The sequence below is a fragment of the Lactuca virosa genome, chromosome 1, assembly GCF_052849685.1.
Source record: "Lactuca virosa cultivar CGN04683 chromosome 1, Lactuca_virosa_CGN04683_v6, whole genome shotgun sequence".
NCBI lineage: Eukaryota > Viridiplantae > Streptophyta > Magnoliopsida > Asterales > Asteraceae > Lactuca > Lactuca virosa.
In genome coordinates, this window is record NC_136426.1 from 210447960 (window position 1) to 210509175 (window position 61216).

The window sequence follows — 61216 nt, forward strand, 5'->3', positions numbered from 1 at the left end:
ACATGAACAAACATAGAAACTATGAAAATACTCGGTTTTATTTTAAATAATAAAACTAATAGAACTACTATACATTACACTGGAGGATTCCAGGGATACAATACTCGGTTTTATTTTAAATAATAAAACTACTATACATACTGGTGGTAACCAGAGTTTTCAGACAGAACATACTATACATATTGGTGGTAACCCGGGTTTTCAAACAAAACATACTATACATATTGGTGGTAACCAGGGTTTTCAGACAGAACATACTATACATACTGGTGGTAACCAAGGTTTTCAAATAGAATACAGTATCAAACATATATGTTAGAAAATATTGGATTTTCTTGGGAAACATACATATATTTTACAGATTCATTGACAGGTTTTCATTACCAAAAACATTTTATGAACTCACCAGCTTAATGCTGATACTCTTTCAAAATCGCTTGTATTCTCAGGACATCAGTAAACAGGTACTCCCGCAACATTTTGAGAAGACGAAGCGTTTAGAGACACGTCTTTCACTTATTTTGTCATACTTTTGATGTATACAAACTATGTATCAAACAGATGTAAATATTCATATCTCAATGTAATGGTTGTGTTTACTTTGATTACTATGATACAATTGTTGTGATACTACACATGACGTCCTCCACCCCCGAACGTTTCCGCCGCTTCGGTTTGGGGGTGTGACAATCTCCATCTTCTTCTTCCTCACTGAACAGACCACCGTAGTCCCCCTCCCTTTTCTTCTCCGACCATACTGCCGTCGTCCCGCTCTTCTCCGACCAATATCTTTTCCGGCATAATCTACTTCGTGATTTAGGGTTTTTCGCTAAAAGGTTTAGAGAAGAAAGTGGAGAGGGAGGTATAGAATTAGATGTTAACGAGGTGGGTTGGAATTTATTTTAGCTTTTCTATTTTTTAATAAATACAAATAATTTATAAGTAAATTAAAAATAAAACAATAAGGGAAATATAGTAATTTTATATCCTACAAAGGATGAACCGTGCAAACTTAAGCTAACGATAGATGAATCATGTAATGTTTAACCAAACGAAGGACGATCCGAGTTAATTTTTGAAAATAGGGACTGAACGTGCAATTTAACACATGTACAAGAGACGATTCTTGTAATTTAATCAAACATTAAAAGACTATCATTCACACGGAGTCCCTTGTTGCTAACCATAATGAACACATCTAATATGGTTATGGGGTGTTAACATGCTTACTCTAGTCCATAGTTATATAATCCTAAGACACATTTTTTTACACATACAAACTATATATAAGTATTGATAATTTCGATACCAAGAATGAACTTTAAAACACCTAAATCTTTAATTTTTAAAATCTATTTTTACCTTATTTTTTTTATAGGACTTCTGGATTAATATGATTACAAAAACTACAACAAAATAATCATCTTCAAGTAATGTAGACAATGACTAATTATTTATACTTTGACTAAGGCCAAAGTTGATTAAGAAAGACCTTAATTTTTTGATGTTTCTTTAAGCCCTACAGAGATTTGAACAATTTACACGCTTTTGTATTTCATTTACCGGTTGTATAAAACTTGGGTGTTACATTAATACTATCACACAAATTGTATTATAGTCATTTTAATTGGTGGGGAACAAAAACTGCAACAATACCCATACTTAAGGAAAGACATTAAAGGAGGTGTTTGTTTTAGCTTATTAAGAACTTTTTTTTGAGCTTATTTTTTATAAACTCGTTTTTTCTGGGTTTTTTTTTTCACGAGCTCAACTTATTTTCTTAATCTAAGTCATAATAAGCTCATAAGTTGAAAAATAAATTTGAAAAAATGAGCGTTTGTTTTAGCTTATTAAGGGCATATTTTTCGAGCTTGTTTTTTATAAACTCGTTTTTTCTGTTTTTTTTCATGAGTTCGGCGTATTTTCTTAATGTAAGTCATAATAAGATCATAAGTTGAAAAATAAGTTTGAAAAAATGAGCTTATAAAAAATAAAAGTTCGAAAAATAAGCCCTTAATAAACTAAAACAAACACCCCCTAAATAAAAAATTTGCAGAAAATGAAATGTCTTGACAAGCACAAGGACCGTTTCTGTAACTTACTTTAGAAAATACGATATCATTATTTGTAAAAGATTAATTAAAAGAGGAAGTATCATAAAAGCCCCCCTCGCCATAGATAACAAGGTAAAACATTCTGTATCACCTCTCTCGCCATCTCCCTTTCTATCTCGTTGACTTGCCGTTTACCAGCGTTGGCTCTGTAGTTTTCACTCGTTGTCCTTCTCGGTCTCGTCGCCATTGGATCTTCTGCAATTCTCGCTGCTTCAGGCCTCGCCGTAGTTCTGTAGGCAGGTAACTGCGAAGTCACATTCTTACAAGTTACTTTCACATGTTGTTAGACAGTTATATCTTATTAATAATAAATGACATCATGATCATTTGTTTGTTCATCAACAGGGGATTGAAATTATGTTTTTTTCAGTTTAGTATTTTGGTTAGGATAGTACAGAGTCCCTCACGTACTTCATTAATTCCCCTATATCTTTCAATTCGCAAACTTGATTCTCTACATATGATTCTATTTGAACCAGAAGGGCGAGCTAAACACTCATAATGAAGAAGCTTTAATTTTCAGTTGTAATAATGGCAAATTGCCTGGTGATCTTTGAAACCGAATTGTAAGAAATCTAGGTTCTCATGGAGTACTTTTGGGTGTTATAGTCTATGAACCAAAATTAGGATTTTGCTATTGTAGAGTCTAGATCCGAAATCAATAAAGTAACGCCCATTTATTTGCAAATAAGCTGAATTAGGTTTTTGTTCTGCGCTACAAAATTGGTAAGGGATTTATTTGTAAATTTAACACCTACAACATTTGTCAGCAAAGCCTATGTCACTTGTCAATTAAGTCGCCTTTGTCACATAATCGAGCCTCCATTGACATGCTCATAATTGCAAGTAGAAGGGAAAATTCAGCCTAGATGAACACTCCTTGTTTTAATTGTGCTTTTTAGTTGTTTTACATGAACCAGGGATAATATCTACTTTCTGATGCGATTACTTTTGGCCACTATCTCGTTTGTGTGCTCTGATAGTCTTTTCATGTGTTGTTGTAACTAAATGTAGGGTTTGGTTAACCTGAAGTTGTAAGTAGGGTTTGTGCATTGATAGTCTTTTCTTGTGATATCTGTTAACCTCTGAAGTTTCATGTAGTATAGACTTTGTGATTAAAAGCTCAGAAGTTGTGTAATTTGTTACATTCAAATTCATATTATATGGATAGATAAATTCAAATTTGAAAAGATTGTTCTTGCTAATATCGGGGATCTATAAACACCCATGTCGAGAAACTTAGGGTGCGTTTGGTTGTAGAAAATTTTCCAGTTTTCTAGGAAAATTTTCCAAGAAAAACGGAACTTTTGAAAACGCGTTTGGTTCGTTCAGTTTTCCAAAATTTTCCAAGAAAATGAAAGTTTTCAGTTTTCCAAATTGTATGTAAATTAGAAAAGTGATTTTTACACTTTTCCAAATTTCTAAGATGGAAAATGAAAACTCCCCCGGTTTCAACCAAACGCGTTTTCTAAAATTTTCATTGAAATTTGAAAATGAAAACTCAACTCTATTTTCTGAAAACATTTTCTTAGAAAATGAAAACAATTTTCTACAGCCAAACGCACCCTTATTCTTTCTTATGTTTGGATCTTTTAATTGTTTGTTCATATCTAGTGAATGTTTGGAAATTGCCTATATATTCTGCAATTCCTTTCATATGATGTAGTAATCGATCTTTTAGTTGTTTCTAGAATGGTATTAGGGATTTATTTTAATTGAATACATTGGTTCGAGAATTTCTCGCACCGAACTGAACTGGAAAAACAGGTTAATCAATTTAATTAACCGAGTAATTAAGGGTGCGTTTAGTTGCGGAAAAATAGGCCGTTTTCCGGAAAAAATTTCCAAGAAAAATGAGAATTTTGAAAACGCGTTTAGTTCGTCTATTTTTCTAAATTTTTCACGGAAAATGAAAATTTTCCGTTTTCTAAAATTACAAAGAAGTTGGAAAATTTTGGAAAACTGATAATTATTGTTTTCCACAATTTTCTAATTCTAAATTTTTTCTAAAATATAAACACCCACTCCTACCCATATCCACCTGTACCTACCCTCACCTTAATACCCCCAAACCACCACACCCCTACCTACCTACACTTACTCCCAAACCCACCCTCACCCCTACAAACACACACACACCCACACCCACACAAACATACACACCCACACCCACACAAATGCACACACCAACCCCCACAAACACACACACACACACAACTACACCCACACCCCCACCCACCCCCACCCCACCCCCACAAACACACACACACACCCACACCCACACCGACCCACCTAACACCAATACCACAATCACCGACCTACCATCACCATCACCATCACCACTACCCCATCACCATCACCACCACCGCTGCCATCATCACCACTGCCACAATTGCCGCCGCCACCACCACCGCCTGTCATCACCACCACCACCGCCGCCGCCACCGCCACCGCCACCACCACCGTCGCCATCATCGACGCCACCACTGCCCCCTGCCGCTGCCCCCACCACCGCCACCATCCCCACGCTCACCCTACCACCGCTACCGTTTTCTAAAAATGAAAACCGATAGAAAAATACACATCTAAACACGTTTTCTAATTTTCTAAAACTGAAAATGAAAAATGAATAAGTTTTAACTAAACGCGTTTTCTAAATTTTCCAATGAAAACTGAAAACGGAAAACGAAAAATGAAAAGGGAAAACGGAAAACGGAAAATGAAAACTGTTTTTCCATAACTAAACGCAACCTAAGCAATTTTTAAACAATTCCCATCTCAATATTATGATGATTCTATATGCTGGTTATTTCTGAAGTTTATTGAATTCACATGGAAAAGTTTGCAGGTGCATATGTATTGTTATTTAAACACTTCAAGTTGTTATTATGTAGAATATATCATTGTTGAGGTTTAAGTTGTTTTGATGAGACTTAAGTTATATAAGTTAGTAATAATTTGATTTTTTTTGTAGCGTTTTTATGTATGGGATCTTGAGATTGAGGCGCAATTGAGGAAAGTGTTGGATTCAAAAGCTTCAGAACACAACACTTATTGATATACACAAAGTCGTGGGAAATGTGAAAGGTCGTCAACCCATAACTCATAATGGTTGTTCTCTCTGAATTTTCTGGAGGATCTTCATCTTCTTCATCAACTCATGATCATAGATATGATGTATTTTTAAATTTCAGAGGTGTTGACACTCGTAAGAGTTTCACTAATCACCTTTATAATGCCCTCATTCATGCCAATATCACCGCCTTCTTGGATGATGAAGAGATTGAAACAGGGGAAGATCTGAAACCGGAATTGGAGAGTGCTATTAGAAGGTCTAGGGCTTCTGTTGTCGTGTTGTCTGAAAATTATGCTATTTCCACCTGGTGTCTTGATGAACTGGTATTGATCCTTGAGCAACGTATGAAATCAAATCATGTTGTTATCCCCATCTTTTATCATATTGAGCCCACCCATGTCAGGAACCAAGAAAATAGCTTTGGAGATGCAATGGCTAAGCATAGACAAAAGATGGAAGCAGAGACAAATTCAAATAAAAGAAGTCAATGGTCTCAAAAGATAGAGCTTTGGAATAAAGCGCTTAGAGAAGTTGCTGATTTAAAAGGGAAGGATGCAAATGGAAGGTAACCACTTTCTTATCCATATTTCCATACTCCTTTAATATAGTTTAAATTAGTACACGAAAATTTAAGATTGTCTTTTCCTTATGCATTTCAACACGTCCTTCATACTCATCAAATAGGCATATTTTTTTGATGCATTTATTTTGGACAAATATATGCTTCGAATTCAATATGGTTTTTGCAATTAAGTGATCTCACAAATTAATTCATATAGGCCGGTTAAGCCATCCTCCTAATTTTAACACATTTGCTATGCGTTTATTATTTTATTAAAATTAGTTCATGTAGATAGAGCATTTTAATGATTTGGTATACTTTTAATTAATAAACCAAATTTTAAAAGTTGTAAGGCATGTACTATTTCTTATAGCATTCTACCTTCAAACTATATCAACTTTTAATATGATATTTTAATGCTTTTAGTTGTAAATATTGAATCTTAGCTTATAACTGTTCACTTACATTTTGTTTAGATTCATTCAAAACCGCATTGTGATTTAAGTTCGATGGTTTTGTAGAAACACAACGAACTATGGTGGTGCTTTGATGAATTCTTGTATTACATTAGTGGCTCTAGTCTTTTTATAGATGATAATTATGACCTTGCACATTAGATGCTTACATGGTTATTGGTTAGAAGTGCAACTACAAAAATAGTTACGATATGAGAAACATAATTATATAATAGCTTAATATGATACAATTTTGATTTGGATCATTGGAAAAAGTAATTCTTCAAAATGACATGTTAGTTGTTTTTATTATGAATTTTTTTTTTCTTACTAAAATCAAATTCTAGGCTAGAGGTGGAGTTCATTGATGAAATTGTCAAGGACATCTTCCGTAGATTGCACATATCCTCAAGGTTTCCACTGCCACGACTTATTGGGATGAAAGATTCCATTAAATTCATCATATCATGGTTGAAAGATGCATCATCACATATGCCAGATATACTTACTATTTTGGGTATGGGTGGGATTGGGAAGACGTCTTTAGCCAAATATGTCTATGTGCTACATTCTCATGAATTTGACAAAAGCAGCTTCATTGCAGATATCAGTAGGCGATGTGATGAAAAATATAATGGGATGATTGATGTACAAAACCAACTCTATGATGACATTTCCAAACCAAGTTTAGTTCAAGTTCGTGATGTTTCTATATACACCTCAATGATAGAGAGTGTAGTAGCCCGTAAAAAGGTGTTTCTAGTTCTTGATGATATTAGTAGTATCGATCAGCTAGATGCGTTACTTGGAAGCAAAGGTTTTCACCCAGGAAGCAAAATTCTAATAACAACAAAGGACGCATGGTTGACACAGAGTTGTTCACCATTCAAAACGAAGGTTAAACCCAATCATGCAGAGCACAAGCTTGAAGGCTTGTCTACTACTGAATCACAAAAACTTTTGTGTTTTCATGCATTCATGTGCAACGATCCCAGGCTTGGTTATGAAGAGGTGTCACAAAAAATTGTGAAATATTGTGAAGGACATCCGATGGCTCTTAAAGTTTTGGGTAGGTCTCTACATAATCGAGATGTAACTTATTGGGAGGGTTACATAGACAGACTGAAGAAAGAAAATGATTCCCCTATAAATAATGTCTTGAGAATGAGCTTTGACTCTTTTCCATCAGAAAATGATAAGGACTTATTTAAGTATATTGCTTGTACTTTTTTCGGAATGGATAGAGACGTTACTGTAACAATATTAGAGGCATGCGGTATAGAAACAAAAACTGGGATCACGAATCTCATTGACAAATGCCTTCTTAGTATCGGATGGAATAATGAATTGATGATGCATCAGTTAGTTCAAGAGATGGGAAGATTTTTGGTACGTGAAGAATCACTTTACAAACCATGGGAGCGAAGTCGATTATGGGGCCATGAGTCGTTTATGGTATTGGATCAAGAAAAGGTAAGGGGCTATGTGTAGTTGTTTAAAGCAGTTTGTATTTCTATATACATGTCTAACATTTTAAAATATTTTTGCATCCCCTTACTTCTTAGGGTACGAAAAATGTTCTAGGCCTTACCCTTGACATGAGAATGCTTGAGAAAAAGAAGTTAAATGGATCACTTGAGTTCAAAACAGATGCATTGAGTAAGATGGATAGGCTAATGCTTCTACAACTTAACTATGTTCAAATAACCGGCTCTTACAAGAATTTCCCAAAAGAATTAAGATGGTTGTGTATGCATGGGTTCCCTTTGAAATCTATACCTTCAGACTTACCAGCGGAGAATGTGGTTGCTCTTGACATGTCATATAGCAATATTGAATCATTTGAGATTTGTTATACATATCCACAACGACTTCATAAGAGGCTAAAGGTAACTTATCTCCATGTATTACTGTTCTGTGCCGATTTGACAAACTTCACTAATATTGCAGCTTATCTCAATTTCAGCAATTGATTGGATCGTGCACAAAAGAAAAAAGATTGTTTGGATCATTGAAGATTCTTAATTTAAGTTTCTGTGAACAGATTCGTAGTGTTCGTGGCTTCGATCACCTCCCTAATCTTGAGGGTTTAATACTCAAAGGCTGTATTGGATTACTTGAGGTTTGTGAATCAATTGAGCAATGTTTTGAACTTGTCCTCATTGATCTGAGCTACTGCAAGAAGCTTGAAAAACTTCCAAGAAGCTTAGGCATGTTGAAGAAAGTGAAAACACTATTGCTAAATGGTTGTTATATCGGTGAATCTCAAATCAAGATTAGAGATATGGATTCATCGGAAATGATGAAGGCTAACAATATTCGCATAAACACAATAACGTCTTCATCCACTGTTGTTGTCCAGGCTATGCCAAGTTATTCAAAGTTTTCTGTGATTTCTTTACCGAGATCTTTAGTAAGGTTGTCACTTGAGAATAATAATTTGTCCACTGAATCCTTTCCCATGGACTTCAGTTCCCTGTTTATGTTAAAGAAATTATATTTGGATGTAAATCCTATTGTTTCCCTGCCTAGTTGTGTGAAAACCCTTCCTAGGCTTGAGACACTTAGTTTGGGAGATTGTAAAATGCTGACAACGGTCGAGCATCTTCCACATACACTCACACATTTGAACCTTCATTTTGATTCTAATAAGCCTTTGCTACGAAAAGTTGTATTTGATCCACAAATGTCTCCACTCCAGTTCTCACTAGGACGGAGGATCGTGGCATTTTCATCATTTGAATTTGAAGGCATGGTGAAAATCCAACCAATGGCAGGGGTTGAGGAAAAGCTATTATGTAGTTTGGGTTGGACTAAGCTAGACTTTCTTAACGGAAAGCATGTGACAACTTCTTCTAGTTATGGAGAATCAGAGGAATCTGAAATCCAGGTTTGCTTTGGTTAACTATGCCTTTGTGTGGTTATCTATGTATATAATTATTATTGTGTTTAATAAAGGTGGTTGTATTTGTCAGATGTATTATGAATTTGGAATATTCAGCACAATTTATGAAGGCCAAGCGATGCCGAATTGGATTACAGATAGAACCACAGGGCTATCGATGTCATTTACCATCCCATCATCTCCTAGCCACCTCACTGGATTAAATTTTTGTTGTCAGTTGGCTTCTCCATTTCCTGATGAGAAGCTTGTATTAGTAGATTATGTTCTCCTTGATTTTCCGGTGATCAAACTTAGTAATATAACAAAGAATCTCACCTGGATATACGACCATTACATTGACAGTGTCTATGCAGGTGGAGATTGTGTAATATTGTTAAGCCATTGGATGTTTGGGGTGAATGAGATGGAATGTGGTGACCATGTTATTGTTACTGTGAAGTGGGCACCAGATGATATTGGTGATGCAGTTAGCAAAGAATGTGGGGTGAGTTTTGTGTATAATGATGAAAAGACTGATGAAGAAGGAGAAGATGTGTTGGGTTATTACAAGTCATGGAATCACATCATTGGTGGAGATCTCGCTGGATTCCAAACAACAACAGGAGAATACATCCTAAGCAAAGATCGCATTCTGTGGCCTAGCCTTGATATTGCTCTACTGAACTATTATTATCTGTGTGTAGAAGGCGCTCACTTTAAAGGTAGATATCATTCTTATGTAATACATTTTAGTTAGAGCTGATAATAATTTAGTGATAGCATTTTAATACATGTTTTCATTTTCTGCAATAATTTCAAAATCTTTAATCTTTTTCTTTTTCATTAGATATGATATTGTCCTTCAAAGCTTTGTCCCAAAGGAAGTCTGGCGTACCAGAGGATGGCCCCTAAGGTACTTTTATCCCATAAATCCTTTTCTCATTACAAGCACAAAAATCAACTCTCACGAGCTTATTTCTAATATGTTTTCACTTTTCACATAAATAAATAAATACATATATTTCCAGCTGGCAGTCAAGGCAATGCTTTTTCACTCAGCAGACTTACACTTTGACTCACATGACCTTTCCTCATCTCTAAGCAGTCTTCTTTCACGTTGTTTTATATTTTGTAATGGTAATGAAGGTGTTTTTAGTTTTGGTGTTTTCCTATCCCAGAGAGTTGGTTCTTCAAAACATGCATATTCAAAATATAAATAATACTAGGTTGTATATATTTTAGGGGAAATGACATTGTAGCACAACCAACTTTATGGACATTTTTTGCGCAGCGAATATGGTATATATGTAAACCTATTTAATTGGTAAATGATAAATTTATTGACCTATTGTGCAAAAAAAAAAATTACGACCGAATTGGGAAAAGCACATAGAGTTGACCTTTGACATGTTATTTCTCTTCCTGTTATAGATATTTGCTCCTAGGGATTTAGAAAGAAGAATTGTGGAAGTTGAGATGGAAATAGCAGTAGCAAAAAGTCGAGGTTTCCTCATAAACAGCCTGGTTTCTCTTCCAGATATATGAAGAGCTTCAAGACATTTGTTAAATTTCCGGTGAATACCCTTAATGAACATATAGACAAAACTTATGAATCTGTCCCTTTTTTCTCAACTTTTGAAACAAAAAATAGCATTGCTTGAAACAAGCAATGCTAACTTACAGAGAAGCAGCTTCAAGAACATCAAGTCAACTTTTAACATTTGACTAAACAAGCAACTGAGAAAAAGGTAAATAGTTTCTCATATTCTGTTTCAAAAAAATCCAGTTAGATTACCATAGAATGTCCTAATGAGAAAAAAGTGAAAGTACAATTCTTAATGTGGATTTTGTTTATGTTTAAACACCAGACGACGACCAAAATTCTTATTCTTCATCATTGAAGGACTGCTAATGATCTACTATGCGGAAGCAAGGGATTTTAATTTAGTTGAACATTGATGATTTTACTACATAAGTTTAATTCCGATGATTTGATTTCTTGAATCAGTTATAGTTTAAGCATATGGAACGACAATGTGAAATAATTTCTTCTATAGATTTCAATATAATAAAACAATACTTTATGCTTTATATAGTTTCTAAAAATGTAAATGCACTAAAGTCCCTATTTTTCAAAAAAAAAATCATTTTTTTTTTGCAATTTAAACATTGTGTTTCTGATTTTGTTGCAATGTTGACCATTTATCCGGTCTTCCGATTACCATTGCTGATGGGGCATGGGATATTGACATGGGATGTTGAAATGGTATGCTGACATGTTACTATTTGGTCATGTGGTGTTGTCTGGCATGATGACGTATCAAACTTGAAAAAATGGCACAAAAGACGTTAAATTTTCAAAAAAAAAAAATCAATTTGGACACTACTTTAAAAAAACAAAATCAGTTGTTCATACTAAGCCCCGTTTGATACGCATCTTTCCAGGTCTAAACATAAACATATCTTTCTGGCTGAATGGACCGGAAAGACGGTTTGATTTCTACAAAAAAATGATTATTTCCCGGTACGATATATGTCTTTCCCAGAAAGCCCCAAAATCATATCTTTCTGAGTGAATGGGTTAGAAAGACAATTATGCCCTAAACCCAGCCTATTTTTTTTCTTTCTTGAATTATTAATTTTTTTTAAAATTATTTTTTATTGAATTATTACTTTTTTAATGTATTTGTTTATATTAAGAAATATTATTTTTAATATATAATATCTATGTATTAATAAATATTATTTTATTGGATTATTAATTTCTTTTAAATAATTCTTTTTTTTAATTTCCTTTTTATGGATTAATTCGTTTTATTGGATTATTATATATTAATAAATATTACTTATAATATATCATATTTATATATTAATAAATATTACTTTATTGGATTATTAATTCCTTTTAGTTAATTTTTTTTAATTCATTTTTATTGGATTAATTTTTTTTTTGGATAATACCACCACCATCATGATTTATTTGAAAAAATCTCATTCATCCTACCACTATCGGACATAAACGTGTCAAGAATCACACGTTGGGTTATAAAAAAAGTCTAAAAAAACTAAAAGAATAACAATGTAACATGAACCGGAAAAACAATAAAGTACAAACAACCTGATCCACATTCTATTTAGATTTTAATTGATCGATGTTTAATTACTTTATATGACATTTTGTATTTGGATTTTTAAATGATTATTATGTAATTTTGATTTTGTATTATAATTTGTATGTTTTTATAATTATTCAGCAATTTCATCCATCACTATATAGAACATTAGGGTAATATGGTCATTTTCATCATTCATCACAGTCAGTCAGATGTACAATCAAACATCATGGTTTCCTTCCTACTCAGAAAACTTTCCCAGACAGCAACTATCAAACGGGACCTAAGGTTTTTTAAAAAAATCAGTCTTTTGGTTAGGCTTTAGAAACACAAAAACATGATTGTTTACTATGATTAAGTTGTTAGGAGTCCTTGCTATTGACTTTTACCATGTTTAATCACTAAAACAAGATGCTTGAAGTACCCTAGCAAGCTCCATATAAACCATGGACATAAGGTCTAAGAAACAAGCAAAAAAGAACAGGAAAGAAAGAGAGATGGTTCTTTATTCCATGCATGAGGCTGTTGCACGAGGGTTTAACAATAGAAATTAATAAGAATAAGGTTGGACACGTCATCATGTCACACCAGCAGCACCTAACCAAATAATGCCAAGTCATAGTCCCATGCCATATTAGAAGCGGCAACCGGGTGACGGGGTAAATGGTCAACAATGCAAAAAAAAATCATAAACATAGTGTTTAAATTGCAAAAAAAAGAGTGTCAAAATTGGAAAAAATGAAAACATAGTGTCTTTTGTAGAGTGAAGAATTTTAAGGAGAACATATATGGGGCTTCCTATATACTGCAATATAAGAACTTGTCACTGTCCTTCGAGATGCTTCGTGACAATTAGCACAATCAGATTTCCTTCGAGAGACTTCTGATGGTTAACCAATCCTTGACCATTTTCCTATGAGAGGCTTTGGTCATTAACTCTAACGTTAATCACACAGTTAACATAACAAGAGAGTAAGTGAAAACTCACTTCAACAATAAAAGAGAACAGAGCAATACTACGAGCAAGGGCTAATATGAACTCTCAACTCTATGAACAGCTATAATACATCAATAACCTCTAGTTAGTTCATATTCCAAGTATTACTTAATAATACTTAATTTTATACTTTTATTTTTACTTATAATCGTTATAACAATTGGTTCATAGACCCTTTTATCTTTGTCGTATGGTGATACATACCGGAGGTCTTGCTGTGTAATGCCCGTATTTCTAAGCTAGACATTAATATTGACATGATAATCTAGGTTAACCTTACTAACTCATTTTGGAAAAATGAAAAGGAATTATGTGAAAAATTATGTGTTTTATGCTTAATTATTAGGATTTAATTAATTAAGATTAAAAATGAGCGTCAAAAATAAATATTAGATAAAGCCGATATTTATTAAGAAAGTTGTAGTGGTCGTGACAAGGATTACGAATATATAAAGAATGCCAAAATCCGAGTTATAACGAAGAAGTTATGACCTGTCGAAGTTTCGCGACAAACCGGCACGGTGCCGAATGTCGTAAAAAGTGAGTTTTTGATAAACTGCTTTTTAGCCTTAGTGATCTAAACGAAACTCGTAGTATTCGTCAAACCGAGAAGTTCGATAAAAAGAACGCCCAAATCTGACTTCGTATGAGGAAGTTATGATTTTTCGAAGTTTCAGCTTAGCAGTAGACAGCTAAAAACTCGAATTTTAGATCGAGTGATTTTTAGCCAACACAACCTAAACGAGAATCGAAGGTCTCGTAAATAGTAGCACAACGGTAAAAAGTCTGACGAAAACGGACGTCGGATGAAGAAGTTATGAATTTTTAACGGATTTCCTGTCCCGGTGTGTTAAAAATAATAATATAAAAATTAAATCAAAATTAGCCGACGAAGTCTAAACGGAAGTTGTAGAGCGTAATTTTACCTACGCGTGCATATAAAGAGCGTCAAAAACGAAGCTCGTATGCGAAAGTTATGGATTTTAAAAGTTTTGGCGCGAAAAACGAGAAAAATCCCCAAAACCGAGAAATTTCGTTGAGTCACTTCGGACACGTCATCCCTCGCATGCGAGGCCTCCACGTGGCACCTCCTGATAGGACCGAGCTTCGCGTGTCGTCTCCTGATTGGACCAAGTCCGCGGTCCACTCGCATTCAGACAGGCTCGCATCGGACACCCCGGAGACACCCCCTTCGCATACGTGTCAGTCTTCTATTGGACCGAAGTCCGGTCCAATCCGAGCCTCCCATCTGCGAGCCTGCGGTCCGAAGTAAGCCAGAAACCTCGTCACCTGTCCGACGCGTGTCACCTTCGCACAGCTTCGGGTCCGAACCTTCGGACTATATATAGCATGCGAGGGCTTCCGAAGAAACCCCATTTTTCACCCCAAAATTTCCCCTTTTTCACATTTTAGCCCCGGAAACTTTCTCACGACCCCCGAAGGCCCCGGTATCACTTCTAAAGCCCGAAGCAAGCCCCGGAGCCCTGGAATTCTCGAGAATTCATCCTCTCTCCTGTCGAAACTCTGCCCGGTTTGAGCCGGTTTCTCGTTAAATAAACTCTTTACGGGAAACGAAACGCTGCCCGAATCACCGCTTATCAAAGTGAGTTCATACCCCTATAATTTATCTTTTCGGTTTCGAAGCCCGACCTATCGCAGAGCCCGGTTTCTCAATAAAACTCTCGGTTTTATTAGAAACGATCATTTTAGGAAACAAATTGCTGCCCGATTTTCATTAAATCGGGTGAGTGTGTAGTCACTTTCATCTTACACATAGATATGAATTATTTTATATAAAATACGTGCTATGTGTATATATGTTATTTGTTTATTCGAGATGGGTGTTGAATGAATGTTTTATACATGTTTAAAATGATTTAAAATGTATATATATTTTATCTTCGAATATGTTGGGTAAAACATGGGTAGATAAAGTATGAGGGATAGAAGTACAATATAGATGTACGTTGGTAGCTATGAATTTTGTACAGTATAGATGTACGTTGGTAGCTACGAATTTAGTATGTTGGCAGCTATGGACTTAGCGCCTGTTGTATAAATCTTGGTGACGATGTGACTTCGTGCCTATTAGATAAACCCTGGCGACTATGAGACGTAGTGCCTATTTTATAAACCCTGGCGACTATGTGACGTAGTGCCTGTTGTATAAACCTTGGCGACGATGTGACTTCGTGCCTATTTGACATAAATTGCTAAGGGAAAGCAATGTTGTCACCCCGGTGTTTACCTTATTTGACATAAATTGCTGAAGAAAGCAATGTTGTCACCTTATTGGTCGTTTTGTGTTAGGTTGTCTTATTTGACATAAATTGATGAGGAAAGCAGTGTTGTCACCATGTAGGTTGCCTTATTTGACATAATTGCTGAGGAACCCCCGAAGCAAAGTTGTCACCCCTAATGAAAATCCTTAGGCTAGGTCCCTTGTGATAGTTGTTTTAGGGACGTAAGGAGAGGATAACGGGAATGGGTAATTAGGGTTGTTTTTGGTTGATGAAACTTAATAAATTATTTGTTGATTGATAAACTTAAAGAGTTTATTATTTATTGTGGGTTGAAAACCCTATATGCTCACCAGGCTTCCAAGCCTGACCCACTCAGCTTTTTATATTACAGGTAGTGGACCCCGAGCATAGTCGGATGATGACGATGAGTGATTTTGGACTATAGCCCAGTAGTTGTAAATAACTGTGTAAGGCTTATAATGTCTTGTTTATGCTTTTGCTCTGTATCGGAACATGACATCCCGAGGTTTTGTAATGAAATAAAAATATATATTTCTTAAAGAAAGGTTTTGATAAATTTTTATCATGTTTGGCTTTGGGAACAAATTCCGCAACACTTATAATCAAATGATTACTCTGATTTTATTTTAAAAAGCATAAACGAAATCGGTCTTTTCTGGCCGTGAAATTGGGGATGTCACATGCTGAGGTATATAGTTGATAACCTAGGCGGCTGTCTTCATTCCTTCCGCCTAGAAACGACCATGGATATTTTTTTCGTGAATCATACTTCCACATACTTCCGCTAGATACATGTTTCTTCCGTTCCGAGACACCATTTTTTGTGGTGTGTTAGGGCATATTAGTTTTCGTGTTATTTTATGCTCCTTCAAATCAAGTACTCTGTGAATTCTTTTGTAAGATATTCACCGCCATTATTCTGAGCTTGCATACATTGTACTTGGTTTCCCTTTTTGCCTCGATTTTTAATTCGTTAAACATATTAAATGCTTCAGACTTCTCCTTCATGCAGTAGACCAAGACGAATCTAAAGAATCCATCTATGAATGTAAGCATATACTTCATTCCCTTGATAGAGGATTGTTTTATTGGTCCAAAAACGTCTGAATGTACGTACTCCAAAAGAACTGTGACTTGATAGTTTGACTTTTCATAAGGTAATTGATGAGCCTTACCGAATTCGCAGCCTCCACACACAATTCTTTTATTCACCTCCAGCCGGGGAGGACCATTTAAAAGTTTCTTCTTCATCATCATATCTATCTTATGGTAGCTAACATGGCTTAACCGCATATGCTAGAGATCAATGTTCTAGTTCTTCTTTGTTTTGTCAACATATGCAGTTTTAACGGACATTACATATATTGATTCTGATTTACGACCTTAAGAAACTGGTTTGGATGAGTTCTTAAAGTTTGTAAATAAGTTAACATCATCAGGTCTAAATAACATATAATGGCATGTTATGGTTAACTGTGATACATACAAAAAGTTTTTTTTTTCATACCTCGCACATGATAGACAAAGATACCTGGCACATGTTATTGTTAAATGTGATACATACAACCAGTTCTTTTGCAACAACCTTGCTACCTTCATACCTAACTGTGCGAGAGCAGCCTGAGTCCACGATACATTCCTCCAACGTGTGGAGAACGTTTATCTTGAGGATACCTATTGGCACTTCGTCTTTTGAGAAACTATTAGCTTAAATGTTTTGGGACTATTGATATTCCACAACTTATTTTAAAATTTTGACATTTGGATACTAAACATTTAAAAACTTGTTTTTAACAATATTTCATAAATAGCTAGGCAAAGGTTGTTTCATTCTATGAATCAAAATTAGGATTTTGCTAGTACAATCTAGATCAACACTCAATCAATTAATGTTTCATTTATTCTCAAATTGATGATGGATTTATTTGTAAATTTAACACGTATAATGTTGGTCAAAGCTATGTCACATATTTAGGCCCTCGTTATTTGTCACATAATTAGGCCCTAGTTAACATGCTTATAGTTGCATCCTTATCCCGAAGGTAACTAGTCTTGCATGTAAGGGAGACATTGTTCAGAGTAGCATCACTTAATCATTGAACACTTTTGGTCATACATTATCATTGTAGTCATTTACTACAGATTTTTAGGTTGAACAAACTCAAGTCATGCCCATCCTAGCATGAATGCAAAAAATCATGAAGACAAGTAATTTGTAAATCATTACATTAGTATTCAAAGCATAATCTTGGAAAATATTATTTCATGAATGAACACATAACTTCATACTATATTTCACATAGAAAGAAAGTGGGTAAACATTTAGTCATACTTCCTTTCATAAAATTCATCATATGTTATTAGAGAGACGTGAGACGTGTATTCAATAGTTATCCACCCCTGTGTTTCAGAGCAAGCAGTTAACAATAAATCCTCAACGTATTAACGTGTTTGAAAATATCCTGATCATAGACCTCATCTTTGTGTTACGACAAAATTGCAAAAATGGTCATTGTGGTTGGCAAAATTATGTGGATTTGGTCCAAAAAGTTTTGGTGGCGCACCATCTTTTTATTGTTTTTGGTCCCTATACACTTAAAATGACCTTAATTCCCCTTATATTTGTTTTTTTTTTTAATTTTTTGGTATTTATATAAATGTTTTTAATTAATTTAAAATGAGAAAAAGGCTGACCCACCTCTCTCTCTCTCTCTAGGTTTGTATTTGATGAAAACTCAAGAACACAAAACCCATCTCGATCGATTGGCACCGCCATCACCAGCGACTGCCGCTACCATTCGCCACCATTAACACCGACTGTCACGACTTTCTCTTTCATCATCTCTTTACAGCTTCCACCTCCCTCCGTATGTACCCTTCCCACTGCTGGATTCAACCTCTATACTTTTTAATGCCAAGAAAACAGCTCTCTCTCTCTCTCTCTCTCTCTCTCTCTCTCTCTCTCTCTCCAACGAAAAGCTTTGACCCACCAGAAGTCCTTCATCAGAACCACCAGCACCACAATCTTCTCCGGCCACTTCCGCCTTGTCAGAACACCACCTACACCTCCTTCCGTAGAAAAGCTCTAAAATCCATAATTGCGACTCGAATCTCGTTGGGGGTATCGTTCCTTACCACACCCATCCATTATTTGCCACACCATTTGTTCACTGCTTGCCTCAATCCATTTGCAACTACGTCTCTCCTTCTTAGATCTGAAACCCAGATATCGCCGGACCTAGAGTTTTCAGATCTCGTTGTGGCCGGAGGATTGAGATTTTTCTAATGCAGGTTTGAACATTTGATTGAATAAGGTTGTGCAGGTGTTGGAATGGAGCTTAATGAAATTAGGGCTCATAAGCCCCCGTCTCTTGTTTTAATCGGGATAAAGAGGGGACGAACAAAGCAGTCGAACGAGGCGATTTGAAAAGAACATGAGGGCTTGTTGTGTTCATTATGAGGAAGAAGGGAAACAAGGCAGAGGTCCTTCCGTCGAGAGGGCTGAAGCATTTCTTCGAGACCGGTGACCCTTCGTGGGTTTTTCTTCCTCGTCTTCGGTAGCGATTTGAGAGACGCAAAGCAGCTGAATCGCCGACCTTGGGTCGCTTGAAGAAAGAAGAACGGAGGCGGCATCCAACGATGAAACTCGAAGGGAAGGTTGACAGAAGAATGGTCCGGTGGAACAAGGTAAGCAGGTGGGGGTTCGGTGGAGTTTGCTCGACGAGAGGAGAAGAGAAGTGCGAGAGATGAGGCTATTGTCTTGGTGGCTCACCGACACACCACCACAGCCTATGGTTCATGGGAGAGAGAGAGGGAGAGAGAGAGAGAGAGGTTTATTTTGTTTTTGTTTTTCATTTTATTATAAGAATAAGAAAATAAATAAAAGAAATTATAATATAATTATTTAAGGGGCATATTAGTCATTTTAGGTGGGATGTGGACCAAAAACACAAGAAAATACAAGAGTAAATTACACGAATGGTCCCTATGGTTTGGGGTAATTTGCGCGCTTGGTCCTTAACTTATTTTTTTTAACTCGGAAGGTCTCTATTGTTTCTTTTTGTTACACGTTTGGTCTCTACTGTTTCTTTTTGTTACACGTTTGGTCCCTGTCTTACCTAAAAAGACTATTATTTAAATAGAGAAAAATGATGTGGTAGGTAAGGTAAGGTAAGGTAAGGTAAGGGGATGGAGTTTGGGGTGTGTTTATTTAAATAAATTAAAAAATCAAGGGAAAAATAGTCTTTTTAGATAAGACAGGGACCAAACATGTAACAAAAAGAAACAGTAGGGACCTTCCGAGTTAAAAAAATAAGTTAGGGACCAAGCGCAAATTACCCCAAACCATAGGGACCATTCGTGTAATTTACTCAAAATACAATCATAGGGACCAAAACCACACAAGGTATCTAAAATTGGACCAGTGATGCACCAACATTTCATTTTGGACCAAAACTATAGAATTTTGCCAACCACAGGATATTTTTGCAATTTTGTCTTGTATTACCAATTTCTCCTATGAGATCAAACATACATAATAAATATGTGGTCTAAAAGTTTCGTACCTACCCATGTTTAACCAAGAATCTGGACGTATAGGTGAAACCTATCTCAATACCAGAGGTAAATGCAGGTATCAAATAAATAAATCGTTATTCCTAATTAGTCATGCTGTGATATAATTTTAGTTAAATATGGCCTCTTTTATTACTACAACTTAAAGTATTACTTACATGTGATTTTCTATTTATAAAATACACCTATATGGTTCAAATTCATCTACGAGTCCGTATGATTTTAGCAATCCTTTTTCATCATAATAATATATTTATCTTGAATTTATTAAACAACTCTATATCTAAAATAGATACACTACGTCTGATAAGTTAAATTATTTTCAGATCCAATTTAGTCCACCAATAAAGCTTTGCCTCAATTATAGTTTTTTGCATATATTATAGGTAATTACCAGTACATCTAATTATCTAAACCCATTTGTTAAAGCCCATAATGAATAAATGATTTTAAGTCTAAGTCGAATGTTTAAGCCCAAAGTGAGTCGCTATTTAATCCAATTCTATGTCATTTAATCCTTTAAACCCATTTCCTTCCATGTTTCCATTTTCCTTCCATGTTTTCCATTTATCTCTCTTGCATTACGTTGTTCCTTGCATTTAAATTAGGAGTTCATAAATGAAATTATTAGAAAATTGCATGCTTCATAATTGTCTTATACTTTTACTTGTTCTTGGAGCCTAACCCCCTCTAAGCCGAGTTAACCTACCACAATTTCTAACGGAACTACAGCATTTCTAGTTCATCTTCTTCATCGGAAGGTGATAGGAAAATCTCTCTCTCTCTCTCTCTCTCTCTATATATATATATATATATATATATATATATATATATATATATATATATATATATATATATACATACTAGGTGTCAGACCCGTGTATTACACGGGTTTATTAAAAATAAAATTTTAATATCAATATATAAATATGAAATATTTTATAATGTAATACTTTACTTAACATAATGTAATCTTCTGAAAATTTGCAAAGAAACTAAATCGTTTGAAATATTTATGAGAATTTATTACCAAATTAATAGGATGATTTTATTTCCTTATAGAACCCATTACAATTTTATGGAATTTTATTTTAAGAAAATTGAAATCCTTAAAAAATGACAAGTGGAAAATAAAATTTCTAAAATTCTCACAAAATGACAAGTGTCAAAATGAAGGAGAAGATGACATGTGACAAAAAAACTTTCATTTATTAAAGAGGATATATATATATATATATATATATATATATATATATATATATATATATATATATATATATATATATATATATATATATATATATTAAGGCTATCTATGCCAAGAACATAGATGGAGTAACCGAGTCGTCTTGAAATGCATGCCGGATCAATGCATTTCCTTGTAACGTATACGGTGTATCACACTGTTCATGAGTACTAAGGAAACACCAAGACCATGTTATTCCTCAATAAGCATGAAATTCCATCTTCAAAACACTTTATTGGCTTCTACACATTTTATTCTTTTTCAGCCGCCAAAACCATAGGACTTGGGCGCCCACCCATAGAGCTACGATTTTTGGTGCCAAGGTTACAGAAATTTGAGGTTTTAACTTTCAAATGGATTCTCAAATCACAATTGTAAACGGTTGTTCCTTAGGTCCAACAAGTTATGATTCTTAAGAAACATCTTTAAAAAGTATTAGTTATGATCTCAAACCCATTTTGATGATGTACTTTATTTTAACTAAATTTCTTTTATGTATAACCAAAACACACAAAGTATTCAATCTGAACAAGTGTTCACACTGAACACCTCTTTTCATAAAAACCATACAGACCTTATTCCTTCTATTTAAGCTACTTCCATCCAATTATTCTCAACATACACTTCAACTTACATACACACATTCAAGTACATTGTAACTTCCGTGAACCATTCCATGACATCTTTGGTCTTCCCATTCCAAAGTATATTTAATTCACATGGAAATAATTTTTTCATCATGAAAACTCTACATGTTCTACATTACCTATTAAACTAACATACCCTTTTTTTTATCATTCATCTATTTCATATTTATTTTGATCTTCGCACCACCATTATATTTCCATTTACTTGTTTTCTAAAACATTGGTGTTACATAAAAAATAGAAAAAGTATTTTTAGTCATCACATTGGCGAGGGACAAAAATCACAACAAACACACATACTTAAAGACCGATCAGTGATAAAAAAAAATATTTTAGACTAAAACTGCAAAGTTTTTACAACCACAAGGACCATTTCTGTATTTTCTCCAGAAACATAACATCATTTTTGACTTTTTGTACAGGAATTTTTGTATACGTCAAACGGTGAAAACCTCTTCTCAATAGCAAAGACAAAAAAAAAAGATCCGACACTTTATCTCACCTCTCTGGCCTCCTTTCCTTCCTCGTTGACTTGCCGTTTACCGGCCGACTTCGTTCCCGTTCAGTCTGCAATTTTCAGTCTTCGTCGTCGTTCTCAGTCGTGTGGCTGTTGGATCGTCCGCTGTCTCGCTGCTTCAGTTCTCGCTGTTGTTCTGTAAGCGGGTAACTGTGAAGGTACTTTCAGTTAGTTTCACATGCTAGACAATTTTATCTTATAATCATAAATCACATCATAATCATGTGTTTGTTCATTAACAGGGGACTGAAATTTCTATTATTTCTGTTACCTTTTTCAGTTTTGTATTTCAGTTAGGATAGTACAGAGTCCATGTACTTCCATAATTCATCCAAATCTTCCAACTCACAAACACGATTCTCAACATATGATCCTTTTGAACCTGAACAGTAATCTAAACATTTATAATGAAGAAGCTTTGATTTTCGATTGTAATAAAGCCAAATTGCCTGGTTAGCTTGCTGACCTGTTGAAGCCAGATTGTAAGGAATCTTGGTTTTCATGGAATACGTTTAGGTGTTATATATTCTATGAATCAAAATTAGATTCTTGCTAGTGCAGAGTCTAGATCATAAATCAATCAATTAATGCGCCATTTATTTGCAAATTGATGATGGATTTCTTTGCAAGTTTAACACCTACAATGTTGGTCAAAGCCTATGTCACTTGTCCCTTGAGACACCTTTGTCACATAATTGATCCCTCACCCTCGTGTGGATAGGATTTGGTTTCTCGAATAGTATTTGGTGTTGATTTGTTTCAGGATTATTTAACTTAACTTTATGGAAATTGTTAGACAATATTAGGGATGTTTGTGGTGGGTTAATCGGATCAAAATAAAGGTTTTGTAGGTTAATTAAATATATTGGTTCAATATGGTGATTCTATATCAATAAATAGTTGTATATATGTTAGTTAATTCTGAAGCATATTACTTCGCATGGAAAAGTCTGGAGGTACGTATGTATTGTTTTTTAGGCATTTAAAAATTTTAAATTATAATGATTATAACGTATTATTATTCAGATTATATTCTTTGATGAGACTTAAGTTGCAAAAGGCATTAATAATTTGGATATTTTGTAGGGACATTATGTATCGGATCTTTAGATTGGTGCACAATTGAGGAAAACGTGGGATTCAAAAGCTTCAGAACACAATACTTACTTTCTTACTTTATGAGAGACAGTAGGCGTAACTCATAATGGTTGCTCTCTCTGAATTTTCTGAAGGATCTTCATCTTCTTCATCAACTCAAGCTCATAGATATGATGTATTTATAAGTTTCAGAGGTGTTGACACTCGTCATAGTTTCACTAATCACCTTTATAATGCCCTCATTCATTCCAACATCACTACCTTCTTAGATGATGAAGAGATTGAAACAGGGGAAGATCTGAAACCAGAACTGGAGAGTGGTATTCGAGGGTCTAGGGCTTCTGTTATCGTGTTGTCCAAAAATTATGCTACTTCCACATGGTGTCTTGATGAACTGGTGTTGATCCTTGAACAACGGAGGACATCCAAGCTTGTTGTAATTCCCATCTTTTATCATGTTGAGCCCACTCATGTCAGGAAGCAATAAAACAGCTTCGGAGATGCAATGGCTAAACATCGATAGAGGATGGAGGCAGAAACGGATGCCAATGAAAGAAGTAAATTGGCTCAAAAGATGGAAAAATGGAATAAAGCGCTAGCAGAAGTTGCTGATTTGAAAGGAAAGGATGTTAAGGACAGGTAACCACATTTCTTATTGTAACATCCCAAAATTCTAGACCAAAAAAAAATTCATTTTTGATATAACGATTCATAAAAGAATTTAAAGAAAACATCAAGTTATTTCATTTTATAAAAACCATAGATCATAACTCTCAAAAGCATGTCATAAAATAGTAACAATGTCAGAGTACAAATCCCAAGAACCTTATATGCGGAAAATCGTGTGTGCGATGGGCTGCTACCATGTCAACTCCTTTCCCTTCGCGGAAGTACCTGAAACCAAAACTGAAAACCGTAAGCACAAAGCTTAGTGAGTTCCCCTTCATACCACATACCATACATAACACATATTTTCTAACATATCCAGGTACTAGCTACCCCTTCGGTCTCATTCAACTGGTAACTTGCCTAGCATATCAGGGTGTTGGCCTACCCTTTCAGTCCTTTCGACCAGTCACTTGCCTAGCATATCAGGGTGCTGGCCTACCCCTTTCATTCTTGTTAACCGGTACCTCGCCTAGCATATCAGGGTTCTGGTCTTACCCCTTCGGTCCTTTCGACCGGTACCGAGGACTATTTCACTCCTACTTCTACCACATAGCATCCTCGTGCATAAACATATAATTCATATACTGCCTAGCTTATCCGGGTGCTGGCATACCCCTTCGGCCCTATCGACCGATACTGGGTTCCATCCTACCCCTCCTACCACTATCACATAACATCATAGCATACTAGCACATAAGCATAACAGATAGTGACATACCAGATAATTATCACAAAGACAAACATCTCTACTATAACTCTTACTAGTGGGTCGGCATTGGTGTCTTCGACCCACTTCTACTGGAAGGTAACTCACCTCAATGTCGTGAAGTAGCTGAATTGTCCTCGGTGCTGGGATCAACTCCTCTCAAACTCCGACACATAACATTCTCCTTTAATTACCTTTTCATACTCATAACCCCTTTAGGGTCAATTCTGGTCAAAATCAAAGTCTATGTCAACACCCTCGTCAAAATCAACCTTTGGTCAAAGTCAACATCTGGTTGACTCAACTCGCCGAGTTCCATAATCCATGAAACCCTGAAGTCCCGATCCTACACGTCGAGTTCTTACATGAACTCGTCGAGTTCTTCCTTATAACATAGTCGGAACTTTTTACTCACAACTTGCCAAGTTCCTCCTTGGGCTCGTCGAGTTCTCCTTCATATAGAGTCGGGACATTTTCTCATAACTCGTCGAGTTCCTCCTTGAACTCATCGAGTTCTTCAACCTTCAAGCCCAAAACATGCCAAACTCGCTGAGTCATCTCCTAGACTCAACGAGTTTACTCAGCAACAGAAAAGGTTGGGGGACCACGACCCAACTCGCCGAGTTGTATGTACAACTCGTCGAGTCCCCTATATTCTAAATCCATACAGTCGTTTTTAGTCGTGATTAATGCATCCAAAACATAGATATGTTTTCCTAGGGTCGATATATCACGTAAAGTTTCTAACTTTACATGCATGCATGGGTTATTTAGCTCAAAAAGCCCTAAAAATGGTTCATTTGATGGATGGGACTCCCATGGCCATAAAATGGGCATCTTTATACCATGGAGTCCCTCAAAGGCTCTGGATCTAAAGTCGTGACTCCAAAATATTCCTGCATCCATGAATGGTTCCAAAAATAGTAAAATACAACCCTAAATGGAGATTTAAGCCATAGAAAGCCAATGTATCAACTTTATACCTCAAATGAGCCAAAAATGAAGTTCTACTGCTGGATCCAAAGCTTCTTCCTTCAACCAAGCACTTCTAGCTTCTACTCCTTCAAGGAAAAACCAAAGAATCACTCATTTTCACTCACACCCACTCACAAAGCTCAAGATCACGAATTATGGTTTGTTGGACTGAGGGAGGCGATGAGGGAGGCTATAAGGAGGTGTTAAGGTCCTTAAATAGGGCGCAAACCCTGAAAGTTAGGGTTTCATTCTGGCAGTCCTACTCGTTGAGTTGAGGCCTTTCAACTCGTCGAGTAGACTTCAAGTGCCACGTCCAAAAATCCCATTCCTACTCGATGAGTTTGGGGCCTCCAACTCATCGAGTCCCTTTGCAAAAATGAATAATTTCATATTAAAATACATATCAGGAACCAGACGTTACAAATCTCACCCACTTATTTTAGACTTCGTCCTCGAAGTCTGCTGCATTTGGGAATGGCTTTGGGTAGTGCTCCCTCATCTCGTCCTCAGGCTCCCAAGTCTAATCCAAGCCCTTGTGGTGCTACCATTACACCTTACTAACTCAACTTTCTTGTTCCTCAGATCCTTCATCTTCCTGTCGAGGATGGCTACTGGTCGCTCGATGTAGTTCAGGCTATCATATACCTGAATATCCTCTATAGGTACCACCAAGGAGCCATCTACCAGGCACTTTCGCATCTGGGAGACTTGGGAAGTGTTGTGGATATGACTAAGCTCGGCTGGCAGGTCCAGTCTAAACGCCACCTTGCCCACCTAGGCTGCAACCCTGAAAGGACCAATGTACCTGGGGCCCAAATTTCCCCGCTTCCTGAACCGGATGACACCTTTCCAAGGTGACACCTTCAGGAGAACCATATCCCTGACCTGAAACTCCAGGTCATATAGGCGTCTGTCGGCGTAGCTCTTCTGCCGACTCTGAGTAGTCTGAAGCTTGCTCCGGACCTGTTGTATCCTCTCTGTCGTCTTGAGTACCACTTTGGTACTCCCCATGACCCTCTGTCCAACCTAACCCCAGCATATCGGGGTCTTGCACTTCCTCCTATACAACATCTCGAAGGGAGAACGGTCTATACTCGCGTTGTAGCTATTATTGTAGGTAAACTCTACCAAGGGAAGGTAGGTATCCCAGCTACCACCGAAGTCTAGAACGCATGCCCGCAGCATATCCTTCAGAGTCTGGATGGTCTGCTCGCTCTAACCATCCGTTTGCGGGTGAAAGGTCGTGCTAAAGTGCAGACGAGTACCTAACTCATCATGAAATTTCTTCTAGAATCTGAAAGTAAATCGCACGTCTCGGTCAGAAATCACAGAAACCGGCACTCTGTGTCGAGATACTACCTCTCTGATGTAGATGTCGGCCAGCTTCTCGGCCGAAATGCTCTCCTGGATCGGGATGAAATGGGCACTCTTGGTCAACCGATCCACGATGACCCAAATCGAATCCACTCCTCGTGCGGTCTTGGGAAGCTTTATGATGAAATCCACAATAATATCCTCCCACTTCCACACAGGGATGTCCAACGGTTACGTCTTATCGTGAGGCCTCTGGTCCTCTTCATTGACCTTCCTATAGGTCAGACATCTCTCGACGTACCAGGCTACATCCCGCTTCATGCAGGGCCACTGGTAATCAGGGCGGAGATCTCTATACATCTCCGTCGCCCCGGGATGGATGGAAAATATAGACTTGTGAGCCTCATCCATCAGAATATGTCGTACTCCGGCCCAATACGGAACCCAGACCCTCCCATGCAGGTTCAGCAACCCACGACTATCATAGTCAAACAAGGCCACCTGGTCTATGATACGCTCACACTTTCGGCGCTCCTCTGTCATTCCCTCAACCTGCGCCTCTCGGATCTGCTCCAAAAGTGGAGTCACCACCGTTATCCTCAAAAAAATGTCTTTGATTGGGGCTGACTTGCAGCTAAGCGCATCGGCCACAACGTTGGCCTTCCCCAGGTGGTAGAGGATCTTCAGAATCATAATCCTTCACCACATCTAGCCACCGACACTGCCTCATGTTCAGATTCGGTTGATCCATGAGGTACCTTAATCTCTTTTGGTCTGTGTATATGGTACAACGAACCCCATAGAGGTAATGCCGCCAAATCTTGAGGGCGAACACAACTGCTCCCAACTCTAGATCGTGTGTCGGGTAGTTCGCCTCGTGAGGCTTCAGCTGCCTCGAGGCGTAGGCGATGTTGTGCCCTCTCTGCATCAACATTGTGCCCAAACCCTATATGGACGCATAACTGTATACTACAAAATCCTCCACGCCCTCTGGCAGGGATAAGATCGGCTCCTCGCACAACCTCTGTCTCAATGTCTCGAACACTGCCTGCTGCTCAGGCCCCCAGTAAAAGACCATGGCCTTCTTCGTCAGCCAGGTCAAGGGTACTGCTATCTTGGATAAGTCTTGTATGAGTCTCCAGTAATAGCCCGCTAACCCAAGGAAACTTCGAATCTCAGATGGATACTTCAGAACCTCTCATCTCATCACAGCCTCTACTTTGGCCGGGTCAACCAAAATCTCATTCTGGTTGACAAGGTGCCCCAGAAACTGCACCTCGCGCAACCAAAACTCACACTTGGCAAACTTGGTGTACAAGCTCTCCCTCCTCAGGTTATCCAACACCTCCCGCAAATGTTCCTCGTGCTGCTCATGCGTCTTGGAGTAATCCAAGATGTCATCGATAAAGACTATCACAGACAAATCCAACATCGGTTTGCATATGAGGTTCATGAGGTCCATGAACGCGGAAGAAGCATTGGTGAGCCTAAAGGACATCACTACAAACTCGTAGTGGCCATAGTGAGTCCGGAAGATAGTCTTTTGTACATTCTCATCTCTAATTCGCATCTGGTGGTAGCCTAAACGCAAATCTATCTTGGAAAACCAAGATGCAACTGTAGCTAGTCGAAGAGATCATCAATCCTCGGGAGTGAATAACAGTTATTCACTGTTACCGTTTTCAACTCCCGATAGTCTATATACATCCTATGTGACCCTTCCTTCTTCTTTACGAACAGGATCAGGGCTCCCCAAGGCGAACTGATCGGTCTGATGAATCCTTTGTCTAACAACTCCTGCAGCTGTGTAGACAACTCCTGCATCTTAGGAGGAGCTAACCGATATGGTTCCTTGACTATCAGAGCCGCACCAAGGACTAGGTCCATCCTGAACTGTAATCGTCTCTCCGGAGGTATCCCATGTAGCTCCTCTGAAAATACGTACGGGTACCCTCGCACCACAGGTACATCACTCACAATCGCCTTACCCACCTCTCGGGTATCCATAGCGTAGGCGAGATACCCTTCACAACCCTGCTGAAGGTAACGTCTTGCTCTTGCTGCTGAACATATAGCTGGTTCACACTACGACCTCTCGCCCGTAATCACTAGCTCTCCTCCACTTGGCGTCCTGACACGTACCAACTACTGCGCACAGTCGATAACCGCCCCATTAGGGCTCATCCAATCCATACCGATGATAACCTTGTTCCCATGCAACGGAAAGGGAACCAAATCCACGAGGTAACGCTCGTCATACAACCTCAAAAAACAATCCTTAAAAACCTCTGATGCCCAAACAGATCGGTTGTCCGCAATCTCAACCTCTAGGGGACAATCTAACATCCTTGATGACTCTGAAAACCTCTTGCAAAGAGAAAGGAAGACAAATGATCGGATAGCCCCCGAGTCATATAACACATGTACTGGAATGTCGTTCACATGGAACGATCCTACACAAAACACATAAACATAGCACATAAATATCATATACGACATGTAATAAGAGTTAGGGAGGAGAAAACATACTCGTCACCACATCCAGTGCGACACGCGCCTCCTCGGCGGTCAACTGGAAGGCTCGGCTCCTCACCACTGGAGCATCTGTCTTGCCCTGTCGGCCATCCGTGATCCGCATGGTCGTTGGAGCTAGCGCCACCACTAGCTCTGCTGGTACTAATCTCGGGCAGTTGGCCTTTTATGGCCCTTCTGATTGCAATGAAAGCAAATCAGGTCTAATGTCTGAAGGGTGGGGATAGGGGCAGTACAATCCCTGCCAAAGTGTCCAATCTTGCCGTACTTATAGCAGCCCAATGACCCTAGTCTACAAACCCCCTCATGTGTCTTGTCGTACTTCCCACAGCGGCTCCGGTCCTGCTGGCCCTTCGACCTAGTGTCAAATCCCATGGGTTTCTTCCCCGAAACCCCAGTCACCTGCCCAGCCTCTGCCTTCCTCTTCTAGATGTGCTATATATCAATCTCCCTCTCTCTCTCGCCCTGGCTATCATGTCCTCCAAATTCGGGCATGCTGAGTAGCTGACATGTTTCTTGATGTCAACTCTCAACATGTCATAGTACCGGGTCTTCCTCATCTCCTCTTCCCCTGCATACTGAGGCACCAGTAAGGCCCTCTCCCTGAACTTGGCGGTAATCTCCGCCACCGACTCAGTCATCTATCTCATGTCAAGAAACTCCCTGGCTAGCTGCTGAATGTCCACAAATGGCGCAAACTCAGCCCTAAACATGGTCACGAAGTCCGACCAAGTCATAGCCTTAATGGCTGGGGCTCCCAACGAATCACTGGCTGCCTCCTACCAGTCTCTAGCTCTGTTCCTGAAACAACCTGCATCATACCTGACCTTCGACCCCTCAGGGTAGAAGCTCGTCAACTGTGCAGACTTGATGTCTGCAATCCACCTCTTGGCCACAATGGGGTCCTTCACCCTGTGGAAGTCTGGCGTACCACATCCCTTGAAATCCTTGAAGGAGAGTTTGCTTGTCCCTGCCTATCCAGATGTCATGTCGCTCCTGAACGCCTTGAGGCGCTCCTCCATGAGTTCGATGATCCTTTCCTTGATCGACCCGAAAATCACCGTGGTCGCCTCAAGGATGCCTCTCGTAATCTCTGATGTGATGAACTCGCGCAACCCATCATCAACCGGCTCGGAACCCGCACCCAAGCCTGAACCTGAACCTGATTCGGACCCTGAACCTCCTGCTCCGAAATATGTCAACACCATTCTGAAACAAAACACATAATCGTTAGGGTCACACCTAATCTCGACAGGTCTCACACACTCTACAAGTTCCTTGGTTCTATCTCAGCCCTCCTTGACTCGAGTACGGATCCCCTGCTTTCAGTAGTACGAGCCCATAATGCCTTCCACATCTATCTGTACTTTCCTCAAGGATTGGCTTGACTTCACCAAGTCCCTTTCGCTACTACTGATTGCTGCACTAATCTCATCCTAGGCTTACCCTAGGGTAATTATCCAACCCACTCTCTGCCACCAGTTGTGTAAGAAGTCTCTGCTACCTTTACCTAACTAGCTCGCGGATACCATTACATATCACTAAGACCAGATAATTCTTCGAATGAGAGGTCGTACCCTACAACGGTTGGACTCAAACAAGAGCTGCGAAATAGGGCTAGACCTAACCTTCTGAAATTATTTAGTCCTCTCAATATGTAACTTAACGAATTCGTTTACTAATTATTTAAAGATAACTAGAACTCATAAAAGCATAAAGCAAGCAACATTCTGGGATTGAGTAACCCAAACCAAGCATATCCTATTCAGGCCATTATATCATTGACTAATCAGTTCTAGCATGTAATTCAACAAGCACATATAGCATGCACATAAGGCATCTTCCTAGATCCATAGCCCTAATATAGCATGAAGTTCTCGTATACATACAATAGGCATATAAGGCATCCTTCCTAGATCCTTATCCCTAATCTAGTATGTAGTTCTCATAATCATGTCATATATCATAGCAAACATGTATGGGTATATTGGGGAAAACATACTTGAGCTCGGCCGATTTCACGCATCACACACCTTGTTCTTTCTCAAAGCTCTTTATTTTAAATTTTAGAAAAACTATTTCTTTGTAAAAATCTTTCAAACCATCTATTTGAGTCCAGACACCCCCGAAGGTGTGTCCGAATCCCTCAAACCAAGGCTCTGATACCAACTAGTAACATCCCAAAATTCTGGACCAAAAAATTTTCATTTTTGATATACCGATTCATAAAAAAATTAAAGAAAACATCATCAAGTTATTTCATTTCATAAAAACCATAGATCATAAATCTCCAAAGCATGCCATAAAATAGTAACAATGTCAGAGTACAAATCCCAAGAATCTCATATGCGGAGAATCGTGTGTGCGATGCGCTGGTACCGTTTCGGCTCCTTTCCCTTCGCAGAAGAAGTATCTGAAACCATAACTGAAAACCGTAAGCAAAAAGCTTAGTTATTTCCCCCCCATCATCTCACATACCATACATAAGACATATTGTCTAACATATCCAGGTACTAGCTACATATTCGGTGTCACACCCGCAAACCTGAACGGCGGAAACATTCGGTGGCGGAGGACGTCATGTACAGTATCATAACAAATGTAAAATAGTAATCAAAGCAACAACAACCATTGTATTGATAATAAAGTGTTTACATTGAATACATAAAGTATATAGTGTGATTCCAAAAGTAGATGACCAAAACAAAGACTTAAAGCTACTATGCTCCATCTTCTTGACACTTTTACGAGTACCTGCTTATTAGTTTCCTGAGAATACAAGTGATTTGGAAAGTGTATCAACATTTAAGTTGGTGAGTTCATAAGTATTTGATTTAGAAGGTAAGTTTATTGTTTCTTGAAAATGTTCGTATGATATTACAGAAAATCCTATATTTTCTTAATAGCTTGAGGTGTAGCCCGTAGCATTGATAACAGAATATATTTGATTCTTACGCTTAAAGAGTGATATATGATACTTTGAATTTGTATATGAAAAGTGACCAATGTTATTTCCTACCATGATTACTTAGTGCATATAAGTTATATAAAATCAAAGATCGAACTGACAGTCGAATGAGTAGATCTGCCCTAAGCCCATAACCAAACAAGGAACAGGAAATGAGGCAGAAACCACACATTCCACTATCTATTGAATCTTCATTTTATATAACCCAAACATACACACTAAGTGATCACATCAATATGAAAATACTTGTATATGTCTCCTGAAAATCCGATATTTTCAAATGAAAAGAGTTATGATTCGTTGTGTTGAAAAATGAATGTATTAGATCCAGAAAATCCCATGTTTTACCTAATAGATGAGTTATGATTCGTTGTGTTGAAAATGAATGTATTAGATCCAGAAAATCCCATGTTTTCCCTAATAGATGAGTTATGATTTGTTGTGTTGAAAATGAATGTATTAGATCCAGAAAATCCCATATTTTCCCTAATAGATGAGAGGCAGTCTTAAATGACCAAGACCGTGATATGTAAGTAACTATGACATACTTAGCTTTATAACTTGGTAGTTTTATTATTAAGTAAAACTAGTTAAAGTTGCGTTTACTGAATTCTGAATGTGCTGATAATACCCTATCATGATTACTTAGTCCCTACAAGTTATATATGACTAAGACTGGAACCGACAGTCGATTGGGTGATTCTGCCCTAAATCCACAACCAAACAAGGAACAGGAAATGAAGCTGAAATCACACATCCCACTGTCTATCAAATGAAAACCATATATAACCCTGATGTAAATACTAAGTGATCATATAGTTATTATCCCCCGAGCTTGATTGAGTTGAGTATTACTACATGTATGAGTCATTGTTTCCGCGTTGTGAGTTCCTATAACCATGCTAATATGACGGATATCCTTACTGTAAATGACCCGAGCTTGATTGAGTTGAGTATTACTACATGTATGAGTCATTGTTTCCGCGTTGCGAGTTCCTATAACCATGCTAATATGACGGATATCCTTACTGTAAATGACATTTGTAACCCCTGAACTTTTGTTCCAACTGTAGCTAACAGTCAGGGCATGGGATTGTCGGTCCCGTATAGATCTATACAGAAACTCACGCTCTCCGAACGGGAAACTCTGGTTATAAGGGAAAGACTCTCGTTTAATACTAAACAAAGCCGCTGTCTCACAAATGATTTGCTAACAATAAGTTCATGAGAGATATATGATAAACCTTTTAGTAAATAAAAATAACGATTTTTATTTATAACCTTGTACGATAGAAAAAGTGGATTGATTTGTAAAGTATAATCAATATAATTTATATGATTTTGTATGAAAAGATTATCCTTTCGACGGTGTTAATAACAACATAATGATGGGTTATATTTACTTGTAACTACATGGTGTTATAGTTGAATTGGTTAGCCTTGATATAATGTAGTATGCAAACGTATAAATAAAATGTATTTCATTTATAAAACATATTGTATCCCATAAGGGTAAAGTTGTGTTGTGAGGTGTTTTGCATGTTAACAATTTCCATATGATAGTTATAAAAGCAATATGAAAGGTATAGCAAAAGATTGATGTTTTCACTCGGGATTAACCGGGTGTTTACTTGTATTCCCCCCCTATAAAACATATAAAAAGTTTAGAAAAGTGTAGGGGTATAACTCACCTGATACAAGTGGTGAGTTGAAGAAGGCGAGACTAAACTCAAGTAGTACTTCGACTGGAAAGAAGCAAGTTCCTCGGGAACTTCGGGACTTCGAGCCTTGCGTCGTGTGCTAGGGTTGTTATCGGGGCTTCGGGGTTGTCTCGAGATGCTTAACACAGAGTAGAAGCGGGAGAGAGGATAGGAATGAGCAGCCAAAGTCGAAAGGCTTCAATTTCTATATATAGGCTAAAAATCGAAGTTCACGTCGTGAGTTTTGCCAATTCACGTCATGAGTTTGTCCCGATTCGTCATGGCATGCGTCATCCGTCAAGTGGCTCTGAAATGGTCAGTTAGACTGTTCGCGTCGTGAACTTTAGTGTTCACGTCGTGAACTCTGAAAATTCTGACACATCGTCGAAACTCGTGCCTCAAACTTCAGAAATTCATATCTTTCGCATACGAGCTCCGTTTTCGACGTTCTTTATATTCACGCGTAGGTGAGATTATGCTCTACAACTCTCGTTTAGACTTCGTCGGCTAATTTTCACTTTATTTTTAATATTATATTTTTAACAGACCGGGACAGGAAAAGTCCGTTAAAAATCCATAACTTCTTCATCCGATGTCCGTTTTCGTCAGAATTTTTACCGTTGCATTACTATCGGCGAGATATTCGATTCTCGTTTAGATGGTGTTGGCAAAAAGTCGCTCGATCTCGATTTCGAGTTTTTAGCTGTCTACTGCTATGTCCGAAACTTCGAAAAATCATAACTTCCTCATATGAAGTCAGATTTGGGCGTTCTTTTTATGTATGTTTACGGTTTTGGGATATCTACAACTTTCATTTAGACACCTATAGTTGAAAAGTATTTTATTGAAATTTCTCGTTTTGTGCTTAACAGTGTTTTACCGGTATCGTCGCGTATCTTCGATTGGTCATAACTTCTTCGTTATAACTCGATTTTTGTGTTCTTTATATTTTTGGAAACCTAGTTACAATCTCTAACACTTTATTTATCCCAATCAAGGTTATTGAACAATTTATTTTTGACCTAAATTTTGCTGGTGTTACATTATCCCCCCGTTAGAGAGAATTTCGTCCCGAAATTCGCATTTGAATGGGACATCGATGGTTGAGGAAAGGTGAGCGTACTTCTGTTCCATTTCAATCTTCTTGTTCTCTACTGAATCCAACTCTTAGTGTGGGTGTTCCAGCGGATCTTCATTATCCTGCCTATTGTTTTAATCGGTAGAGGTCGTGTGGATTTGGGTTTATTTGTCTATGTTCATCTAAATGTTAGTATTGATTACTCGTAATACAGGTCGGCTTCGTCTTGAAGTTCATGGTTGAATTCTTACCTAGTTCGCCTATCACCGCCTTGTGTACACAAGTCGCATACATACTTTGTAGTGATAGGTTAGCCGTAATTATTCCTAGCCTCAACGTTTGAACTTGACTTTTTGTACGCGTGCTATTCCTAAATGGTTTGTCGGTAATCATTCGGGAAGGTTGCAAAAGGTATAGTACTCCTCACATGAGTACTTTGGGATTTTAACAAGAGAAGATTTGGAAGTTTGTGTCGGGTTTGTCGTTACAGATCGAAAGGTTTCCGTTAGTGAACGGTGAAAATGAAGGGTATTTCTATAGCACATGGAATTGGTATGGTGAAGACCAAGCCAATCCATTTCTAGTAGCTATTTGGGAACTTCTTATCGTAACAAGTGCGAAACCGATCGGGAAAAGTGTTCGGACGAGGAAGTAATTTATAATTACTTTTTATCTGGTACTAGATTTTAGTAAAAAGTTAAGCTTTATATATATTTTACTGGGAAAAGCATACCGTTGTTCATAGGGGTTTCGCCGTAGTCTCTCCTCCGGTGATCATTAGTATTCTTCCATCTCCGCCAGAGTTCCTTGTTATTGGACAATCCCTCTGGAAGTGTCCAGTTTCGCCACACCTGTAACAGCCAGGAATCTGCGAGATAGGTTGTGCCGGTACTCTACAGAAACGAGTAGTGTGTCCCTTCCTATTGCAGTTCTTGCAATGCATCCTCCGACAAGCTCCTGTGTGATGAAAGTTACACTTATTGCATTTCGGAAGGTTCCCAGCATAACGACTAGTAGGTGCTGGATTGGTAGATGTCGTGGTAGCATGAATAGCCACTATCTGTTGTCTTTTCGAGGCTTCTCGTGTTTGTGGTCCCTCTTCCTCATTCCATGACTTCCGCTTAGAGTCATCCATTTTTGTTAGCTCAGGAGTGGGGGTCATCACGCCTTGGCGGACTCCATGGTCGATGAGTCTCTGGGCCAACCGTTTAGCGCTATCGAAAGTAGTTGGGTTTGAAGCTAATACATGTCCTTGAATCTGAGGAGATAGTCCTCAGATGTATCTCTCTACTTCCTTGTTTTCCGAGGTAACCATCTCGGGGCATAGTGCTGCTAGGTCACTGAATCTATAAGTATAGGCCACTATATCAGAGTTTGTCATAGTAAGGTTCCACAGTTCTTGCTCTAGCTTCTGTATCTCGCCCCTTGGCAGTACTCTTCTATCATCATTGCTTTCAGGCCTTCCCAGCATATTGAATTTGCCATTGTGAGTGTTAGTGACTTGACATGGCTATTCCACCATGTAAGGGCCCTGTCTGAGAAGGTGCATGCAGCAAACTTAACTTTGCTTCCTTCCGGGCACGTGCATATCTCGAATACCGATTCTGCTTTTTCGAACCATTGCATCAGAGTAATGACTCCCCCGCTTCCACTAAAGGATTTGGGTTTGCAGTTCATGAAGTCTTTGTATGTACACTCCCTAGAGTGTCCGTGGCCATTTCCGAAGTTAAAGTTGTTAGTACCACTTCCCGCCCCACTGGCACCATTCGCCTGAATTTGAGTGATGACAGTTGCTATAGCGGCAGTTATGACAGCCTGGAACGCAACAGGATCAAACTGTGGTGGAGGCGGTGGTGGATTTGTTGACATGTTGTTATTACGCCTGTTATATCTACGAGGAGGCATCCTTCTATCAGAAGATGAAAGGTTGGTAAGATATTGGAAATGGTTATAAATCGAATGTCGTAAGAACTTGGCTATCTTAGCTTTGAATGCATCATGATTCGAAAGTGTTTTGCAAACATTTCATAATAGAGGTTTATATATAAAATAAACTTATGAATTTTTTATATTGAATATCCTCAATTGAAATTCCGTGGTTCGATTTATTGTTATTTGTCATGTCGGAAAAAAGCATTAAGCCTAACACGTAGTGTGAGTAGTGTAATCACTAACTCACTAGGTTATATTAGTTATTAGTATGACGCATCAGGTCCTTGATGATTTCTCTATTTCTTTGATCCTCGTCTGTTCCCTTCTTGGGATTCTCTTTATGAGTCACTTTTTGATCTTCCTTGACTCCTCTGTTGACTGATGTAGTGGAGTGGTTATATCTAACTATGTTGTCGTGAGAGAATGGGGATGTCTAAAGAATATTAATAGTTTTTATGGTGATCCTCATTGGGTCCTCCTATAATTATGCAGCGTACACCAGTTGTATATAATTGAGATTAAATAGACTTTCGATTAAGTGATCCTACTCTAAAACCACAACCAAACAAGGAACAGGTAGTAGAGCGAAGATCACTACTTCTAAGTCTATGAAATCTTAATTATATATAACCTTGGAGCATACACTCCGCAATTATAGACCTGCCAGCAAGGGTCTTTTAGTTTTCACATAAGTTATCTTATTGTACTTAAAATACTCCTATAGTATTTTTAACTTTATGTTTGGTTCCTAAGTTTCTTTGTATGGAAAGTTTGGTAAGTTTCAGACCTTGTTGCAACACCACGGCCATTCCTAGGCATATGCTAATCACCTCTCGAATAAATATAGTTGATCAGGCTATATTCATCCCAGACCTGATTATATATTTCAAGGCCTACTCGTGCTATTCAACAATCTTAATACTTTTGTTTCGTTTTAATTATCATACTTTCCTTGTATATATGTTCGCGTGTATACTTTTACAAAAATATTTTTATATTTAAAAGTATAACTCTTGGTAAGAGTGTTTTAGTCTCATTGTATTTATAGTTGTATATCTTTTATAAGTTGATATACTTAGTTCACTATAAACAATGCTCTGATACCAATCTGTCACACCCCCAAACCTGAACGGCGGAAACATTCGGGGGCGGAGGACGTCATGTACAGTATCATAACAAATGTAAAATAGTAATCAAAGCAACAACAACCATTGTATTGATAATAAAGTGTTTACATTGAATACATAAAGTAGATAGTGTGATTCCAAAAGTAGATGACCAAAACAAAGACTTGAAGCTACTATGCTCCATCTTCTTGACACTTTTACGAGTACCTGCTTATTAGTTTCCTGAGAATACAAGTGATTTGGAAAGTGTATCAACATTTAAGTTGGTGAGTTCATAAGCATTTGATTTAGAACGTAAGTTTATTGTTTCTTGAAAATGTTCGTATGATATTACAGAAAATCTTATATTTTCTTAATAGCTTGAGGTGTAGCCCTTAGCATTGATAACAGAATATATTTGATTCTTACGTTTAAAGAGTGATATATGATACTTTGAATTTGTATATGAAAAGTGACCAATGTTATTTCCTACCATGATTACTTAGTGCATATAAGTTATATAAAATCAAAGATCGAACTGACAGTCGAATGAGTAGATCTGCCCTAAGCCCACAACCAAACAAGGAATAGGAAATGAGGCGGAAACCACACATTCCACTATCTATCGAATCTTCATTTTATATAACCCAAACATACCCACTAAGTGATCACATCAATTTGAAAATACTTGTATATGTCTCCTGAAAATCCGATATTTTCAAATGAAAAGAGTTATGATTCGTTGTGTTGAAAAATGAATGTATTAGATCCAGAAAATCCCATGTTTTCCCTAATAGATGAGTTATGATTCGTTGTGTTGAAAATGAATTTATTAGATCCAGAAAATCCCATGTTTTCCCTAATAGATGAGTTATGATTTGTTGTGTTGAAAATGAATGTATTAGATCCAGAAAATCCCATATTTTCCCTAATAGATGAGAGGCAGTCTTAAATGACCAAGACCGTGATACGTAAGTAACTATGACATACTTAGCTTTATAACTTGGTAGTTTTATTATTAAGTAAAACTAGTTAAAGTTGCGTTTACTGAATTCTAAATGTGCTGATAATACCCTATCATGATTACTTAGTCCCTACAAGTTATATATGACTAAGACTGGAACCGACAGTCGATTGGGTGATTCTGCCCTAAATCCACAACCAAACAAGGAACAGGAAATGAAGCTGAAATCACACATCCCACTGTCTATCAAATGAAAACCATATATAACCCTGATGTAAATACTAAGTGATCATATAGTTATTATCCCCCGAGCTTGATTGAGTTGAGTATTACTACATGTATGAGTCATTGTTTCCGCGTTGCGAGTTCCTATAACCATGCTAATATGACGGATATCCTTACTGTAAATGACCCGAGCTTGATTGAGTTGAGTATTACTACATGTATGAGTCATTGTTTCCGCGTTGCGAGTTCCTATAACCATGCTAATATGACGGATATCCTTACTGTAAATGACATTTGTAACCCCTGAACTTTTGTTCCAACTGTAGCTAACAGTCAGGGCATGGGATTGTCGGTCCCGTATAGATCTATACAGAAACTCACGCTCTCCGAACGGGAGACTCTGGTTATAAGGGAAAGACTCTCGTTTAATACTAAACAAAGCCGCTGTCTCACAAATGATTTGCTAACAATAAGTTCATGAGAGATATATGATAAACCTTTTAGTAAATAAAAATAACGATTTTTATTTATAACCTTGTACGATAGAAAAAGTGGATTGATTTGTAAAGTATAATCAATATAATTTATATGATTTTGTATGAAAAGATTATCCTTTCGACGGTGTTAATAACAACATAATGATGGGTTATATTTACTTGTAACTACATGGTGTAGTTGAATTGGTTAGCCTTGATATAATGTAGTATGCAAACGTATAAATAAAATGTATTTCATTTATAAAACATATTGTATCCCATAAGGGTAAATTTGTGTTGTGAGGTGTTTTGCATGTTAACAATTTCCATATGATAGTTATAAAAGCAATATGAAAGGTATAGCAAAAGATTGATGTTTTCACTCGGGATTAACCGGGTGTTTACTTGTATTCCCCCCCTATAAAACATATAAAAAGTTTAGAAAAGTGTAGGGGTGTAACTCACCTGATACAAGTGGTGAGTTGAAGAAGGCGAGACTAAACTCGAGCAGTACTTCGACTGGAAAGAAGCAAGTTCCTCGGGAACTTCGGGACTTCGAGCCTTGCGTCGTGTGCTAGGGTTGTTATCGGGGCTTCGGGGTGGTCTCGGGATGCTTAACACATAGTAGAAGCGGGAGAGAGGATAGGAATGAGCAGCCAAACTCGAAAGGCTTCAATTTCTATATATATGCTAAGAATCGAAGTTCACGTCGTGAGTTTTGCCAATTCACGTCGTGAGTTTGTCCCGATTCGTCATGGCATGCGTCATCCGTCAAGTGGCTCTGAAATGGTCAGTTAGACTGTTCGCGTCGTGAACTTTAGTGTTCACGTCGTGAACTCTGAAAATTCTGACACATCGTCGAAACTCGTGCCTCAAACTTCAGAAATTCATATCTTTCGCATACGAGCTCCGTTTTCGACGTTCTTTATATCCACGCGTAGGTGAGATTATGCTCTACAACTCTTGTTTAGACTTCGTCGGCTAATTTTCACTTTATTTTTAATATTATATTTTTAACAGACCGGGACAGGAAAAGTCCGTTAAAAATCCATAACTTCTTCATCCGATGTCCGTTTTCGTCAGAATTTTTACCGTTGCATTACTGTCGGCGAGATATTCGATTCTCGTTTAGATGGTGTTGGCAAAAAGTCGCTCGATCTCGATTTCGACTTTTTAGCTGTCTACTGTTATGTCCGAAACTTCGAAAAATCATAACTTGCTCATATGAAGTCAGATTTGGGCGTTCTTTTTATGTATGTTTACGGTTTTGGGATATATACAACTTTCATCTAGACACCTATGGTTGAAAAGTATTTTATTGAAATTTCTCGTTTTGTGCTTAACAGTGTTTTACCGGTATCGTCGCGTATCTTCGATTGGTCATAACTTCTTCGTTATAACTCGATTTTTGTGTTCTTTATATTTTTGGAAACCTCAAACAAAAGTGAAGAAACTTAAAGGAATTATATGCTGATTCTGATCGCGAAGATGAATTTCGATCGCATGGTTCGGTGATCAGAATTTTTGAGTTGTTGCTTAGGAGTTATGATATACTGCTTAGGAATAGATAACCACAAGTTTTTCATATGCATTTGCACTGTAAGGATAAGTTTTGTCTGCAAAGTTTTGAAATAAAATAAAAAGGTTTTAATTTTATATTTATTTTAAATATCCTTACAAGTGGCATTTGTGAAAAATGGTTGTTTATATGATTCCATTGATAGCAATATTGGAAAAAAAATGGACTTGATTCGTTCGTTTGTGGTAGTGTCATAATTTACCAAATAAGGAAAGATTCTCATCACCCAGGGTTTCAGTTGGATAGAAACTTGGAAATCATGCAAGTTGTATAGTATGATGAATGAGAATTTTCATCTTTGGAAAATTAAGATTAATTCCTTGTTCACATGTAAATGTGAGTCAAGTGAAGGACTAAGGGATTGAGTACACATTCTGGTGCACTGATCAAGTCCACCACAAAATATTGATAAGACTATTCATCATGATTTACTAAAGTTTAGTAAATATGGTTATACTGACTAGTTTAAGTATAATTCTGAAACGTTGGAAAAGTTTCGATGTATGGCAGAACGAATGAGAAGAATCAAATCAGGCAGAAAGGATAAAAGTTTCTCAAATCTGAAAATATGGGAGAGTACTTTAGTATCATGTTTTTGTGATCATCTCAATGATTAAGAAACCATATTACAATTGGTCTTCTAAGGACATCTTAGTGAATTCCTATGGCTAAGAAGAGGAATCAAGAATTGCTGAAATGGTTAAATCAAGAAGATGAGTCATACTTCCTTCCAAAACAATTCTTAGAGTCATCACTAGCACACGACTTGAGGTTTATAACCTATCGTGTTGACATATTCCTACTTCTGTACCCATTCCAGTGAAAGTTGGCTTTGCATATGAGTTCTGAGAGTTCTCAATTGGTTGCATAACAACTTGGAAGCAATGGCAGGCCCTTGTGCTGCCAGGTGGCAAGAAAGTAAGATCGAGTTCAGTCCATATAAGTTTGGATAAGAACACTTACACCATAAACAATCTAAGTGTCATAAGGTTTCTCTCCGATTCATGAAAATGATGGTGAGGAAACACTTTCACTAAGTAGATTTTAAGTAGATAACAGTTGTGATATTTGCATTCTCAAAGTCGTTAGTGGAGCGTGTGTGGTTAACCGGCACACTAATATGGACTTGTGAGAAATGGCAAAGGTCTAAACAATTGAGACTATGATTACGACATCTCTTTTCATAGTTCTGAAATTGTTTAGACACACATGTGTGCTATCTAAGGAAAGGTGTATGATTTTGATAAAGTTTTATCAAAGCATCTCGTATCAGAAATTTGAACTTTGGTAAGAAAGTCAATACAGTATTGATTTCTAGAAGTCCAGCTGATTTCTGAGTACATGTCAAAGCTAGTGGGAGCATAAGTGTTATGCTAATAATTTTCATGTTAGTGGGAGCATGATAATTATAGTAAGTATTGCAAGTTAGCAATGTTAATTATAGAAAACAAAAGTTTCAATTGGGAAAAAGTTGTTTTGCTATAATTAAGGGAGAGGAAATTATACTTCATTTCAATTCTAAAAGCTTAGATTGAGGTTTTTAATCATATTTGGTCAACGATATATGAATTTTGTGTTGGAATGGCTCAACATAAGGAAATTCTATATATGGGTCCATTATTTGCGTTCTAAAATTCAATTATGATTACGGAATCCCTTTTCATAATCTGAATTATGAGAACTTGGCAAATAGATACATAAATATTATAGCAAAAGACTGGTCTAGTATCATGTCTTTATGTGAGACATCATGAATCGTATCCCATATGCTTCAGATATAGGATCGATTGCATGTGCTATAATATTCATCCGCTCTAAATTTTCCAAATGCTCAAGGCAATTAGAAGGGAAAAATTCTAGAATTGGAAATGACTAAAATGATTAAGCAATTGTCGAGGACAATCTAAGGTTTACCAAAGATTGGTTGCTCAGGGACAGTTGGAAGTATAGTGTTAATTTTGTAAGGAACATAATGACATGTTCTGAAAAGAGGAAACTCTTGTTCAGAAATGATAGTCAAAATGGGAATATGGAGTTGTCTCCATAGGTGGATTCAATCTGTGTAAGATTGGAGAAAAAAAACTTAATGCAAGAAGGATATTTCCATGGAGTTGATCTCCATTGGAATACTCTGTAATGTCTGTTGACAAGTCTTTGTGACTTTGTGCATAGTCATTACAAGAGGATCAATGCATATAAGTTCATAATCTAACAGATTTAGGTAAATGGAAGGATTTGGAATTCTTGCATTTGCGGTAAGGAATTAGGATTGTGAAATGAGTATCATTGGAATTATGTTCAATCGATCTATTTCACAAAGTAAAATATCATAGACAAACTTAGTGTGCATACTTGATGTATGGCATAACTAATGTTTAGACAAACATAGTGTGCATACTTGGTGTATGGCATGACTAGTGTTTAGAAAATATAGTGTACATGCTTGGAGCATGGGACAACTATTGCTTTAATTCAAGTAAAACGTTGACAGTTGAAACAGTATACAATGAATAATGCGTAATCAATATGGTGATAAATAAAAGGTGTTTTATTTATAATCATAAGTTCTGAGACCATATTGGATTCGATTATTCTTGTGTTTCACTTTGCATGTTTTGACTTCCAAAATAACTAGGTCGTTCTTCTTGAATGACTAAATTATTCAAACCATACACAGTCGGTCATATGTTGGAAGTAGATATGAATCAAGACTGTCATGGGATGGCTTGTAGAGTTCTAAGATGTTGGACAAAGCGGTGCTAAAACACTCATGAGTGCTCATAAGTTCTAAGTATTGGATTCAACCCACGCTCATTTGACTCACTTCATGGATTTTATCACGAGTGATCATGAGACGATAATATCTTATATTCTTCAAACCTAGAGATATGAGTTGTTACTATGAGTTGGTTATATCTTGATTGCACGAAAATGCATTGGTAACTCGATGTTATAAAACGTGCATTTGTGTATGATTCAACAAGTAGTAGAACAAGCCATATGAGTCAAAGTTTATCCATTCCTTTTACCTTCGGGATAAAAGCGATATCTGTGGGCCCCTCGATGATTTAGTGATGACACATGTGAGTGCTTGGCCAACCCAGGACTGATTTGATCTGTTCAATCGATTAGTCGTCATGAATCCGAAATCGGAAACAACAAATAGACAGAGAGAATGATTTATAATCCATGTCTCAGTCTATATGATATCTAGAATGGAGGAATATATGATCCCTTATCTAATGGACAAGTCATTGACGAGATCAGAGTTCTGTTACAACGTCAGAGTTCGACAGCGGCTTAAAGAGCTACGATTGCCAGTCGGTTTTTGAAGTCATACTCAATCAATAATAGTTTTAGACTTATCCAAGTGGGAGACTGTTGGATTAGTGTCTAAGTCCATAACTATATTTGGTATGTACTTGACCCGATTGGCATGGTCCATTTGGATTGCATGGCATCATGCATTTTGATAGACTAAAATGAGAGAAATAACACTTAAGGTTTGCTAATATATTATAAGTTCTAATATATTAATAAGATTATTTAATTAGTATTGATCAAGAATTAATTTGGAATTAATTAAGTGATCAAAAGGAGACTAATTAAATATATGGGTTGATTGTGTAAATCATCCATACTTGTATAGTGGGCTAATGCTCCATGGATTATCAAGTTGGGCTAAAACCCATAGGATGCTCCATGGATGCTCCATGGTGTTTTTGTACCCATGGATCATGGAAATGAAAGGCCATGACAATTAGGGTTTACATGGTGTAACCCTAATTGTGACACACTATATAAGCATCTTATTCTTGTCAAAAATTGGCCACCATGAGAGAACTATGTGTGTATGGTGAGGGCTAGCCGATTTCATGAAGTGGTTCATTTCTCTCTAAGTTATTCCAAGTGTATTTGATGTTGTGTGAACCATTTGAGGCGTCACATTTGGGGCACTCGGCTCTTAAGCATCAAGGAATCAAGCTACATAAAAAGGTATGTCTTCAAACTTGTTTTTATTACCCAAGTATCAAAGATTGTATGCTAGATAGGGTAATACCTTGGAATATTCATATTTGCATGTATAATATAGAAAACATAGATCCAAGGTATTTAGGGTTGCATGTACACTTAGGAGTGTTAGAATGCTCAAAACTCAACACTTGATACAGGATGTGGTTTTCACATTTGTTCTGATTTGTAGGGTCTAAGAAGAAGTAAGGATGTGGAGCATGGGAAGATGAACTTGATCATGAGGAATAGGAGATCGTCGCTTGTCAACAATATTGGAGTTTATTATGTAATGCTTAGTAGTGGGTTAGGGTTAGATTTGAACGATTGTTGCTACTCGTCAGAAATGACGAGAAACAATATTTCCTTTCATGGTTTGTATAGACAAGGTTTTAGATTTTCATTTAATAATGAAGTTGGTTCTATTAATACTTTTTATAATTGTATTTTTTATTTTGAAGCGTTGCCTTGTAATTGTATATATGAAACTCTGATGGTTGTAGACGTCTTAGGAAATAATGTGTTGCATATTGATTCGTCCAATGGTTTGGACAAGGCATGCTTGTGGCATTGTCGTCTTGGACATGTCAACAAGAAACGAAAAGCCCAACTCCAAAAGGATGGAGTGTTGGAGTCATTCTACCTTAGGTCGGATGACACGTGCGAGTCTTGTTTGCTTGGAAAGATGACCAAATCACCTTTCACTCATTCTTGTGAAAGAGGTGAGGGATATTGTATCTCATACACACGCATGTGTGTGGGACCTTTAGATCCACCACGAGGGATGAAAACAGCTTCTATGTGACTTTTACCGATGATTATTGCAGATATGGGTATATCTACTTAATCAAGCATAAGTCAGGAAATTTTGAAAAGTTGAAAGAGTTTAAACAAGAAGTGGAGAATCAATTGGGCAGAAGATAAATATGCTCCGATCCGATCGAGGTGGTGAGTATCTTAGTATCGAGTTCCACGACTATCTTAAGGAATATGGAATTGTTTCTCAATTGACGCCAAATAGGACACCACAACTTAATGGTGTGGCTGAGAGGCGTAATCGAACCTTGTTAGACATGGTTCGTTCCATGATGAGTCGAGCTTCGTTACCTATCTCATTCTGGGGGTATGCCTTAGAGACTGCCGTACATATCCTTAATCTAGTCCCAACTAAGAAGGTTTCCAAAACAACTCACGATATGTGGACATGGAAGATTCCCTCGTTAGCACATATCAAGGTTTGGGGTTGCGAGGCTTTCACAAGACGAGAGACTCACGACAAGCTCAGACCTCGTAGTGAGCGTTGTATTTTCATCGGCTATCCGCAGAAGTCATTTGGATATATGTTCTACAGACCTAGTGAGAACGTGGTTTTCGTAGCACCGGGGAGAGGGGGAGTCTTTCGTGAGATAGAACTGATATTTGCATATTTAGCTATATATTTAGTATAGATTTTTATTATTTATTGGCTAATTATTCGCAATTCATGGACAAAAGGTGCTTAATTGTGTTTAAATTGTATTTTCAGTCCAAAAGATATGCTCGGAAGCAAAAGGAAGCAGGAGATACTATCGGAAGCTCGGGAGCTAAAGAAAGAAGAAAAGTGCTAAATCTTGAAGCTACTCGGCGAGTAGGGACGTCTGCTCGACGAGTACGCACGAGGATTCGCAAAGCAACACGTAAAGTCCTTACCGCACACGGATTCTTCAAGGGTACTCGACGAGTCGATTGTCTACTCGACGAGTAGCCCCTGTTTTGAGTTATCTATAAATAGAAGCAACAAATCCGATTTGAAGACCTCTCTGGCTTTTGGGAAGCTTACTTGGCGACTAAGGAGACTGGTGGAGATCTGAAGAACGTGAGAAGAACCCTAATTCTCAAATCTAAGAAGAATAAGGCAACTTAGGTTTAATTTTCCACTTTACCTTCGGATAGAACTATGTCTAGCTTGTTTGAATTCGTTTTTAGCTTTCTATTTATTGTAATTATGAACTAATTTCGTTAGTTTCTGTTTAGGGTAGACAAGTTTGCTCCTATGGATTAATTTTACTCTTTTGATTAATTCTTAATTGGTGATATCGTTTTGTAAGCTTGTTAAAGAACCTCATACATTAATAACAACTATCTTCTGTTAATAAATCAGTAATTAAGTTGTATGAACATCTCTTAGTTATTAATTTCATATGATTTATGTGACCACGTAGTTATATGTCTAGGAATAACGAATGTGAAACTAGATTTAATTAGAAGATAGGTAAGTTAATACGTGAGCTTGTGTGATACACCATCAACAAGGGGTCAATTGAATCACCAATTTAATTAACCATTACAAGTCTTATTTAACCCGAATTTATATACTAGGAAATCTATTAGTTTGACGACTTGATCACTGCTTAAATTAATTTATTTTCTAAGGATTGGTAATAACGAATGTGAACCTAATCATCTTAGTCGGTAACCAATAACAATTAATCCATTATATTATTATAAAAATTAACCATAGGAGTAAATGAGTCGAACCTAGACAGAAACCCTTTTATCATTGATTTTAGTTGCAATTTAATTGTTAGCTGCTTAATTAGGTGCTAGTTAAGTTTTAGTTAAGTCTCTAGTGTTGTAAAACTAGAGAAACCCCTTCTATTTTATTATTTGCTTTAGATAATATTAGTAATTAGTTTAATTTCCGTTCCCTGAGTTTGATACGCTACTTATTTAACTATACCACAATTGATAGGTCCATTGCCTTTATGTGTCTAATTTATAATTGAAAAGTAGGATTAAAACTAGTTGGTTTTACACACATCAAGTTTTTGGCGCCGTTGCCGGGGAATGGTTCAAAAATTAATTTTAATTTCTAGTATTATTGACCCTTTGTGTGAAAATAATCTTGCACAAAGTTACTGCTTTACTAATCTATGTATTAGGTTTAATTTTAATTTTATCTGATTTGTTAGAATTTTTGTTAAATTTTTTTTCAGTTTTAGCATTGAACTCGCTTAGTGCAATCGAAGCTACTCGACGAGTCCATCGCTGAAACTCAGTTTCGTTTTTATTTTATTTTTGTTCTTTTTACGCGTGTTTTTTGTTTTGTTTACAATTCGTTTATGACCAGGGGAGGAGGTACACCTTTGATCCCACCGCTTGAAGACCCGGAAGCAACCTTGAGAAAAAACAAAGGTAAGAACGTAGGAGAAACCGCAACATCGACAAATTCACCGTTGAAGAATCTAAAAGTTGTTTTTAACAAGAAAAAGAGCAAGAAAGTAGGAGAATACAACATATTTTCAGAGGCAGAAGTGGACCCAAACAAGGACGAGATTGTTTACGAATCCGAAAAAGAAGAAAGCGAATCCGAAGGAGAAAGCGACATAGAAGGCGAACTAGCAAACACCATGGCGAACATCGATGAAGTTCCCATGGGTGAATGGAAGAAAAGGATGCGTGACGACACCAGCCCGGGACTCGTGCAACCCGCGATTCCCGCAACTACCACCTTTGAACTTAAAGGCCACATACTTGCTCAACTTAAGGAGATTCCATTCTACGGGAAGGATCATGAAGACGCATACAAGCATCTTGACGAAGTCAATGACATAGCCGACTACTTCAATGTCCCTAATGTGGCTCACGACACTGTCTTGCTTTGTATGCTACCTGTCACACTCAAGGGAGCTGCTAAGAACTGGCTGAAATCACTTCCCCTAGGATCCATCACTACATGGGCTAAAATGAAAGAAGAATTCATAGACCAGTTTTGCCCGCCTTCAAAAATAGTCAAGTTGAAGAAAGCCATAGCTAATTTTGAACAACAAACTGGAGAGTCACTATATGAGGCGTGGGAAAGGTACAAAGGCTTACTATGGAAATTCCCACATCACGATCTAAACAGCCAACAAGAAGTCTCCATTTTCTATGATGGAGTAAATGTGACAACTAGGCAACTCCTTGACTCGCAAGGACCACTCACAAAGAAACCACCTCCAGTAATAAAAGCTTTAATTGAAGAATTCTCTAAGCACTCTAGAGAATATCACAACCCAAGGAATGACATGACTCGAGGGGCGGTGAATTCCATCACGGATGACATGGCAGCGATGATGGCAAAATTGGAAAGCATGGATCGAAGAATGACAAAGATGGACCAATCCATCCACGCCATAAGAGTGGGATGTGAGAATTGTAGGGGGCCCCACCTAACTAAAGATTGTGATCTTGACAAGAACGGGAATCGGAAGGTGCAAGTGTGCTATTCAAGTGGTGATAGGTTTGATGACAATTAGCGAAAACCAAAGAAGGAATGGCTACCTTATGATGAGTACAAAAAGACAAGGGAGGAAAAGTATAAGCAAAAGGAGAGAGGCTTTTATCAAAAGGAGGAACCGGTGCATGAAAACAAATCAAATTTGGAAGACATGCTTACAAGATTCGTGGCCGAATCCAAAAAAAGACACAATGATACTAATGCTACACTCAAAGATCAACAAAATATGTTGAGAGAACACCAACTTATGATGAAAGATCAACAAGCCTTTCTTAGGATTCAGCAAGCATCTATTCTCAACATAGAAAAGCAGCTGGGGCAACTTGCTCAACAAGTGAATGAGAGAAGACCGGGTGGACTTCCTAGTAATACCGAAAGTAACCCAAAAGGTGCACATATAAATATAGTGACAATTAGGAGTGGGAAGATTATAACTCCTCTGAACCCTATTCAACAAGAAGATCCTGAACTGGTGCAAGAGGGTAAAGAAGAACGTGAAAAATCCCAGAACCCTTATCCGACTTGCCGAGTCGACGTTACGAACTCGACGAGTCCCCCACCTGAACAAAAAAGCCAGCCTCCTGTTAAGCCATATCAGCCTCCACTTCCCTTTCCGGCTCGAGCTAGACAAGAAAAAAATGAAGTTGACTACCAGAAGTTTCTGGAACACATAAAGACTCTCCAGATTAATATGCCATTCATAGAGGCGGTTGCACAAATGCCGAAGTATGCCAAATTCCTCAAGGAGCTCCTAACTAATAGAAAGAAGATGGAAGAGGTGAAGAAAGTGGTCCTAAATGAGAATTGTTCAGCTGCCATGTTGAACAAACTACCTAAGAAGAAAGGTGATCCGGGAAGCTTAACATTTCCTTGCCAATTTGGAAACTTAGCCACCATTTATGCATTGGCTGATTCAGGAGCAAGCGTAAATCTCATGCCATACTCTTTTTTCAAGAAATTAGATCTTTCGGAGCCAAGGCCAATTCGAATGGCGATTCACCTAGCAAATAAAACGGTCACATGTCCGAGGGGAATATGTGAAGATCTATTGGTGAAGGTTGATAAGTTCGTATTTCCCGCGGACTTTATAGGTTTAGACATGGAAGCGGATCCTCAAGTCCCGATAATACTTGGAAGACCTTTTCTTAACACCGAAAGTGCTATAGTTGACATGCGAGATTCTAAACTTACCCTTCAGGTGGGAGACAAATCAATCACTTTTGGAGTCGATCAAGCCATGAAACATCCAAGGAATAGCGATGACACATCATTTTCGGTTGACATGTTGGAAGAGTTGATGGAGGAATGGAACGAAGATAAGTCGAACAAGTCCACCATCACACATGAAGAAGAGTTTGATGCGGAAAGAGACCAGCTGGAATTAGAAAGACTGTTCGAGGAAGCTGAGTATGATGATCTAATCAGAAGTGCAGAACACCCGACTCGCCGAGTCGCCTCGACAGACTCGACGAGTCCATCTGAAGAAACCCGATCAGTCGCGGATTTTACAAAGGGCTCAACGAGTCCCCTCACTGGACTCAACGTGTTCAAAATTCAGAACACGAAAACTGAACTTAAGGCACTACCGGACCACTTGGAGTACGCGTTTCTTGAAGATGGCCAACAAAAACCTGTAATTATAGCCGCTGATTTGGCCGAACATGAGAAGGAAAGCCTTGTGGTTGTACTAAGGAAGAGGCAAGGTGCTATAGCATGGCAAATAACCGACTTAAAAGGAATTAGTCCAACTTATTGTTCTCACAAGATTAACTTAGAAGATGGAGCTAAAGCTGTAGTACAATGCCAACGAAGACTTAACCCGAACATGCAAGAGGTTGTGAAGAAGGAGGTGGTTAAACTACTAGATGCCAGAATCATTTACTCAATCTTCGATAGCCCATAGGTGAGTCCGGTGCAAGTGGTACCAAAGAAACGAGGAATGACAGTGGTGGCCAATGAAAATAACGAGTTAATTCCAACAAGAACAGTAACCAGGTGGCGCGTTTGCATTGACTACATGAAATTGAATGATGCTACATGCAAGGATCACTTTCCATTACCATTCATCGATCAAGTGCTCGAAAGACTCTCCGGCCATTTATATTATTGCTTTCTTGATGGGTTTTCGGGGTATTTTCAAATTCCAATAGACCCACAAGACTAAGAGAAGACCACTTTTACATGCCCAAGTGGAACATTTGCATATAGACGCATGCCCTTTGGGTTATGCAATGTACCAGCTACTTTCCAAAGGTGCATGATGGCCATTTTTCATGATATAATCGAGAAGTTTATGGAGGTCTTCATGGATGATTTCTCGGTGTTCGGGTCATCTTTTGAAGATTGCTTATCTAATTTGGATTTGATGCTAGCTAGATGTGAGAAGACAAACCTTGTCCTTAATTGGGAAAAGTGCCACTTCATGGTGAAAGAAGGAATAGTATTGGGTCACAAAGTTTCAAGGAAAGGGATAGAAGTGGATAGAGCAAAAGTGGACATAATAACTAAGCTACCCCCTCCAACTAATGTGAAAGGGGTAAGGAGTTTTCTTAGCCATGAGGGATTCTATCATCGCTTCATTAAATATTTTTCAAAGATTACTAGGCCTTTAACTCAATTACTCTTGAAGGATGCCCCATTTGATTTTTCCAAGGAATGTCATGAAGCCTTTCATGTGTTAAATGAAAGATTAACCACTACTCCTATCATGATAGCACCAAACTGGCATCTTCCTTTCGAGCTAATGTGTGATGCTAGTGACTATGTGGTGGGAGCTGTTTTGGGACAAAGAGTTGACAAGCATTTTCAGCCAATCTACTATGCAAGCAAAACCTTGAACCCAACTCAAGAGAACTACACTACTACTGAGAAGGAGCTATTAGCTGTGGTATACGCCTTTGATAAGTTCCGCCCTTATTTGGTATTATCCAAGACCATAGTTTTTACCGACCATTCAGCCTTAAAGTATCTTTTTGCTAAACAAGATGCTAAGCCCCGATTGATATGTTGGGTCTTACTTTTACAAGAGTTTGACATTGAAATACACGATAAAAAGGGAATGGAAAATGTAGCTGCCGACCATTTGTCAAGATTAGAGAACCCACAGTTGGAGGAGTTGGAAGAAAACAAGATTGGAGACGATTTTCCCGACGAATATCTTCTAGTAGTATCTGGAGAAATGCCATGGTTTGCGGATATAGCTAACTACTTAGCAACCAATTACATTCCAAAAGACTTAACCAGCCAACAGAAGAAGAAATTCTTTTCGGAAATCAAGTATTACTTTTGGGATGAGCTGTATCTCTTCCGAAGCTGCGCAGACGGAATGATAAGAAGATATGTATTCGGAAAAGAAAGTCGAGAGATCTTGGTACATTGTCATAGCGGGCCTGCCGGAGGACATCATGGAGCACACTACACATCTAGGAAGATTTTTGATATTGGGTTTTATTGGCCCACCATTTTTAAAGATGTTGCGCAATTCGTCAAAGAAAGTGATTCGTGCCAACGAGCGGGCAATATATCATCCAAAAATGAAATGCTCCAACATAGTATTCAAATTTGTGAAGTATTTGACGTGTGGGGGATTGACTTTATGGGACCTTTCCCAATGTCCAAAGGGAATAAATATAACTTGGTGGCGGTCGATTACGTGTCTAAATGGGCGGAAGCACAAGCATTACCAACTAATGATGCTCGAGTGGTGGTGCGATTTTTAAAGAAGCTATTCTCAAGATTTGGAGTACCTAAAGCTCTTATTAGTGATCGGGGAACTCACTTTGCAAATTATCAATTAGCCAAAGTGTTAAAAAAATATGGGGTACATCATAGGTTCTCCACATCTTATCATCCCCAAACTAGTGGGCAAACTGAAGTGACGAATAGGGCGTTAAAAAGGAGTTTAGAAAGATCGGTTGGAGGAAATCGAAAGGAATGGTCGGATAAATTAGATGATGCACTTTGGGCCTTTTGAACAGATTTTAAAACACCTATTGGTACTGCACCATATAGGTTAGTATATGGAAAAAAATTTCATTTACCGGTTGAAATTGAGCACAAATCTTTTTGGGCTTTGAAGATGTGTAATTTTGATTTGGCTGAACTTCGAACCAACCAGTTGATGCAAATGAATGCCCTTGAAGAGCTTAGAAATGAGGCTTACACTAGTTCCTTGATATAAAAAGAAAAGACAAAGAATTGGCACGACAAAAGATTAAAGGGTAATAAGGACTTTTATGAAGGACAAAAGTGTTACTCTTCAATTCAAGGTTCAAACTTTTCCCGGGCAAGCTAAAGACACGATGGGATGGTCCATTTATAGTGAAGCAAGTTTTTCCACATGGAGCTATAGAACTTATATCGAGAGACGGAACTCCTTTCAAGGTGAATGGACATAGAGTAAAGAGATATGAAGAAGGAATTCCAAGAGATGAAGGTCTTGAAGAAGGGCTGCTTCTAGGAGGAACTACAGAAACTTAAAGTGGGAAGGAGCCCAGCTAATGACTCCTTAAAAAGAAGCGCTTCCGGGAGGCAACCCGCGTTTAGAGTTTGCTTTCTTTTTCCTTTCTTTTTCATTTTTATTTTAGTTTTTCGTAGGATCTGCTTTTATCAATCTTCTTCTGTGCTTATGATGATTGCTTGAGGGAAAGCAATGCTCTAGTGTAGGGTTGGTTGCATACAATTTTCAAAAATTCAGTTTCTTATCAAACGGAATGAAAGACTCGACGAGTCCCTGACTCTACTCGGCGAGTCCATTAAAGAAATACCGATTAAACGCGGAATCACACTTCTACTCGGCGAGTTGATGAGTCTCATCGGCGAGCCCACGTATTTACCCGGAAAAAAATCAGTAAAAGGGGTTTTTAACCCTAATTGTAAAACACTTCAAACATTTCACATTGCAGCCTCCCTACACGACGAGCAAGGTCCTCTCAAGCTTTCATCTTGATTTCTTCCATTCTCTTCCAAATCCAACTAAAAGGTAACCATTTTCACTCTTAATCTTTTAAAAGTTTCAACCTTTGATGGAATTATACCCTTAATTTCTGAAAAATCCTGATTTTGACTAAACTTGGAATTTAAGGTTTCGAATTCTTGCTAAAATAGGTTGTTTTAAAAGAAATTTCTTATATATTCATGCTTAGTGAACAAACCGAAGCAAACCCCTGGATTAATTTATAGAATCGAGCAGATAATTTCATACGACTGGGTTGGACTCGCGCAGTTCATCCTGCTCGCCGAGTCGGTTCGTGGACTTTGCGAGTCCACGTCACAGATGCTCAAAAAAATTGATGTCTTAACTGCGTTATGTTTTGTTTATGGTTTTCTTGATTCTGTCTTGCAGGAATTATGTCTACGCGGGGACAAACTTCAAGGGGAGGTGGTTACAGGGACATCCCGTGGTAAGCTTTTCCACAAATAACATCCAAGTCTTCATTGGCTCGTGCAAAAAACAAGCTGGAAGCATTGAAACGCAAGGAAATATATGTCCCAAATGAAATTGACTGGCATTGGATTGGTCAAACTGGGTTGGAGGAAGAGTTGACCCCTTATTTGGTCAAGTCTTTCAACAATGAGGGGATGACTATAGTTTGCGATGGCTGGAGCCGACTCTTTAAGATTCAAGAGCCCGTTTATCAAGAGTTGTGCTGGGAATTCTTTGCTACCATTTCCTTCCGAGGTGGTAGTGACTATTACAATCCAAACACTATTACTTTCTATCTTGGAGGGGAGCTGCATCAATGCAGCATTGCAGAGCTTGCATGGAGGATGGGGATATATGATCAAAATGTGATTATGTCCGAAGATTTTGAAACATTCCTAGGACATTGTCACAAAAACTTGCCCGAGGGGGTGGTTGCATCGACTTGGTGGAACACAGTCGCCAATCGGGTCTACATTCCGTCATCCGCTCAAGAGGGGAGTAGCCGTTCCCCAATTCACCGCTTGATACATCGTCTGATCGTGAGTACTATTAACATGCGAAAGGATGACGATAAGTTCCCCACTCTTGAAATTTTCTACATGTGGAGCATTATAACTCCCGATGTTTTCTGCAACTTGCCATATTGCTTGGCGAAATATTTAGCAGAAGGGGCAGTCAAAGAGCGGGTCACTTCAAAGATCAACGGGGGCATGTTTGTCACGAAGCTTGCAAGAACATATGGGATTTTTGAAAAAGGGGAAGCTCGGATGTTGACGATGATTCCGTCCCCTCCTTTTAGCACCACCTTATTTAGGAGGGCGAGGATCATTGACGACTATGGTGGGGGACACATTGGCATCCCCAATGCGGACGAGGTGTTGGTACCGGAGGAGCCGGGAAGAAGGGTAAGGCAAAGGAGGGAGTCCGAGAAGACCCACCGGTTATTCCGGTGGATGATGAGTTACCCATGGATTGGTACAACGTTGAGGCAAGAAGGTACCAAGACGACCTTGGTAGAAGTATGAATTATAACAACGAGTCATTTGTTTATCTATTTGAACAAATGAATATCGCACCAAGGCCCGGCCCCAGATTCCCCTATGTGCCAAGTTGGGAGGAAAGAGTGCAAGCAAGGAGGAACCAAGCTGGTGGAAGCGGGACAGGAGGAAATGAAGAGGAGGATGAAGATTGAAGTGTTATTTTGTTTTGTTGTTTAAAAAAACTATTTATTTGTTTTGTGGTTTTGGAACTTTGTAGGACGATTAAGTAGGAATTTATTTTCATCACTTGTGGTTGCTCTTATTTTTCAGATTGAGGCTAGGAAGCATGCAAGAGTCAAGAGTCTCAAAATTCAAAGCTAAGAGTAAGGGTCGGGTCTAGATGAGAATGTGCAAGTTTTGAGTTTAAGGTGGAGTCCATTGTTAAAGAGGGTTTAAGAGTGTTGCTTATGAAGTAGAGATGAAGGAAAGACATTAAATTGTCATACCCAACCACATCAGAAACAGATTCAGAAGCAGAATATTTATTTATCACTCAGCGATGTACTCGCTGAGTGCATCACTTGGGCTCGGCGAGTCCGCTTACGAATTCATGTTTTTCTGCTTTAAGCCCTTCTGCTCGTCGAGCAGCCATAGTTAATCGGCGAGTCTCTCAATATTCCACTATCAAACCTTGGATTCTGACCACATATGATACGGGTTTACCCATATTCTTTAAAGGTTAATTCCCGAAAAAATTTCGAGACTATTTTCCTGCATATTTGGAGCTATGTGCCACACAAGATTCGACACCCAAGACATGGATGAGCTGTTCCCATGTCTAAAGTCAATTGAAGATGGAGCTTAAAGAAGATCAACCTCGCCACTACTATCCCATGGGAGTTTGTTCCAATTCCCTATTTACTTTATTGTTCTTTATCATGCATAACATGCAATGGGGACATTGCATAAATTAAGTGTGGGGTAGGGGGTTGGTAGTATTAGTTGAAATTTTAGTTAAAATTGAAAATTTTGAAATTTTTGCATAAAAATTGCTAGGATTTAAGTTAGAAAATTTTGGTAAAAAGCAATTAGGAATCAAGCTAAGTATTATGTTTGATGATTGCATGAAGACCCAAATGTTTAGTTGAGCCTATACACGTTATAGTGCATTTGTGGCCCCCTTTATTCTAGTGAAATCATGGGACAAAAAGATAACCTCGCTTAGTTTGAGGGATGCAATATGTTTAGCATCGTGTACCAGAAATGTATCCAGAAAAATGTTTATCTTTAATCAATAAAGGTTAAAGTTGAGCGCCCCTGCTTAAGCATGTAGGGTTTGAGAAAAAGGAAAAAAGTGAGTTACATGTGAAAAAAAAGATAGAATTACAAGAAAAGTTTGAAGAATTTTGGAGCAATTAAAGTAAAGATCAAAAGATCGAAATTCCGAAGGATCAAAAGTGAAGATACCAAAAACCAAAAGTTGGTGAATTCAAAGAAATAAAGATCAAGTTATCAAAGAGTGAAGAATTCCAAAAATAGCTCCATGGTATCGGAAAGTTGTAATTATCTAGATTATGTATGCTTGGGTTGCTCAACCAAAAATACCTTGAGGCTAGGAGGTTTTCTGTGGATGGATTCGGAGGGATGCATAAAATGAGCATTGTTCAAAAGAAGTGGGCGAGTGTTTATGAGGATTGTGAGTATTTAGAATTGAGGGGGATCCTTAGGAAAAACTTTAGACACAAATGCATGCGTTGCGGTCTTGACATAATGGTTGGGTTTGATTGGGATTGTCTTATGTAGTTTTAGTATGTTAAAATTCAGTTTTGTTTGGGGGCAAGCAAAAGTCAAGTGTGGGGTATTTTGATATTTGCATATTTAGCTATATATTTAGTATAGATTTTTATTATTTATTGGCTAATTATTTGGAATTCATGGACAAAAGGTGCTTAATTGTGTTTAAATTGTATTTTCAGTCCAAAAGATATGCTCGGAAGCAAAAGGAAGCAGGAGATACTATCGGAAGCTCAGGAGCTAAAGAAAGAAGAAAAGTGCTAAATCTTGAAGCTACTCGGCGAGTAGGGACGTCTGCTCGACGAGTACGCACGAGGATTCGCAAAGCAACACGTAAAGTCCTTACCGCACAAGGATTCTTCAAGGGTACTCGACGAGTCGATTGTCTACTCGACGAGTAGCCCCTGTTTTGAGTTATCTATAAATAGAAGCAACAAATCCGATTTGAAGACCTCTCTGGCTTTTGGGAAGCTTACTTGGCGACTAAGGAGACTGGTGGAGATCTGAAGAACGTGAGAAGAACCCTAATTCTCAAATCTAAGAAGAATAAGGCAACTTAGGTTTAATTTTCCACTTTACCTTCGGATAGAACTATGTCTAGCTTGTTTGAATTCGTTTTTAGCTTTCTATTTATTGTAATTATGAACTAATTTCGTTAGTTTCTGTTTAGGGTAGACAAGTTTGCTCCTATGGATTAATTTTACTCTTTTGATTAATTCTTAATTGGTGATATCGTTTTGTAAGCTTGTTAAAGAACCTCATACATTAATAACAACTATCTTCTGTTAATAAATCAGTAATTAAGTTGTATGAACATCTCTTAGTTATTAATTTCATATGATTTATGTGACCACGTAGTTATATGTCTAGGAATAACGAATGTGAAACTAGATTTAATTAGAAGATAGGTAAGTTAATACGTGAGCTTGTGTGATACACCATCAACAAGGGGTCAATTGAATCACCAATTTAATTAACCATTACAAGTCTTATTTAACCCGAATTTATATACTAGGAAATCTATTAGTTTGACGACTTGATCACTGCTTAAATTAATTTATTTTCTAAGGATTGGTAATAACGAATGTGAACCTAATCATCTTAGTCGGTAACCAATAACAATTAATCCATTATATTATTATAAAAATTAACCATAGGAGTAAATGAGTCGAACCTAGACAGAAACCCTTTTTATCATTGATTTTAGTTGCAATTTAATTGTTAGCTGCTTAATTAGGTGCTAGTTAAGTTTTAGTTAAGGTTTCTAGTCTTGTAAAACTAGAGAAACCACTTCCATTTTATTATTTGCTTTATATAATATTAGTAATTAGTTTAATTTCCGTTCCCTGAGTTCGATACCCTACTTATTTAACTATACCACAATTGATAGGTCCACTGCCTTTGTGTGTCTAATTTATAATTGAAAAGTAGGATTAAAACTAGTTGGTTTTACACACATCAAGAACTCATATGCCAAGAGGACAGTGGGGGGCAAATTGATCTTGAAGAGCTTCAAGAATCAAGAGATGAAGGAACCTCTAACGCTAGCGCTCAACCTGAGGAGGAGACTCCTGTTGAACCGATTGACGAGTCCTTACCTCTGAGACGTTCCAGTAGAGTTAGTATTCTACCGGTATTATATGGTTTCCATATAACTGCTGAGGGTGATACGTTTATTAGTGATAGTACACTAATAATTATGGATGAACCTAACAACTACAAGGAAGCCATGGCGGGCCCAGAGTTTGCGAAGTGGAAAGACGCAATGGACAGCGAGATTCAGTCCATGTATGACAATCAAGTTTGGAACTTGGTTGACAATGTGCCAGGTCGTAAGACGGTCGGGTGCAAGTGGATCTTCAAGAAGAAGACCGACATGGATGGGAAAATACACACGTTCAAGTCACGAATGGTTATGAAGGGTTTCACTCAAACTCCGGGAGTTGACTATGACATGACCTTCTCACCAGTGGCCAAGATCAAGTCTATAAGGGTTATGCTGGCCATAGCTGTGTTTCATGATTATGAAATATGGCAGATGGAGATCAAAACAGCTTTCCTTAATGAGAAGTTAGCTGAGGATGTTTACATGAGTCAGCCAGAGGGTTTTGTAGATGCGAAGTACCCGAATAGAGTGTGCAAGCTTGAGAAATCCATCTATGGATTGAAACAAGTATCTCGCAGATGGAATCTTTGTTTCGATGATAAAGTCAAAGAGTTTGGTTTTTCAAGAAGTGAGGATGAGTCATGCGCATATGTCAAAGCTAGTGGGAGTATAGTTAGCTTCCTCGTATTGTATGTCGGTGACATACTGCTCATAGGAAACAATGTTCCAACCTTGAAGGAGGTTAAGTCCTGGCTTGGGATGTGTTTTGCTATGAAGGATCTAGGAAAGGCTGTCTATATTCTAGGAATAAGGATCTTGAGAAATTGGAGTAACAGACTAATAGGACTTAGTCAAAGTACTTACTTGGATAAAATGTTGAAACGTTTCAATATGGAGAATTCCAAGAAAGGGGAGTTACCGATCCAGAGCAATACCAAGTTGAGTAAGACTCAAAGTCTGAGTACAGATGTAGAGATAGCGGAAATGAGTCGAGTTCCATACACTTCCGTCGTTGGCTCGATCATGTATGTTATGACGTGTACTCGCCCTGATGAAGATTTTGCTTTGAGCATGGTTAGCCGATATCAAGGGAACCATGGTAGAGCTCACTGAATAGCAGTAAAGAACATTCTTAAGTATCTGCGAAGGACGAAGGACTGGGTCCTCGTACTTGGTGGAAGTGAAGACTTGAGAGTGACAGGGCATAGTGACTCCAGTTTTTAGACCGAAAGAGATAATGTCTGCTCTCCGTAGAGCTGGGTATTTACCCTGAATGGAATAGTAGTGACTTGGAAAAGTTCCAAGCAGGATACTGTAGCTGATTCAACGCGCGAATCAGAATACATAACAGCGAGTGAAGCATCGAAGGA

General features: G+C 37.9%; 1 protein-coding gene, 1 long non-coding RNA gene and 1 other non-coding gene across 5 annotated transcripts; 2 read left to right on the forward strand and 1 right to left on the reverse strand.

The window, feature by feature from the left end:
* Positions 1-2157: 2157 nt before the first annotated feature.
* On the forward strand, positions 2158-11124 carry LOC145164453 (disease resistance protein RPV1-like). 3 transcript variants are annotated; one of them, XR_013739827.1, is made up of 9 exons: positions 2158-2354; positions 5089-5755; positions 6555-7680; positions 7773-8096; positions 8174-9097; positions 9183-9813; positions 9939-10004; positions 10523-10839; positions 10960-11124. XR_013739827.1 is itself a non-coding variant. In XM_079083174.1 (8 exons), the coding sequence occupies exons 2-7, from the start codon at positions 5223-5225 to the stop codon at positions 10001-10003; spliced, it is 3603 nt and encodes a 1200-aa protein (XP_078939300.1). In that variant the 5' UTR covers positions 2158-2354; positions 5089-5222; the 3' UTR covers position 10004; positions 10120-10378. The 3 variants fall into 3 exon arrangements, 1 of the variants encoding a protein (XP_078939300.1); XR_013739828.1 differs by lacking the exon at positions 2158-2354 and having other exon boundaries at positions 5341-5513; positions 5594-5755; XM_079083174.1 differs by lacking the exons at positions 10523-10839; positions 10960-11124 and adding an exon at positions 10120-10378.
* Positions 11125-22389: 11265 nt separating this feature from the next.
* LOC145164464 (uncharacterized) lies at positions 22390-33496 on the forward strand. The gene is made up of 3 exons (XR_013739829.1): positions 22390-22608; positions 23537-32178; positions 32255-33496. It is a non-coding gene; the product is annotated as an uncharacterized LOC145164464 (long non-coding RNA).
* Positions 33497-49556: 16060 nt separating this feature from the next.
* LOC145151780 (small nucleolar RNA R71) lies at positions 49557-49663 on the reverse strand. The gene has a single exon (XR_013732335.1). It is a non-coding gene; the product is annotated as a small nucleolar RNA R71 (small nucleolar RNA).
* Between the last annotated feature and the right edge of the window lie 11553 nt (positions 49664-61216).

What these genes read in the sequence shown, in the direction of transcription:
- LOC145164453 (XM_079083174.1), top strand. Translation starts at nt 5,223, where the DNA reads ATGGTTGTTCTCTCTGAATTTTCTGGAGGATCTTCATCTTCTTCATCA. An exon ending in GACTTCATAAGAGGCTAAAG is followed by an intron (nt 8,097 to 8,173) that starts GTAACTTATCTC and finishes TCTCAATTTCAG; the next exon opens with CAATTGATTGGATCGTGCAC. An exon ending in CAGAGGAATCTGAAATCCAG is followed by an intron (nt 9,098 to 9,182) that starts GTTTGCTTTGGT and finishes TGTATTTGTCAG; the next exon opens with ATGTATTATGAATTTGGAAT.